Here is a 72089-nt window from a genome sequence, read left to right as displayed (position 1 = left end):
CCCCAGTTCTGGTGCCCAAGCTCCTGTGCTCTGGGAGGGGAGGTGACACTCTGAGTCCTCCTCTGTGTTCTTTCAATTACACCATTCGCCTCTCCTTCAGCACGCTGTCCTCTGTTCTTGTCCTCTGTTCTCTGACAACAGTTGGTGCCTACTTCCTGCACTGTATTTAGCTATTTCATCCTGTTGATTTCAGTGCCTGAAACCTGTCTTATTGATCTCAGCACCACCAGCAAACCCAAAAGCTGAGACTGTGGATGAATTTCAGCTGTATTTCCCCCCACAGTGAAGCAGAGTTGTTGAATGAATCAATACATAAACAAACTAACTTTTCTTTTCCTTTCTTCTTAGTCTTCTGACCCCTGCAAGTCAAAATTAAACTTTAGGTGGCTAAGAAGTGCTGGGATTGGTGGTGACAAGTACACTGTGAAAACAGAAACCAAGTGGTGTGGACCCAGTGCTGACTTAGCTCCTAATTTACTGCTCAGACGCTTCCCCGTACCACCTAGTCTGAGAACACTGACCTCAAAGGCCCACTTAGGGTGGATGGGCTGTTCCAGACTTTCAGAAGTGAAAATGTCCCATTTAGTGGGGAAGGAAAAGAAGAGCCCTTTGAAACAATTTGAAACAACACTTCTGGACCAATATGCCAACTTAGATACTCATGAAAACCAAAGCAAGTGGAAACAGAGAAGATTATCTGTTAAACTGTGTTTTCTAAAGACCATAGGTTGTCTTTCTCCAGGTGTCCAACACAGAAGCTGGACATCAGAGGATACCACAGCGTGCCTGCCAGTTCAGCTCTGCTGTTTGAACTCTAAGAACCAGGAGGTAGACTTGTCATTCTCCCTTTCTCTTCCAACCAGCTGCTTACTTGATCCATGTTCAGCCTTTCTTTGTACTGGGCACCATTTCTCCAGCAAAGATGGTGTGAAGAGCACAGGTTCTGGAGTCAAACAGTCTTTGATCCAAAGCTGGTTTCCATCACTTCTTAACTATGGGATCTTGGACACATTGTTTAATTTTGCTTATTTGTCTTGACAACGAAGTAAGGCACTGTGGAGAAGGACTTAGTAAAGCTTATGGTTTATGTAATTTTGAGCAGCATTGACCACGTTCTCCACTTTTCTTCTAGGTCCTTCCATTTTCTTCCTCATGTTCTTACCTTTTTAGACCTTCCATTTGACAGTCTTTGCAATTTCTCCTTAACTACTTATAAGCTATTCTTCACAACTTTTTTTTTTTTCTAAATTCCAGCTCCAAGTTAAAAAAAAAAAAAAAAAAAAAAAACCAAATAGAGAAGTTACAACAGTATGCATCCTGGAAGTGATCAGTGGAAAAGCACTGCCAATGAGCCATGGCCTGAGAAGGAATAATGTGTCACTGAGATTCCACAAAGTCTGGAGGGACCAGCTGGGTGGGACACCTGTGAAGGAACAAGCCAGTGTCTCCTTCGTTCAGGAGATACCTTAGCTTCAGTGGTTGGAGCAGCCCTGATGGGCCATAGGGATGGGCCCTGATGCAGTGTCACGTATGGGAGAACACAGGGAAACAACCCCCTGAAACATGAATCAAGAGAAAGGACTTGGAGTCTCTAATTGAATGTGTGTGTCTCTAAGCCTTTGTTTCTTTGGATAACGTTCGGACTCCTCTTAGACCCCTCTACTTGGTTGACCTCCTGGCCAAAAGACACAACCAAGCCAAAGACTGGGAAAAGGAAGGGTTTTACTTTCAACATGTAAGGAGAACACTGGGGATCTTCCCAAAGCAGTGTCTCCCTGAACTACAGACCTGGGCAAGTTTTAAGTTAAGGGTGCATGCATATTCATGAAGGGGCTTGAGCAGTGAGGAATACAGCATGAAATTGGGGGGAATCTCATCTTAAAGTGACAGTCCTGGTCAAAGTCACGAGGGCCAGTGAGGGTCAGCATCACCTATCCTCTGGCTCTGGTTGGTTTGGTGTCTGAGTGCACCAAGGGCATCAGATCCTGCAAAGATATATCAAGAATGAGCACTGGGTGAATATGTATGTTGACTCAGAACTGGGATTTTTGCCATGGGTTTATTGTCCCTGATATGAGTAGACTGTCTCCTAGCCTGATAGTGGCTATTTGTTCTTTCCCAAGATGGCCAGGGGCCTAAAATGACTTTGCCTGTGTCAAGAAAACTATAAATTTTGGGCACCTGCGTGGCTCAGTTGGTTAAGCATCTTCCTTCAGTTCAGTTCATAATCCCAGAGTCCTGGGATCAAGCCCAGCATCAAGCTCCCTGCTCAGCATGGAGTCTACTTCTCCTTCTACCCTTCCCGCTGCTCGTGATCTTTCTCTCTCCCCCTCTCAAATAAATAAAATATTAAAAATACAATTTGAAAAAAGGAAAGCTATATTTTGTCTTTCTTTTTCTGAGGACCCCTCATTCTGCTTATACCGTGAAGGTTCATAGCTGATTCCATAGCTTCTGCTCTCTGGAACCTTATAACGATGAATATTCTTCAGGTAGGCCTCCTGAGAATGTATTTATGCTACCAGAAACTACATGTTTACTTTTGCTGCATTGCATTAACAGGAAAAAGAATGACAAGAAGACAAGATGGTATTGGGCAAACGAACTAATATGAATTATACTTCAGGCCTGGCTTCAGGAAGCACTCAGTTCAACTGTCTGCATCTCTATGTTTTCAGCACGAGGAACAGAAAACGCACCCATAACATATATGATAGAAATCTGTGCTCACAGAAGGCTATCCTGTAAGGGAGTTTCCAAAGAAGAAAAGCTCAGCCATATCTGGATGGAGAAAACAGGCAGCAGGGAAAGCTTTACGGAGAAGGTAGTGTTTGAGTTGGACCCTAAGGGATGATGAGGATTTGCTAGGTGCATGGAAAAGAGAGCAATCCAGAAATGAGTTCCTCAGGAACCAAGCCCAGGAGGGCATGTATAGGATATATTTTTAAAAGAGTGAACAGTTCAACTTGGAAGGAATGTGGAGAATATTTAAGGAAATAATGAATATAAGAATAGAAAAAGCCAGAGGAAGGGAGCAGGGGATGATGTTTTTCAGTTTAAGGAATTTCAATAGTGGGGAGCCAGAGAGCGGCCAAGGTGCAGAAGACAAGCTTGTGTCTGCTTTTTTTTTTTTTTTTTAAAGATTTATTTATTTATTTATTTATTTGACAGAGAGAGATCATGAGTAAGCAGAGAGGCAGGCAGAGAAAGAGGAGGAAACAGGCTCCTCGCTGAGCAGAGAGCCTGATGTGGGGCTCGATCCCAGGACCCTGAGATCATGACCTGAGCTGAAGGCATAGGCTTAACCCACTGAGCCACCCAGGTGCCCCTTGTGTCTGCTTTCTTACAGGAACTGGTCTTCAGAGTATACTTCCAATGGCTACTGGCCTTACATGAACATTGAGCATTCTGCCTCTCCCACTGAGCTCTTTCACTTCTCCCCTCCATTGATAGGTAACTGGGTGAAAGACTGAAAGCAAACTGGCTAGGGAATTCAGAGATCATCTGGCTCATGCTCCCATTTTATGGATAGGAAAACTGAGTCTCAGAGAGTTCGCAAGGCCAGTCAGTCCAAGAAGGTCACATACCTCAACCCACCTCCAGGGCTTTCTCCACCTCTAGAGCCTGCTTCCTCTGGTGAAATGACTCCCACCTTTTCTCTCTCTGCACTTCAGGGCTAGTTTCCTCATTAGCATTGTTAATGTACTTTGGAAACAGGCCTGTTCTGTAGCAGAGTAATGGCTTTGCTAAGCAGCAGCTTCCTTTAAACCACTTTCCTCTTAAAGAGCAAAGAAGACTGCTTGGCTCTCCTCCAAGAATTCTTGGAATATTTAACCCAATGGGCTACCCACAGAAAATATGAAGTCAGCACAATATGACTACCAAAAGGGAAGAGTGGAGAGGGAGTGACCTCCTAATGAAACACTGATAATTGGGTGGAACCATCCTCTCCAGAAGTCTTTGGAAATGGACTAGGTGATGTCAATCTATGCTTCCTTAAGGTAGGTCAGAGGTTAACTGACTCAAGGGCGGGAAAATGGAAGACATGGCTTGGGTGACTTCAAGTCCCCAAATATGTTTGTGTGAAAGATCTTATATTGTGATTAATCCGAATTTTAATAGTGAAATGTATAAGCATCTGAAAATGGTTAAGCTCATATGTAAAACTGTACTTCATAGTAACTAAATAGCATCTTGTAGGAAATGTGTGTATTCATTTTCAGTTGCTGTGTAACAAATTACTGCAAACTTTGTGACCTCAAACAACACACATTTATTATCTTACGGTTCCCATGTATCAGACCTGGGTCTGGCAGAGTTGGATTCTCTGCTCAGTGTTTCACACACTGAAATCAAGGTGTCCGTAGACTGACATTCTTACCTGGAGCTCAGGATTCTGTTCGAAGCACGTTGAGGTGGTCAGCAGAATTCAGTTTCTTGCAGTTGTAGGACTGAGGTCCCTACTTGCCTGATGTCTGTCAGCTGGGGCCCTCCCTCTGCTCTTAGATGCTGCCCTCAGGTCAGAGCCCCGTGGCCCCCTCTATCATCTGTTTATAATGACGCTCTTCTAAGGAGGACTCACTATTGTAGATAATCTTCCATTTGCTTAACTTGAATTCAACTACAGACTTTTGATACCTATACAATTCGTTTTGCCATGTAATATAGCGTAACTATGGGAGTGCTATGCCGTCATAAGTACAGATCCCACTGACACTCTCAGGGAGGGGATTACAGGGAGAGCATGTACACAGGGTGAGGTGTGGATCAGGAATCTTGGGGATCATCTTAGAATTCTGCCTAACTTGTTGTGTATGTATCCTCTTTACCCTTCCAGTCTGCGAACTTCTTCAGGACAGGGATCAGAATTTAAATTGTTGGTTGTATTAACGAAAGAAAGAATTAATTGAAATTACTTTTCCCAATCTCTTAAATGTCTTTAGTTTAGATCTGGTTATATTGAGACTTTGTCACCAATTATTATTAAGCACTGATTTCCATAAATAGCTGGAAGTTTATATCGACAAAGTCTTGTCAACATAACTGACACTTTTAGGGACACAAATTTCATAACATCTGTATAATGACTAATTCCTTTTCAGAGTTTCCCTATTTATCAGCGAGTATTTATTGGAAACCAATCATGTATGTGCTGAGTAACATGCTTGACTATATGGAAGCCAAAACAAAAGAGTACCAGACATCCTCTTTTTTCTCAAAGAGCTTACAACATAGTAGGGACGATAGCTCAAATAATATTTTAAAAAAACTCAAAGTGGCACAGTTTATATGACTAAACCGAGGCTGTATAGCCTGCAAAATTACAGAAGAGGGTAATCAAGATGGCCTGATGCAGGAAGAGAAGTTTCTAAATTATATCCGTTCTCAAAAGCCAGGCAGAGTGATTCGATTTGATGGGTTAGACAAGCCAGCTGTTGAAGGCCTTGAACGAGGACAGAAAGCAACGAAAGCTGTATGGAAGTAACAGGAGTATGAGACGTGGATGGAGGGGGAACGGATAGTCCTGGAGATCACCTTGGTAATCTTGGTAATCTTGGTAATCTCTAACACGGTAATCCAGAGGTGAGGGGGTTAGAGCCTGGACCGTGTGGCAGAGCTAGGACTAGACGGATGGTGTAGTGAGATCTACTTGAAATGAGAATATGGCAGAATTTGGTTTGACCTGATTTTGTAGGTAAAGCAGGAACTGCGGGCAGCACCTCAAAGCCCATTTCCTTTTTTCTTCTTTGGCAAATCGCTGGACTACATTTCCCAGCTTCCCTGGCGGGGAGGTGTGGCCATGACGCTGAGCCCTAGCCAATCGGGAGTGCCTATCCTGGGAAACCCCTGCAGGCAAACCTCCATCCCTTTCTTCCCTTCTACCTGGCTGGGTTGGAGTCCATGTACATGGCTCTGTGGGGAGGGACCATCCTGCACACCTGGTCTCCCACCCTGTGCTGTTCTGTAAAGAGAAAACTTCAACAGAGTTTGCATCGCTTTACATTTTTTGTCAATTTATTTTAGAAATCAGACTAACCATTGTCTTAGAAATAGTGGCACCACCAACAGAAGTAGTGGGTTGGGTAGGGGATGTTCATCTGGGGGCTTTGGGAAGTACCAAAAGAGAATAGAAGGTCTATTAGGCAGCTCGTGGTACAGCGGGACCGAAGCTTAAGAGCAAGGACTCCACAGGAAACAGATTTGCCCCCTGAAAGTAGAGTTTGTTAGCACCCCAGAACAGAAGACTTCTCAGATGAAGGGAGTGTAAGAAAAGGAGAGGGGGTTGAGGACTGGGTCTTATATATATGTTCATAGTTAAGCAGTGGAAGGAGGAGGAAGAGCCAGTGGAGAACTGGGAGAGGAGTTTTAGCGATACAGGAAAATAACAGATTTTCCAGCAGCTCAAGTTTGAAATCTGATTTTGACCTAACGGTGTTCCTGATGCACCTCTGACCACGAGCCAGCAAGCCCGGATAGCCTCACCGTCTTGGACCTAGGGCCATGCTGCCGTGGAATCAGCCACCACCGCTCATTGCCTGACTCCTTCAAATCCATCGGATGCTCCTTAACTCTCAAATGAAGATGTGGGAAACTGAACTGGCCAGAAAACAGGCGGCGTTAGGGAGGAAGAAAAAGCACAAAACCTGATTTATGACAACACTATTAGTTCTTTGCTCGACTAAAAATTGCTTTATACACATTTGGACCTTTCATCTGTTTTACTTTGTCATCGCTATATCTTAACCTTTAACTGCAAAATTTAACTGTTTTCTATGTGAGATCAAACCATCTCTCATTTTTTTCCCATGAAATTGTTCAAGTTATCTGGCTTTTGTTGGTGTTACGTCGGCACAATCTCAGGGGCAGCCGTACAGACCAAAAGAAATAACTAAAGTCTGGGTGCCTGGGTGGCTCAGTGGGTTAAGCAACTGCATTTGATTCAAGTCATGATGGTGGAGTCCTGGGATCCAGTCCCTGGTCCTGCTTCCTGCTTGGCAGGGAGTCTTCTTCTCCCTCTGACCCTTCCTCTTCTCGTGCTCTCTCTCAAATAAATAACTAAAATCTTAAAAAAAAAGAAAGAAATAGCTACAGTCTAATTTTGAACTTGAGGTTTGTTCAATAGTAATCATTCTATGAAAGGAATAGTACATTTTGATTTGTTCATGGTTTAAAAGTAAAACCCTAAAAATAGGGATGGTTTGGTTCTTTGCTAAGGAAATAAATACAAATTGTTTTTGTTGTTGTTAATAATAATAATTACACTTAAGGATAGTCCTTACTTAAAGGAAAAAGAGGTTTAAAGCAACAAAACTGTCTTTAAATTAAATGTCAATTACACAGAAATTTCAAAACAAGAATAATTTTGCATAATGGGTAAAAAAAAAATCATTTCTATGTTTAACTGGCCAGAAGATATATTGTTAATCATTCTCACAAGTGGCTTAAGGAGTAAAACCTCAGGCAGAGAGGGAAAACATGCCCATCAGTCAGGTAGCTCATAAAAAAAAACTTGAACACAATCTTGCAGACAATCAACAAATACACCTTGTCCATCTGATCCTCTTGCCCATTCCCCATGGAGAGGCCAAGTTCCAGGCACGGTGGTCAGCACCACATTTAACTCAACTATGTGGGGAATGAAACTGCAAAAGGATGTGATTTACTTAAGGTCACATCTGCATGATACCAAAGCTATGCACCACTGCAATCAATCCAGTCAAAACAATCAGTCAAGTTAGAGAAAACAAATAAGTCAGATTTATTATTTAACAATGCTGACAAATCTAGTGAATTATCTGAACTGTTCCATCTCCCTTGGTGATTTTTCCTACTGGAAAAAGGCAAAGGTCCTAGATACAAGATGACTTCACTTATTCTCTTTATCATGCAAAGCACCACGGTTCTCTCCTCTCCTTTTTTATACAATGTCACTTTTCCCAACTTTCAAGTAGACAAAATAACAGTGATGGAAATGACTCAGTGATCTTTTTAATTTCTCAGGCTCTTTCAACCTCCCTAGACCGACTTTAATGCAAATCAAACTTGGGTGGATTATACATTACCTACTGAAAAATAGTTTCAATTAGAAATTTAATTACACTGTCTTCAGGAAATGGAAACGACATTTTCTTTGAATTTTATACATTATGGAAACCTCCAAAGTACTATAAATCTGCTAATTGATTTCTGTACCTGTAATGTTTGATTAGGTGTATTTTATTGTCTTCTTGGTTTTAATTAACCCTGGGCTTGTCAAAATGCTTCCAGCGACAAAGGATATATGATGAAGTGTGATAAACTCTATTAACAGAGGCTGACTTTTGTCAGTAATTGCTCTCATGCACAAGAGTTATTAGAAATTAGCACACAGAAAAAAAAAGAAACTGTACTTTTGGTAACAACTTTTATTGGCAGCCATAAATCTGGGGATTGCCCCCTATGTGCTGGTGATAAGCAAATGTGAGTGACCATAGGGTCCTATAGAAGATCAATCACTCAGTAGATGTCGTATAAATATTAAAAGTGACAAAATAGAAAGAATTATGAAGTCTGAGTGATAAGAGCCAAGATTATAACATCCCTAACTGTTCAGATTAAGAAACTGGATCCAGAAGGTGGACATAAATGTTAACTCCAAGCTATAACCACAGCAGCGGACCTAAAGCAGACATTCACTAGATGCTTGTCCAACTGATGTCAGAATAAATTAATCAGTCAATGAATTTTCTCAGATGAATAGGATTGCTTTTCATTTCCCAATCATTTTAACTGTAATTCCCTAGCAAGGTGGCCAATGCAGATCTTTCTGTTGAAAATAGAAAGAGGAACTTTTATGTTCCACTATCTACTGTGTCAGAAACAGAAAAGAGGGGAACAACTTGATGCATTTGTCCAAATATTACAATAACTTTTGTTTTCTTTACAGTCTGATATGGTAGACCCATACCAGTGAAGGCTCTTTGGTTTTAATCTCTAAGATATTGAGAGAAGCACTTCTTCATAAAAAATATCTCCTGGAAACTTGTTTTACACTGATATCGTATTAGAACCCTGAACACCTGGGTGTGTGATATAATTTAATGTAACCAGATGACTTTGCCCAATCAGATTAGACAATTACCCATGATGCCTGGATCTTGGAAGCAATCTCTGGGTTGGTGATCACTGTAGTGGGTATCCTGGTGTTGGTGATACTGGAGGTGACTGGTCATAGCAGTATGGCAGCCAGATTACTCTCCTTACTGAATCAAAATTTGCTCTAGTGACAACATATGCATTAAGACCTCAAAATTCTCAACTAATGGAAATATTACTATAAAGTCAATCAACATTATTGCTATTGATATTCATTGTTTAGAAGTATGTTTATTGAGTGCGATCACTATGGCAGGGCACTGTGCTAGGCCATTGAGGAGACACAAAGATGGATTAAAACATGAATTACAGTCAAGAACATTAATTTCTTTCACTAGAAGGGATGAAAGAGGCTAGGCAGGAAATAAGTGAATTCATATATGTGAAGTTCTTAGAATAGTGCCCCATAGACTAAAATTCAGCAGAAGTGCTGAGTTTCAAGTATTAGGTATTATTAGGAAGTGATACATATATATGAGTTAAGTGAGATTATTTCTATATGAAGATACAAGGAAAATTTTGTGGGGAAAATGGCATCACAGTCAGGCTTTGAAGTATGTTTTCAGCTATAATAAATAGAAATGGTCAGAAAGTATAATTCAGGGAGAAATGCAAAACCTTCTCTTTCACATGGGCAGAAAAGAATAAATTTCCTGGGTGACTGTAAGAAAAATGGAGGGGAGGAGCTCATATCACAGAGAAGAAAACCTATATATGCCAGGCTGAAGGATCTAGAACCTCTCAGGAGAAGTGACACATCTGGTAAGTTGGTGACAATTTGTGATGCACCACAGTATGCTCTACATCCCAAATTCAGGGTGGCCCTACCCCAAGAACCCTCGTAAACAGAGCTTGGTCTTCCTGTAGAATGAACCCATAAGAGAAAGAGGAGAGCAAACATGGGAAGTGGTGTTGAGAGGACCAACTGGTCTCCCCAGGTTCTAAGAAGCTGCAGAAGTACCTGGCATCTAAGTTTAAAGAGCTTGAGATAAAGAGGGGATGATGACTTGCTTGCCACTGTGCCCCTGACCCATAGCTACTGCCATCACTATTTCAACTTCATCATAGATGCTGACCCCATGTAAAGCACATGGCAGTTGAGCCTGAGCCCAAAGAGCTGATGGAGCAATGTCCCGAAGAAGAAATAAAACAAATAGCCAAAGAGAGGAAGAACAAGGCAAGTGCTAAGCCCAAACTTCCTACTGCTGAAGAAGTCTTAGAGATGATGGCACTGTGTACAACATAATGATGATGATAATTTTATGAGCACTTAAGGAAAGTGAATTACAGCACAGCTACTTTCTAGAACTTGAAATACATGTTTCAAATTTTGAATTTCAGTAGATGCAACCCAAGAATTCTATATCCAGCCAAGATAGCACTCATCTATCTATTAAGATAGGAGAACAAGGGGCACCTGGGTGGCTTAGTCAGTTAAGCAGCTGCCTTCTCTTCAGGTCATGATCTCAGGGTCCTGTGCCTGAGCCCCGAGTCAGGCTCCCTGCCTAGCAGGGAGTCTGCTTCTCCTTCTCCCTCTGCCCATACCCCCACCCCTGCTGAAACTCTCTCTCTCTCTCTTGCTCTCGGTCTCTCAATATATATATATATATTTTTTTTTAAAGGAGATTTTATTCATATATATATATATGAATAAAATCTCCTTAAAAAATTAAGAGCTGGATATACAACAACTTAGAAAATACACCATTCACATACTCTGAGAAAAATATTAATGAAAAGGACTTTAATTTTAATTTATTTTTTATTTTTTTATAAACATGTAATGTATTTTTATCCCCAGGGGTACAGGTCTGTGAATCCCCAGGTTTACACACTTCACAGCACTCACCATAGCACATACCCTCCCCAATGTCCATAAACCCCATCCCCCTCTCCCGACACCCCTCCCTTCAGCAACCCTTGGTTTGTTTTGTGAGATTAAGAGTCACTTATGGGGGCGCCTGGGTGGCTCAGTGGGTTAAGCTGCTGCCTTCAGCTCAGGTCATGATCTCAGGTCCTGGGATCGAGTCCCGCATCCGGCTCTCTGCTCAGCAGGGAGCCTCCTTCCCTCTCTCTCTCTCTGCCTGCCTCTCTATCTACCTGTGATCTCTCTCTGTCAAATAAGTAAATAAAATCTTTAAAAAAAAGAAAAGAGTCACTTATGGTTTGTCTCCCTCCCGATCCCATCGTGTTTCATTTATTCTTTTCCTACCCCCCAAACCACCCATGTTGCATCTCCACTTCCTCATATCAGGGAGATCATATGGTAGTTGTCTTTCTCCGATTAACTTATTTCGCTAAGCGTGATACCATCTAGTTCCATCCACATCGTCACAAATGGCAAGATTTCATTTCTTTTGATGGCTGCATAGTATTCCATTGTGTATATATACCACATCTTCTTTATCCATTCATCTGTTGATGGACATCTAGGTTCTTTCCATAGTTTGGCTATTGTAGACTTTGCTGCTATAAACATTCAGGTGCACATGCCCCTCCGGATCGCTGTTTGTATCTTTAGGGTAAATACCCAGTAGTGCAATTGCAGCGTCATAGGGTAGTTCTATTTTCAACATTTTGAGGAACCTCCATGCTGTTTTCCAGAGTGGCTTCACCAGCTTGCATTCCCACCAACAGTGTAGAAGGGTTCCCCTTTCTCCGCATCCTCGCCAGCATCTGTCATTTCCTGACTTGTTAATTTTAGCCATTCTGACTGGTGTGAAGTGATATCAATGAAAAGGACTTTAAACAGCAAATGAATCCCAAGGAAGAATTTAAGTTAGGGGAAGATACAAAGGAGAGGAAAAAGAAGCAAGGGATGAACCTGGCAATATGTATATTTGAGTCTGAAAGAATAATGACAGAACAATGGACCACAGCCTCACTATGAGACCAGAATTCCTAGAATAGAAAGCACATCCTGCAAAGAAAAACCTAAATATAGTTTGAAATTAAAGGTATAAAACGACTTCAGCAATACCTAGGGGTTGTAAATCTTGGGGCTGGGTGAAATGAATTATGAAGATATCACCTACCTGGGAAAGAGAGGAAAAGAAAAAACGGTCTGAAGATCTCATTTTTCTGAGGTGGGGGAATCAGCAGATGAACGACGTCTTGGAAGGAAGAAGTAGTTGGCATTTTGTTTTCAAAGAATAGCAAAGAAATACATACAACAAGTATGCACTTTTAAAATAAATATAAATAAAATAAATATAAAAATATTTATATTTATATATAAATATATATAAACATATATTTTTATATATAAATAAATATAAATAAAATAAAAATAAAAGTAGGCATTTTTAAAATACTTGTTGAAACAATAAATTGTAGGTGCTGAGAAAGAGAAAAACAGCATGAGTTGAATAGAAGATGATTTTAGAACTTCCAAACCAGAAGAAAAATAATTGTTGCTATGAACATTTTGTACGAGTGTCCTGTTAGAGCTCCGGCAAGCGTATCTATTGTGTACGTATACAGGTTAGGGCTCGTGACTGTTTAACTTTCGAAATGATGCCAAACTGGTTTTGGAAGTAGAGAGAACCGTGTGAGAGGTCCTTCCTGTCCACATCCTCTTGCAGAGCTGGAGATGATGTAAATGTGCGTCTATTGTAGACTTGTAAGTGGTTGTCCATACAACACATATAAAATGGCAAGTCATGAAGGTGGGAGTCAAGATGGCGGAGAAGTAGCAGCCTGAGACTACATCAGGTAACAGGAGATCAGCTCGATAGCTTATCTAAACATTGCAAACACCTACAAATCCAACGGGAGAGCGAAGAGAAGAAGAACAGCAACTCTAGAAACAGAAAATCAACCACTTTCTGAAAGGTAGGACTGGCGGAGAAGTGAATCTAAAACGACGGGAAGATAGACCGCGGGGGGAGGGGCCGGCTCCCGGCAAGCGGCGGAGGAACGGAGCACAAAATCAGGACTTTTAAAAGTCTGTTCCACTGAGGGACATTGCTCCAGGGGCTAAACCGGGGTGAAGCCCACGCGGGGCCAGCGTGGTCCCAGGCCCCGCAAGGTCACAGAAGGATCGGGGGTGTCGGAGTGTCGGAGAGCTCGCAGGTATTAGAACGGAGAAACCGGCTGCAAAGACAGAGCCGAGGACTGAACTCTCAGCTCGGGGTTACCTTGAACTGGTCGCGGGCTGGGTGAGCTCGGAGCGCGGCTAGAGGCTGGGGATACGGGAGTGATTGGGTGCTGTCCTCTGGGGGCGCACTGAGGAGTGGGGCCCCAGGCTCTCGGCTCCTCCGGGCCGGAGACTGGGAGGCCGCCATTTTCATTCCCGTCCTCCGGAACTCTACGGAAAGCGTTCAGGGAACAGAAGCTCCCAAAAGCGAACCCGAGCCGATTACTTAGTCCGGCCGCCGGTAAGGGCGGTGCAATCCCGCCTCGGGCAAAGACACTTGAGAATCACTACAACAGGCCCCTCCCCCAGAAGATCAACAAAATATCCAGCCAGGACGAAGTTCACCTATCAAGGAGAAAGCAGATTCAATTCCTAAGACAGCAGAGCAATTCCAGAGGAGAAAGCAAAGCACGGAACTCATGGCTTTCTCCCCATGATTCTTTAGTCTTGCGGCTACTTCAATTTTTTTTTCTTTTTTCAATTTTTTTTTTCTTTTTTCAATTTTTTTTTCTTTTTTCTTTTTTCTTCTTCTGCTGAATTTTTTTAAAACTTTTACCCTTTTCTTTTTTAACGTTTTTTGACTAGTTTATCTAAATATATATATTTTTTCTTTCTTTTTTATATTTTTTTATTTGTTTTATTTTTTAAATTTTTTTCTTTTCTTTTTTTTTTTTCTTTTTTTTTCAGAACCTGTTTTTTATCCCCTTTCTCCCCCCCACAATTTGGGGTCTCTTCTGATTTGGTTACAGCGCATTTTTCCGGGGTCTTTGCCACCCTATTAGTAGTTTATTTGCTCCTTCATATCCTCTTATCTGGACAAAATGACAAGGCGGAAAAAATCACCACAAACAAAAGAACAAGAGACAGTACCGAAGGCTAGGGACCTAATCAACACAGACATTGGTACTATGTCAGATCAAGAGTTCAGAAAGACGATTCTGAACATTCTAGCCGGGCTCGAAAAAGGCATGGAAGATATTAGAGAAACCCTCTCTGGAGATATTAAAGCCCTTTCTGGAGAAATTAAAGAACTAAAATCTAACCAAGTTGAAATCAAAAAAGCTATTAATGAGGTGCAATCAAAAATGGAGGCTCTCACTGCTAGGATCAATGAGGCAGAAGAATTAGTGATATAGAAGACCAAATGACAGAGAATAAGGAAGCCGAGCAAAAGAGGGACAAACAGCTACTGGACCATGAGGGGAGAATTCGAGAGATAAGTGACACCATAAGACGAAACAACATTAGAATAATTGGGATTCCAGAAGAAGAAGAAACAGAGAGGGGAGCAGAAGGTCTATTGGAGAGAATCATTGGAGAGAATTTCCCTAATATGGCAAAGGGAACAAGCATCAAAATCCAGGAGATGCAGAGAACCCCCCTCAAAGTCAACAAGAATAGGTCCACACCCCGTCACCTAATAGTAAAATTGACAAGTCTTAGTGACAAAGAGAAAATCCTGAAAGCAGCCCGAGAAAAGAAGTCTGTAACATACAATGGTAAAAATATTAGATTGGCAGCAAACTTATCCACAGAGACCTGGCAGGCCAGGAAGAGCTGGCATGATATATTCAGAGCACTCAACGAGAAAAACATGCAGCCAAGAATACTCTATCCAGCTAGGCTATCATTGAAAATAGAAGGAGAGATCAAAAGCTTCCAGGACAAACAAAAACTGAAAGAATTTGCAAACACCAAACCAGGTCTCCAGGAAATATTGAAAGGGGTCCTCTAAGCAAAGAGAGAGCCTAAAAGTAGTAGATCAGAAAGGTACAGAGACAATATACAGTAACAGTCACCTTACAGGCTACTAATGGCACTAAATTCATATCTCTCAATAGTTACCCTGAATGTTAATGGGCTAAATGCCCCAATCAAAAGACACAGGGTATCAGAATGGATAAAAAAACAAAACCCATCAGTATGTTGCCTACAAGAAACTCATTTTAGACGCGAAGACACCTCCAGATTGAAAGTGAGGGGGTGGAAAACAATTTACCACGCTAATGGGCATCAGAAGAAAGCTGGGGTGGCAATCCTTATATCAGATCAATTAGATTTTAAGCCAAAGACTATAATAAGAGATGAGGAAGGACACTATATCCTACTCAAAGGGTCTGTCCAACAAGAAGATCTAACAATTTTAAATATCTATGCCCCTAACATGGGAGCAGCCAACTATATCAACCAATTAATAACAAAATCAAAGAAACACATCAATAATAATACAATAATAGTAGGGGACTTTAACACTCCCCTCACTGAAATGGACAGATCACCCAAGCAAAAGATCAACAAGGAAATAAAGGCCTTAAATGACACACTGGACCAGATGGACATCACAGATATATTCAGAACATTTCATCCCAAAGCAACAGAATACACATTCTTCTCTAGTGCACATGGAACCTTCTCCAGAATAGATCACATCCTGGGTCACAAATCAGGTCTCAACCAGTATCAAAAGATTAGGATTATTCCCTGCATATTTTCAGACCACAACGCTCTGATGCTAGAACTCAATCACAAGACGAAAGCTGGAAAGAACCCAAATACATGGAGACTAAACAGCATCCTTCTAAAGAATGAATGGGCTAACCAGGAAATTAAAGAAGAATTGAAAAAATTCATGGAAACAAATGATAATGAAAACACAACAGTTCAAAATCTGTGGGACACAGCAAAGGCAGTCCTGAGAGGAAAATATATAGCGGTACAAGCCTTTCTCAAGAAACAAGAAAGGTCTCAAGTACACAACCTAACCCTACGCGTAAAGGAGCTGGAGAAAGAACAAGAAAGAAACCCTAAACCCAGCAGGAGAAGAGAAATCATAAAGATCAGAGCAGAAATCAATGAAATAGAAACCAAAAAAACAATAGAAAAAATCAATGAAACTAGGAGCTGGTTCTTTGAAAGAATCAATAGGATTGATAAACCCCTGGCCAGACTCATCAAAAAGAAAAGAGAAAGGACCCAAATCAATAAAATCATGAATGAAAGAGGAGAGATCACAACTAACACCAAAGAAATACAGACAATTATAAGAACATACTATGAGCAACTCTACGCCAACAAATTGGACAATCTGGAAGAAATGGATGCATTCCTAGAGACATATAAACTACCACAACTGAACCAGGAAGAAATAGAAAACCTGAACAGGCCCATAACCAGTAAGGAGATTGAAACAGTCATCAAAAATCTCCAAACAAACAAAAGCCCAGGGCCAGACGGCTTCCCAGGGGAATTCTACCAAACATTTAAAGAAGAACTGATTCCTATTCTCCTGAAACTGTTCCAAAAAATAGAAATGGAAGGAAAACTTCCAAACTCATTCTATGAGGCCAGCATCACCTTGATCCCAAAACCAGACAAGGATCCCACCAAAAAAGAGAACTACAGACCAATATCCTTGATGAACACAGACGCAAAAATTCTCGCCAAAATACTAGCCAATAGGATTCAACAGTACATTAAAAGGATTATTCACCACGATCAAGTGGGATTTATTCCAGGGCTGCAGGGTTGGTTCAACATCCGCAAATCAATCAATGTGATAGAACACATTAATAAAAGAAAGAACAAGAACCATATGATACTCTCAATAGATGCTGAAAAAGCATTTGACAAAGTACAGCATCCCTTCCTGATCAAAACTCTTCAAAGTGTAGGGATAGAGGGCACATACCTCAATATTATCAAAGCCATCTATGAAAAACCCACCGCAAATATCATTCTCAATGGAGAAAAACTGAAAGCTTTTCCGTTAAGGTCAGGAACACGGCAGGGATGTCCATTATCACCACTGCTATTCAACATAGTACTAGAAGTCCTAGCCTCAGCAATCAGACAACAAAAAGAAATTAAAGGCATCCAAATTGGTAAAGAAGAAGTCAAACTATCACTCTTCGCAGATGATATGATACTATATGTGGAAAACCCAAAAGACTCCACTCCAAAACTGCTAGAACTTGTACAGGAATTCAGTAAAGTGTCAGGATATAAAATCAATGCACAGAAATCAGTTGCATTTCTATACACCAACAACAAGACTGAAGAAAGAGAAATTAAGGAGTCAATCCCATTCACAATTGTACCCAAAACTATAAGATACCTAGGAATAAACCTAACCAAAGAGACTAAGAATCTATACACAGAAAATTATAAAGTACTCATGAAAGAAATTGAGGAAGACACAAAAAAATGGAAAAATGTTCCATGCTCCTGGATTGGAAGAATAAATATTGTGAAAATGTCTATGCTACCTAAAGCAATCTACACATTTAATGCAATCCCTATCAAAATACCATCCATTTTTTTCAAAGAAATGGAACAAATAATCCTAAAATTTATATGGAACCAGAAAAGACCTCGAATAGCCAAAGGAATATTGAAGAACAAAGCCAAAGTTGGTGGCATCACAATTCCGGACTTCAAGCTCTATTACAAAGCTGTCATCATCAAGACAGCATGGTACTGGCACAAAAACAGACACATAGATCAGTGGAACAGAATAGAGAGCCCAGAAATTGACCCTCAACTCTATGGCCAACTCATCTTCGACAAAGCAGGAAAGAATGTCCAATGGAAAAAAGACAGCCTCTTCAATAAATGGTGCTGGGAAAATTGGACAGCCACATGCAGAAAAATGAAATTGGACCACTTCCTTACACCACACACGAAAATAGACTCCAAATGGATGAAGGACCTCAATGTGAGAAAGGAATCCATCAAAATCCTTGAGGAGAATGCAGGCAGCAACCTCTTCGACCTCAGCCGCAGCAACATCTTCCTAGGAACAACGGCAAAGGCAAGGGAAGCAAGGGCAAAAATGAACTATTGGGATTTCATCAAGATCAAAAGCTTTTGCACAGCAAAGGAAACAGTTAACAAAACCAAAAGACAGCTGACAGAATGGGAGAAGATATTTGCAAATGACATATCAGATAAAGGGCTAGTATCCAAAATCTATAAGGAACTTAGCAAACTCAACACCCAAAGAACAAACAATCCAATCAAGAAATGGGCAGAGGACATGAACAGACATTTCTGCAAAGAAGACATCCAGATGGCCAACAGACACATGAAAAAGTGCTCCACGTCACTCGGCATCAGGGAAATACAAATCAAAACCACAATGAGATATCACCTCACACCAGTCAGAATGGCTAAAATTAACAAGTCAGGAAATGACAGATGCTGGAGAGGATGTGGAGAAAGGGGAACCCTCCTCCACTGTTGGTAGGAATGCAAGCTGGTGCAACCACTCTGGAAAACAGCATGGAGGTTCCTCAAAATGTTGAAAATAGAACTACCCTATGACCCAGCAATTGCACTACTGGGTATTTACCCTAAAGATACAAACATAGTGATCTGAAGGGGCACGTGTACCCGAATGTTTATAGCAGCAATGTCTACAATAGCCAGACTATGGAAAGAACCTAGATGTCCATCAACAGATGAATGGATCAAGAAGATGTGGTATATATACACAATGGAATACTATGCAGCCATCAAAAGAAATGAAATCTTGCCATTTGCGACGACGTGGATGGAACTAGAGCGTATCATGCTTAGTGAAATAAGTCAATCGGAGAAAGACAACTATCATATGATCTCCCTGATATGAGGACATGGAGAAGCAACATGGGGGGGTAGGGGGATAGGAGAAGAATAAATGAAACAAGATGGGATTGGGAGGGAGACAAACCATAAATGACTCTTAATCTCACAAAACAAACTGGGGGTTGCTGGGGGGAGGTGGGATTGGGAGAGGGGGAGCGGGCTATGGACATTGGGGAGGGGAGGCGAACCATAAGAGACTATGGACTCTGAAAAACAACCTGAGGGTTTTGAAGGGTCAGGGGTGGGAGGTTGGGGGAACAGGTGGTGGGTAATGGGGAGGGCACGTTTTGCATGGAGCACTGGGTGTTGTGCAAAAAGAATGAATACTGTTACGCTGAAAAAATAAATAAAATGGAAGAAATTAAAAAATAAAAAAAAAATAAAAAAAAAAAAAACAGTCCAGATGAGATGGAGATTTGAATAGACCAGTGTTAAGAGAGGATATTGTGTACATTGTCAAAGATTAGAAAAGGTACAAGCAAACACAAAAATAGAAATTATAGCCCATTATCACTTGGGAATTTAGATACGAAAATTCCAACAAAAACATTAACAAAGAGTCATATAACACATCAAAAATTATTCATGATTGAGTGGAGTTTGTTCCAAGGTTAAGGTGGAGGAAAAGCAGCAATAAATAGTTGTGTTATTTTTGTTAAGTGCATTTTAAAAAAAGTTACTTTTCAGTGATTTTTCACCTTACATATGTTAATGTCATTTCAAAGAGAAAAAACATTGAACAATGATTGTAAAAAAAAGTAATAAAAGTAAGCAGCAATCCATAACAAAACTTCTAACTAAAATTGGATAGAATGAACATTTCTAAAAACATAAGAAGCATGAAACAGAAATTGGTAACAAATGTAGAATTATATGATGAGCCAGTGAGTGTATTTCTCTAAAGCCAGAAATGAGAGAAATGCCTGCCTCATCACAAGTTTTATAGTATTCTGGAATTAATAGTTAATGAAATAAACAAAAAGAAATATATATAAATATTTAATTATCTTAATTAAATTATATTTATTAATTTATATTTTAATTTGAATATACAAATAAATAAACATATATATATATATATTCCAAGAGATTCAACCGAAATAAAAATAACTATTAGAATTAGTAAAGAATTCAGCAAGTGGCTGGATGCAAGATTAACATTAAATGGCTTTCTTTGATACTGAAACATCATCTGGAAACTGTAATTAAAAAAGATAGCCTGTGCTTACACATCAGCAGAAAAAGTACAAAGTATCCAGAAATAAATATGTAAGGAAATGCATAGTATTAATGAGGAACAGAACAAAAGATTGTGTCATACTTTTGTGATTCTGACATGTATGCTTAGTTCTTTCAGCATTTCCCTTTCTCCAAGGCATAAGGAAGGAATTTTACTTACCTAGTCCTCAGAATAGGCAGGTAGCCTCTGATATCTACACTGTCCATTTCCCATCATTTTGAAACATCACAGTGACCATCTAATACATTCGTATATATGGGACGCTGTTTACTAAGCTACTCATGCCAGGCCACCAAGTTGATCTATTTACATATTTCTGACCTGATAATATAAACAGTTTCATAAGAAAATAATGTTTGCTAGAGGATTCCAATTACCTGGTTAAAAACCCCTCCTGTAAAACATAAATTAAAAATTATTGGAGTGTCATTAAACAGACTTCGGAATTCTGGGGCCAGGTGGTTTTCCTTTGAGAAATCCTGTGTGCATTCATCTAAGAAAGTGGATTCTTTCACTGTCAGCATGCCCCCCCCAACCTTGTTTTTGAAACTGTTATTAAATATAATGAGAAGTTGATCTTCACAGAAAGTTCCCACCTTCTCTCTTCACTGACCTAGTTTGGAGCCCAGCAAGTTGTTGCTCAGCTTTAAAAAACTGGTGACGTTCTCCAGGGGGTTTTAAAACACTAGTGCCAGGTGCGGCACATTTCCACAAAGCACGGCTCAGCATTTCCAGGCGATTCCAACTCTTCCCAAGGCTGAAGCTAGCAGTTCTGTCCGTCTGTCCCCAAGGTGGCTAGAGGTCCCGCCAGGAGAGAAAAGAGTCTTGCTTATTTAATTTTGATTTGCTTTAGAAAGCAAATACACACAAATTTTAGTAAGAGCCTATGAGGACTTGTTTGTTAATCTGGTAACTATTTCATTGTTTAAATATATGTGGGCATCACCCTTCCTGTTTCCAAGGAGATTGAACTCTACCCACAGACAAAAACACATGTGGATCAGAAAGGCTTCCCTTTTATGAATCTGATCAGAACTTTTTCTGTTTTCACCAAGGATTTCCAAAACCTTCCATAGAAATAATGGGTATAATCTGGCTCTCTGAAAGCTTACAAAGGTCAAAATTGGATCAATTTAGGGTGAATTTAAAAGCAGAGGAATCACACACAGTTTTTAAATTGGCATTGTAAAATTAATCACCAGTTCAAGGTATCATTATGTTCACTGGGTATTCTTTTAAACAGAGCTCTGGACCTTATTTTCAAAGTGACCAAAGGATCAAAAAACTTGGACACAGTTTTTGTCTTCAGAAACTAAATTTAGATTTTTTTCCAGAACAATTTTTCAAGGAATAGTTGGATTGATCATTAAGTTTTTGAGGGATGGGGAAAGGAACTACCAAAGTACTTTTGGCCAAATTCCTGTCATATAGAAGAAGGTTCAAGCATATTGTAAATGACTTTCTACTTCAGGTGGTTTAAGATTATAGGCTTTGGGGGATGATGAGACCCAGTGATATTTATTTTCAATCATGATTATAGACCATGGATCTGGCATCAGTTGCTATCTCATTCTGGGAAAACAAATTGACAAAGTAAAATAATCTAATGTGATTAACCTGCTTATTGTATAATATCTGGTTTGGGAAGGGGAGGCTTCTAATATATGCAATAACCCATCAGACAAAAATTTTGGTCATCAAGTTTCAGTATTAATGTGAGAACAAAGAATTCAGGGTTTGGTTTTTTTTAGATTTTATTTATTTATTTGACAGACAGAGATCACAAGTACGCAGAGAGGCAGGGAGAGAGAGAGGGGGGAAGCAGGCTCCCTGCTGAGCAGAGAGCCCAATGTGGTCCTCAATCCCAGAACCCTGAGATCATGACCTGAGCTGAAGACAGAGGCTTTAACTCACTGAACCACCCAGGCACCCTCAAAAAATTTGACCAGTGGTTATAGGATGTATATCATGTCCAGGAGTCATGCTAGGTGTACGAGGTATAACGATATGATTCCAACCATAAGAAGCTTACAGTCAAGTGGGAAAGACAGATGAACTGGTAAAGAAATAATCTCTTTGTAATGTGGTAACAAACAAGTTAGGACAAAACACAATAAAACAAAATGAAACAAACAAACAAACAAAAAAAAAAACACCTCACAAAACTGTGAGCAACAAAATGATGTAGTAGTATCTAAGGGTAAAAGTCAGACTCTAGAACTTGGACCTCCTATGTACAACCTTGAATTTATCCAGGCCTTGAAAGACTTTATTGGTGAAGATTTAGATGAGATACTTCCTGTGCAATGTTAGCTTCTTAGTAGTCATTAAATAAATATTAGCTACTGAAAGTATATGCTGTTAACATAGGGGACGCACAAGTCAATGTCCAGCTACTAAAAAAAGAAAAACAAAAAACATGGAGGAAGAGCCCACTCACAAAAGAACAAAGTCAAATAGCTAATAAAGAAAGAACATCATTCCAACTTTGTGTAAAAAAATAGAAAAGAATGAGATAACTTTCTTGGCCACCAAATTGACAATTTATTTCAAAGTAACACTTAACTGTGGCAAGATTGTGGTAAAATGAGCTATTTGGGGCAGAGTTGCAATCTTTCTGATAAGGAATTGGTCAATATGTTTCCAAGGCCTTCAAAATGTTCTCCTTCTACTCTAAAGATGCCCATTATGCTGCTTCCTATTATAAAGATTTTTTAAAACTATCTAGATATAAAATATAGGAAAATGGCAAGGTTTCACTCTACGTCCATAGAGTAGACTATCATAGTGATAAACATAACGCTTGGCCAGAAATTTTCTACTATGATTATGATTAAAATGTTAAGAGGAAAGAAAGATACAAATTAATTTGTTGTTATTAGTATAACCTCTACCATGCAAAAATATGTATGTATCAGTAAGATGTTGCTGCATAACAAACAGCCCCTCAAATTTTTAATTTATGTTTAATTTAAACTTAAATTTAATTTAATTTAAATTTAAATTTTAGTGATTTAAAATAACCATTTATTTGCTCATAATTTTGCAGGCATTTCAGATTGGGCTCACCTGGGCAATTCTTCTCATCGGGGTTTGTTTGGACATATTTGATTATCTGGTCAGTTGGGAGCTGGCTGGTGTAGGATGGCCTCAGCTGGAATGATTCACCCATTTTCCAAATGTTCTTTTGTCCTTCATCAGGCCAGCCTCGGGTTGTTATCATGGCATATCAAGGTTCCAAGAGAGAAAGGGGAAGGGTACAAGGCTCAGAACCACCACATTATCACTTCTGCCATCGTCCATTTTTCTAAATAATGTCACAAGGTTGACAAAAAGTCTAGGTTGACAAATGGAGGGAAAGTTGACCCCACCTCCTGAAGGAAGGAACCACAAAGACATACGGCAAATGACCAGAATATAGACAAAGGTGGAGAACCAAGAAAATGTTTTATAATTAATGTATCACCATAAACATAGAAAAGGGTTTGAAAGGTAATACCAGCAACATATTAACATTGTATTTCTGAGTGGTGGAATGACTGGTGATTTTTAGTTTTCCACAATTTTCACTTTTCTGAAAGCACACTTTGCTTTGAGAAACAGATAGAAATTAACATGAGAAATGTGTTATGTAGTGCACATGACCTACTGCTGTAGACACATCCAAGCAGTTGTGGGATCACAGCCCGGGTGGAGGTCAGAACAGGCTTCTAGAGGGGGTGCCTTTTGAGCTGGAGGTTGATGGAAGATGATTTAGCCAAGCAGAGGAGGACAGGGCTTTGACGGCAGTAGAACGGGTTGGGAAGAGCATCCTTCGTCGGTGGAGGGAAAGAGTACTGAAATGAAGAGGGGGGTCAGGGGGAAGGTGACACACGGACGGGGCTTATGTTTTACTGTCTGGACACAAGCTATGAACATTTAAATCCAGTCCTTACAAACTCAGATCATTTTGAAAGGCAGTTCTCTTCTAAGGTTTCAAAAATATTAAATTATAGTCATAAGGACACTGGTACAGAGGAGGAGAGTTTGCTTTCAGCTGAGATCAGAACTCCCAAAGACAAGGGTGCAGAAGTAAAAAGGATAACAACCTCTTTTCTCGGCAGTGGTGACCAACACCCCCCCCACCCCTTCCCCTTTTGAAGCGTGGGGAATCTGGCAACTGCCTGCTAAGGAAGATTTTTAGAGCAGGATTAATCAGCACCTGCTGATTAAACTTTGGGCTATAAAATTGCAATATAGCTGTCACAGTTCTAGTGACAGTAGTCTATGTTATGTGTTTTCCAATGAAGGGCTTAATTAAAATGAATGCCTAGATATTTAAATTCCTAGAGCCAATCAGTCAGATGGTTGTTTATGATTTCTCGAAGGACCCCTCGTGGCCCCAGTGTAATGTGGGCTGTGGTCCCGCCACGGAGAGACTTCACCTGTTCTTAAGTTGAGTTTACCAAAGGAGAGAAAAGTGCAACAAAACACAGCAACTGTCCCGCTAGCAGAGATATGAACGGAAGGTCATGGGTGGAAATCCAGTCGCCAGCTTGACAGACGTCACCCTATGTGGTAGCTGTCAATTCTTTTCCCTTCTTAAGAAGACCAAGGAATGTAAGGTATGTGTGTTGCCTTGTGACAGCCATTGGCACCTTAGTAAAAACTCAGGGAAGGTTCTTTTTCTTCTCCGTCTAACTTTCTGTGGCTTTCTGAGATGGTGAGTAGCAACACCGGAGAGAAATGGTTGTTTCTTCTTGTAGTGATGAATGAATTTTAATTAGGATTGCTACATTTGGCAAATAAAAACTACAGGATGCCCAATTAAACTTGAATTTCAGGTACACAACAAATATAAATGTAAGACATACTTCTCTTAAAAAAATTATTTGTCATGTACCTGAAATTCAAATGTAACTGGGTGTGCTGTATTTTATGTGCCAACCCTGGCATTAAGTGTTTGTTGGGAGGGCAAAAGCCCTTCTTCAGAGAAACAGCGGGACTCTGAATGGGCACGCGAGAATCCAGGCGGGAGGCCAGGTGTCGGAGTCAGCACAGCTATGGACGAATTCCTGGTCTCCCCGAGCCCCCGCTGGATTGTCTTTCCTCACAACACCCTGGTGCTCTTTGGTTGGGCAAGTCATTTCGTGGATCTCATTATCTTCCAAATGACTCCATTGAATTTTATGTAGCTTACCCAGAGAGAAATAAGCTTCTTTAAGCAAAACTATCTAATCTGCTGAGTTGAGAACCAGAAGTTTGACGGTTGGAGTCACCGTAGCAGCTACCCAGTCGAAATGCGCAAGGATATTGGAGTTCAGGAAAAAATGAAGACTTAAACCCTGAAGTATGAACAGCAAATGAACATACTCACTTGGAGAGAAGTGAACGTCAGAGAAAGGATTCCCTGTAATCAGCCAGAGCAACCATAAAATAGGACTTGGAACCTCCTCTTCAGTTCCTTCCTCATTAAGAAGGAACTGGGGGTGGTTAGAAGGGGCAGGGGGTGGTTAGAAGGGGCAGGGGGTGGGAGGTTGGGGGAAAAAGGTGGTGGGTATTGGTGAGGGCACGTGTTGCATGGAGCACTGGGTGTGGTGCAAAAACAATGAACACTGTTATGCTGAAAAGAAATTAAAAAAAAAAGAAGTTAGAAAAAAGGGGCGCTTGGGTGGCTCAGTCGGTTAAGCATCTGCCTTCTGCTCAGGTCATGATCCCAGGGTCCTGGGATCGAACCTCACATCGGGCTCCCCCTGCTTAGCAGGGAGCCTGTTTCTCCGTCTCTCTCTGCCTGCCACTCTCCCTGCTTGTGCTCTCTCTCTCTGGGTCAAATACATAAATAAAATCTTAAAAAAAAATAACCCTTCATCTTGACGTGGCCAAGAAAAACAGCAACAACAAGAAACAAAACCTTCTGTTCTGGAAACAGCCAAATTCCTCTCCCAGGTAGCCCTAATTTTAGAGACTCCGCCATATATTATCCTCTGTCCTCACCCCCACACTGGTCTTTCTAGAGTGATGGTTCCAAATAACAAGGTCCTCATGGCTCTGTGAAGATTTTTCTTAGTGTCTGCCTGCCGTTGGGCCTTGTTTGTTCTCAGCTCTAAGTCCTGAGTGTTTTCCAAGAGTCCTACGAAGGATGTTTGCTCCTTCCAATACACTCCTCCTTCCAATACACTCTGCCAAATGTGTGCTAATTACTTTCCACCCTAGGAATAGTTTCTCTGTCTGTCTGCTTGGTATGGAGCTCAGCGTTCTGCCCCCATTGGGTCATCAGCATTCTGCGGTGACAGGGGACGTTTGTCCCCCCTCTTGGGAAAAAGTGCCATTTTCTATTTGGGGTCCGACCTGAAAATACATTCCGACATCGATTTCATTCATGCATTCTTCCACAAATTATTGCTGAGCTTTGATTATGTGCCAGGCACTACACACGGCTATGGGAATAGAAATAAGAAAGAGAGGAAGGAAGGAACAAAGAAAGATAGAAAGACATGCCCTATAGTCTAATGCGGAAGGCAGATATTTAGTAATAATTTCAATAATGTTGAGTGTTTTGATAGGAAAACTATGGTATATGTGAGGACACCACGGGAGGCTTAATCTCAATTAGGTTCTCTTTTCTTTTTTGTCTTGTGCAACTGGGTAGCTGGCGGTACCATCTGCTAAGAAGGAGAGATGAAAATGATGAATTATATTTTGGATGTGTTGGAATGGGGTCCCTATGGTACATCTAAGTGGGGTGCTCAGAAGAAAGGTACATGCATCGGTCTGGGCTTAGAAGAAAGGTCTGGTACATGCAGCTACCGGAGCAGCAGACTACAAAGCTGAGGGAAAGGGTAGACCTTGCATGGGGGACCTCAGACACAGCCCTGGGGGCAGCCAGCAGTAGTCACTCAGGAGCATGACAGTTTCCCACGTCCAATATTAAGCCCTGTAATCTGGATGCCCTCAGAACATGTCTCCTGGCAGTTGTGGAAAGGCCTGGCACAGCTCAGGATGAGGTTCATTTTGCAAAACTTATTATATACCTAGCATGATCAAGGTCCTTTGTGAAGCATGGTACAACACAGTAAATGTACCTCTCGGTAAGAATTGTGTGTAGGAGGCCAGGGACCTGACAAGGATGCTATAGGGGCCAAGGATGTGGGGTGACTTCCCCACCCTCCGTATGGGTAATAACAGCAATCATGAGTCCTGGAGTGTCTCTGCACCAGTCACGGTGCTGGATGTTGGAGATCAGTGAATGGGCCCAAAAGCTCACAGATGGAGGTGGAGTTACTCATGTAGGAAAACAACAAGAAACCACTGTGACACACAAAAAGATAGGAAAAGGATATTGTGGGACACAGAAGAGGGAGGGGTTAGTGGTGGTCTGGAACACGAACGAGAAGTGGTATTGCACTTGACCTGTGGTTGTGGCCAAATGCCTAATACTAGGATGGAGACATGCTACCACGTAATGGTCATAGCCCTTATCAGGCCTCGCAGAGATAAAGCCCTTAAATCTCTTGATGATTCCTAAAATGCTTGTGGGCTGGTGGGTATTTTTTTTACCCATATTCAAACATTACAAAAATGAAAGCCTCTATGGCAAAATGGTTGGACTGAACATCACCTGGTCCACACGTGGTCACTGATGGGGTCTAAAGAAGGAAAAACAGAGGCTGCTGTCAGGAACTGTTGGCAATTTGCTTCCTGCTACATACAAGACGTGTGGGATATCAAACTTCTTGGAACCTAAGTTCCTTCATCTGTAATCTAGGTGGGGGCACGGAGGAAGCATATGAAACACCCTCCACATAAGGACGGATGTCATGATGTCCTCGAATCAGACCACCCCTCAATGTCCTAACTCTTCTAATTATACCTGGTAACACCGATCGATACTTCTAGCTGTATCTTTAGCACAGGTATCGCATCTGAAGGACTTGGGTGTTGCGTGTTGGGATATCCCTTGATCCACTCAATCAGCAACACTATCTATACCTTACTTACTGAATTGAAAGTATACTGACTATAGAAAACAGAATGAGCGAAACCACAGTACTGGGAGAGCAAGTCAGACCCTCCATGTGACTGATGTGGGTTAAGAAAAACAATATACAGAACAGGACCTAAATTGCTTGAAGTTGGTTTAAGTAGCAGAGATGATCCAGAATCGTGTGATAAGGTTGCAACTGCTCCAGGGTCAAGAGCTGTTGCTAATCCTAACAATGTCATTTTATTTAGAGTCTGTAGCAATGTTGGCTGAAGCCATCGTTTTAATGCTCACTATGTCCTCCACATTGATTTTTCAGTCTAGACTTTCCAAATAAATCAGAGAATTTGGTGATTAACCTCCCATTAATTTTTAGTTATTTTTGCTGTGTTAATGGTCTACTCAAGCCAATGGTTTTAGTCACAAAGACTAGGCACAGGGAAGGAGGTAATGGCAGCTTTGAGTGTGCTGAAAGGGTGACAAGGGACCAGCCAGTTGATTGTGGTGCCCAGAAGTGAGCCAAGGGGAAGAATTTGAGACCAGAAGCCATGGCTTTAGGTGACAAGTCTAGCAGACATTTGGGGTCTGAGGGCTGCCCCTGCTCTGGTAGTCGACCCAGGTGTCCATTGCAGCAACCGCCACGGTAGAGACAGGAATATTCTGTGATCTTTAGGCAGAAGGTGCACAGATTCAACGGGTCTGTCCCGGGGAGTGAATGCAGGATGTGGAGGTGTCTACATAGTCTTCCTCGCTGTCCAGCCTCTCGGGAAGATCTTCAGGGAGCAGCGGGAATCATGCAGAAAGATTTCATTTCCCCTGAGCACTGGGCTGATTTTCTCCTCTGGCTGCCTTCTCATGGCCAGGAATTCGGATAAACGGTGGTGTATGTCTTGTTCCAACAGGTCAATAATGGAAACCTCCAGCAGCCACACGGAACATTGTATCCAGTTCAAAAATGAACCAGAGCATTTCACAACAACACTCTGTTCTCCTTTAAGGAAGGTATTTATCTTTCAGAAATATGTCATGTTGCTACATCATGAATAATAATGGACATCGCAGTACCATCACTGAACAGAAGGAAGAAAGCGTTAGCAATCCGGCCAAGCCTTTACTCTAGCCCTCCGTGAGGACAAGGCGCCTCACCATTCTCCAGTAACCACTAACCTGAAAGTGACTGAAGTTTAAAATGGAAAGAGGGGCCTCTGCCCCTGTGAGTCTTGAACCTGGTTGAGAACTTCCAAGGCAGCCATAGCTCTGGGACGGGGTTTTCCAGAAGCCCAGGCCCCCTGAAGGCTGGTGAGATTCCCTCCCACCACCCCACAAATCCCTGTTGCCAAGGAATCCCAGGGAACTTTAAACTGCAGCAAGCAAGTAGGGTTTAGTACAATTTTTAAAAATTCAAATTCATTACCATAAAAATGAGCCTCTTCTCTGTCACCGTTTGCAATTCCCTCTGATATTCAATTGACTGATCAGCAGACCTGAGCTTTATAGCAGGAGACTTCTTGCATTTCTCTTTGATCTGATTCCCCCCTATTTAATAGACAATTATAGGCTCTTTAAATCCCAAAGGTTCAGAGACAGCAAATAATTACCAGTAGCAATTTTAGAATAAAGCCAATCCAAATGAGTTCAGTTAAATTATGCAATACTAAGTAGTGGCGTTTTTTATTTTAAATAAGGACAGCAACTCCAAACCCCAAACAATCCTTACAGTGCTTCAAATTCCTCCTGACAGCTGCCTGTTAAACTTCTGACCTGTTTGTAAAAATCTGCACACCATCTACCAAAGGGATGTACACATGATTGCAAACTTCTGTTCGAAGGACATTAAATAAATTATTTCTTTAAGATCATATGGCAGATCTATAATTAATTAAACCACCATAATATTACGGCAAAATAATTTAGCTTTTCTAAAAAGGTAAATGTAATTTGCCGATCCGGTATTTGGAAGAATGCTTTGCCCAAGATCAATCCCTTTAGTTTCTAGAGAATAGGAACTAGAGGCAATCTCATTTTAATTATATCTCTTTATTGCTAACAAAGGAATGATTTATGCAATTAAATTAACTGGCTAGAAAATTATTCTCAGCTGGGCTGTCCTAATTCTTTGCTTTCTGAATTGCAGGCTCTCACACTTTCCTACGTAGATTAATTTTCCTGATATGCAAACAATGCTTCTGTGTTCATCTTGTCCTTTTTTTTTTTTTTTTTTTTAAATTCAGAAGTACCCTTTTCTTCTTGCCAACGACATGAGTAATATTTGTTGAACTGCCGGGCTTTGACTAGTATTTTTTTAATGTTAAAAAGATGAAAAAGATCTTTTCTTCCCAATCTCATTATTACAGAACAGAGCGAGGTTTGAGGGTTTCTTATCTGTGGTCCTGGAAGAGCAGAAAAGACATGGAAAAATTGCAGAAATGTCAAAGGCTGCAAAATCCGAAAGTGGTTTCAGCAGCCCCAGAAGTTGTAAATTAGCAAATGCTTTCAGGAAGATCATTCTTCTTTGCTTCCCTCTGTCTCTCTGCCCCCTGCCCCCCATCCTTGGCCCCCTCTGTCTGCCCCAATTATTTCCTACAAAGTGCAACCAGGTAAATAACGTGCAATAATACCAGCAGCCCTAAGTCCTCATTTATGGAGCAACTTCCATGCCCAGCACTGACTGGGGGGGGGGGGGGGGGGCGGAGGGCTGGTGCTGGGAGGAGGGCAGGGGAGGGAGGGTGACAAAGGAATTCAAAGACACTTTCTCACTTCCTAAGTTGTTGGTAACAGTGGAGGCAACTTTTGGTAGAAATTTTTGGGAAACAATAACCGTCTCTGTATTGGCGGGTTTAAGATAGAATGATGGCATTATTGAGGACCAACATTTATTTAGATTATTTTTATTTTATTTTTTAAAAGGTTTTATTTATTTATTTGAGAGAGAGAGAGAACACAGGTGGAGGGAGTGTCAGAGGGAGAGAGAGAAGCAGACGCTTCTCTGAGCTGGAGCCTTCCATGGGGGCTCCATCCCAGGACCCTGAGATCATGACCTGAGCCAAAATTAAGAGTCAGATGCTTAACCAACTAAGCCACCTAGGTGCCCCTAGATTATTTTAAAATATTCTGTATATTTTGTTATTGAGCTTTTAAAATAGAATGAGGTGAGGAGTTGTGACACACACAACATCCACAGGCTGGCGAGGTTGGGAAAGCGACAGAAGAGATTAGGTGCACTTTTTCTTTTGAAGGCCTGAGTATGCGATCATCGCATTCTTCCCATTACATCACCTTTATCTGCTGGATCAGGGCTTACAACCGTCCTCTGTCAAGGGCCACATAATGGAGTCCAAGCTTGTCCTGCTCACCCCATAACAGGCCAGTAAGTTAAGAAGCAAGGTCAAGTTGGGGAAGGACAGCAGCCTTACTGGGAAAGCCAGCAAACAGGGAAGATGGTAGATCATTGTCCCAAAGAGCATCTTCCCTGGGCATGAAATTTGAGATTCTTTTATGTTGGGGAAAGGGGACACAGGAGGGGCTGGCCTCAATATGTGACTGACTTCTGTAGATACCAGAGGAAGATTGTGACCCCTTTGTCCTTGGTCAGTTGACCTTCATATGGGAATCTGGTCATGTCGTTCCCATAAATCTTAGACATGCTTAGTCTTTTCTGCACCCATCTCCTTATCTCCTCAAGAGAGGTAGTTGTGCGTAAAAAGTTGTTTTTGCAAATCTCAGCTATAACATGCAAATGTGCAGGTCTCAGCGGAAGTTTCTAAGCTCTAGGTCACAGCAGTAAGGGAAAAAGAAGCAATATGGAGTCAGACATGCTAAGTTTCTCCCTGGTAACAGCCAGACATTAAATATTTTTGGCCCTGTGGCTCCTGTGGTCTCTGTCCCCACCACTGAATTATGCCACAGTAACAAGAGAGCAGCCGTAGATAATCTATAAACAATGAGTATGACTGTGTTCTAATATAACTATTTCCAAAAGCAGGGAACAGTCTGGTCTGGCCCATTGGCTGTGGTTTACCAACCCCTGGACTACTCCCTACTTGCTGCTTTTCATTCTGTCTGAGGGCTGAGCCCTATCCATTTCAAAACTCAAAATCAAAAGTATTTACTGGGCCCCAGTATGTACAAGGCACCATGAATGATAGGAAACATGGCCTTCAAGAACTTCACAATCTGGTGGATGAAGTATTTTTAATGGATTTAATGGATGTAATGGATTTTAAAATTACAGCTCAGGGACGCCTGGATGGCTCAGTGGGTTAAAGCCTCTGCCTTCAGCTCAGGTCATGAGCCCAGGGTCCTGGGATGGAGCCCCGCATCGGGCTCTCTGCTCAGCAGGGAGCCTCCTTCCCCCTCTGTCTCTGCCTGCCTCTCTGCCTACTTGTGATCTCTGTCAAATAAATGAATAAAATCTTTTAAAAAATTATAGCTCAATGTAATAAGTACTACAGTGCAAGTTTTTAAAAAATACTATGGGGAGAAGAAAATGAAAAGACAAGCCACAAATGGAATAAGACATTCATAAAGCTGACAAAAGCTGGTACCCAGAATTAAAAATACATATATTCTTGAAAGCAGTATGGGAAAAAAAAACAAATAACCAAACAGAAAAGTGGTCAAAAAATATGAACAGGTAATTCGCCAAAGAAGCAATCTAAATGGTCAATAAACATGTGAGAAGATGTTTATCCTCAACAACAAAGAGGAAGATAAAAAATGAAAATCACAGTGAAATGTCATTTCACATTCATCTCAATGGCCAATGTAATTCTGATTATACCTAGTGTGAAAAACGTAGGAAATCTCCAGAATGCACAAATATCACTGGCACTAAGATAAAATGGCAGACCATTCTGGAGAGTCCATCATTCTACTCCTTGATGTATATTCCAGAAATGTCACTGTGTGCATAGGAAGGCAAACACATTTTCATAGTGCATAGCACGTCTAGCAAAAAAAGCAAAAAAAAAAAAGGAAATGCTCTAACTGTCCTTTGATGGGATTACGCAATAGAACCATGCAGTGAAATACTACACAGAAGTAAAAATGAAACAAGAGCTATCCATATAAATATAGACATAGCTCACGAATGTAATGCTCATTCGGCCCAGGAAGACTTGAGTGTCCGCTGAGTTCGCTGTGTTGGGCGCATAGTTTTAGGTTCTGTGGATATAACAGTGAACAAAACAGAGCCATCACTTATAAGTCATTCCCAGTAAGTGAAAAAAAAGCAAGTTGCAGAAGAACATATAAAACATGACATTCAACATTAGGCCCATGTATTTGTAGGGATGCTTCCTATGAATAGTAAAAGTATAAAGAAATTCATGGAAATAATAAACTACAATTTCAGGATAATGGTTACCTGAGAGCAGTGAGGGGGTTTGTCATCGTGGGGCTTTAATTGTATTTGTGCTCTCTCTCTAAAGCTAGGGGATGCTACAGGGAAGTTTATTATTATTCGCCATGTAGTAGCCTTGTATATTTCTGAAATACAATACCTTTCCTTTTTTTTTTAAAGATTTTATTTATTTATTTGACAGAGAGAGATCACAAGTAGGCAGAGAGGCAAGCAGAGAGAGAAGGGGAAACAGGCTCCCCACTGAGCAGAGAGCCCGATGCGGGGCTCGATCCCAGGACCCTGAGATCATGACCTGAGCTGAAGGCTGAGGCTTTAACCCACTGAGCCACCCAGGTGCCCCGACAATACCTTTCTTTTAGGATAACAGAAGTGTCTTCGCATTCAATCATTATGTAAAGATTTTGATTATTAAATGTCACAACAAAATATTTTAAACACTAAAGAACCTGCCTGATACTCTGACTATCCAGAATAGATTCAACTAGCTCTTGAGAAATTTATTCTAGTTTTCATTACATTGAAACTAGTGTTGTGATTTGGTAGCATTAGCAATTAAATTGTAACCTGTTGTATCAGGGTTTCTGGGCTAGGACACCATGTCTGACATTTATAATTTCTTAGTAGAAATTCCCTTGTAACCAGGAAGAAAAAAAAAAAAAAAAGATGGTAGCCTTCAGGGAAGTAGAAAATGAGGAATAATTTGATCTGTAAGAGTCGGGGAAAACTTCTCAGTGGGTACTCCAAGTCTGACCTGGATTCTTAGCCCTGTTTCATTCACGGCAGTGTTATCTGCCCATGCATGCCAACGATCTACTTCAAAGACTTCAAGGGGACATTTCTCCTGGGGTTGACGGAGGCAGAACTGACTTAGTGGGCCTGTTTTACCCTGAAACCACCTTTGGAAAGTAAGTCAACTATCTGGGACATGCTATGTAACTGTCAAATCACTGGGACTAGGGCAGGATGGACTGGTCTTGTGTTTCAAAGGAAAACTGAAGTGAACCAAGATACATATGGGGCAGGGGGTTAGTGGTAACCCTAGAGGGCCACGATAGAAATGGAAGTTGGAAAAGAGCCGTATTTGTCTTTCTGATAAGGGAACCTCAACTCGGGAGCCAAACAGTGCTTCCCAGAATCTACGTATCTATATCTCTAGAATCACATCTGGCTGTAGTTTATCCTCCAGGCTCCAAAATTCTGGAAATATGGCTAATAGGTACCTGATTGTTTCTGTTAAAGGTTAAAAAATGTCAGATCCTATGTGGAAGAAAATCGTTTTTTCAAATAACTAAATCTTTATTATCTTTATATTTTTAATTGCAGATAAAGAGAAATTAGAGTTGCATGACAGAGTCCTAGAACACTACCAACTTTCAAGACATGAGGTACATCACTGCGTGGTTAAAAAGTCATAGCAGGAGGGGCACCTGGGTGGCTCCGTGGGTTAAAGCCTCTGCCTTCGGCTCAGGTCATGATCCCAGGGTTCTGGGATCGAGCCCCGCACTGGGCTCTCTGCTCGGTCTCTCTGTCTGTGCCTGCCTCTCTGCCTACTTGTGATCTCTCTCTGTCAAATTTAAAAAAAAAAAAAAAGTCATAGCAGGAGGGAGAATCTTTAGCTAAAACTCCAATGTTCGCTTTTTTTTCCTTTCCATTTGCTTAACAAAGAGGGGGAGCTTGGATGTGTTGCCAGGATTGGGGGACTCTGACTGAGTGTGTAGAAGACAGGAGCTTTTTTCCTTGAATGCCTCGATCCCACAGATGGACAGGTGTGAGGGAGTACGGCGGTGTACCTCTAGGCATACGCTTTGTAGCGTGGAAGGGCATGTGGGGCCCTGACCTTGCTTCTGGGCAGTTGGAAAAAGAATCTTTGCTCATAGGAACTTTAGCAGTTTCCCTTCCCCTGAATATAAAACTTAAGCAAACAAAGTCATCCTTCTCTGCACTGGCAGAGGATGGCCTTGCTCTCTCCAGGAGAACCTGGGGCCTGGTGACCTAAGGTCTTACAGAGCCATGGATCACTAACACAAGGATTGGAGCAAAAGGAAGACTAGCAACATTTGGATGGAGATCAAGTCTTTAAGAGTTGACAATGTCGGGACGCCTGGGTGGCACAGTCGGTTCAGGGTCTGATCTTGATTTCAGTTCAGGTCGTGATCTCAGGGGCATGAGATCGAGCCCTGTGTTAGGCTCCATGCTCAGCACAGAGTCTGCTTGAAATTCTCTCTCTCCTTCTGCCCTTTCTCCAGCTCCTGCTCTCTTCCTCTCTCTAAAATAAATAAATAAAATCTTTTTTTTTAGATAAATAAAATCTTAAAAAAAAAAGTTGACAATATCCATGGACACTTTGGAGAGCAGGAATTATGCTTTTTTTCACTTCTTGCCATGCACCCAGTTTGGACCTGGTATATCACGGATTCTTGGTATCTGTCACTTGAATTATTATTATTTTTAAAGATTTTATTTATTTATTTGAAAGACAGAAATTACAAGTAGGCGGAGAGGCAGGCAGAGAGAGAGAGGAGGAAGCAGGCTCCCTACTGAGCAGAGAGCCCCATGTGGGGCTCGATGCGGGGCTCGATCCCAGGACCCTGGGATCATGACCTGAGCCAAAGGCAGAGGCTTTAACCCACGGAGCCACCCAGGTGCCCTGTCACTTGAATTATTGAGCAAAGGTGGGGGACTAAACTTTGTGCAAGTAAAGAGAGCCCGACCACGGAGGGGAGCCTGGGGTGACTAGGACTTCATGGATAAGAAATGTCTAGGGAGACCAACATCTTGGCTTGCGCAGAATGCAGGGGTTCCCTGAATGTGGAACATGAGTGCTGAAACTCTTACAGAGGGAGCCTAACAGAGGAGCCTTCCAGGGAAAGCGGAGAATTCATGTAAGAACCTACTGAGGGGCAGCCTACTACGCCCTTGGAGACGGTGAAGTCTCTTCACCAAACATCATTTCGCTTCCTTTATGTGCTAGGTTCTAACCATGAGAACATGAATCCTGGCCTCCGAAGGAGAACTGATAGGAAGTTGCCTTGGTGACACGGGACAGCTTCGCCGTCCTGGAAAAACGCAGATGATTTCTGAGAACTTTTTAGAAGATATTAATGCCCCCAGGACATTATTTTTTCCTTCCGATCTCGCCAAAAGGATGGCTTTCAGCATCTCCATAGTTCCCGAATCCTCTCTCCTTTGCCCCGCAACAAAGCCCATAGCCATAAGCCAACACTGGTGCGGCAGTGGGTGTCACAATTCGAGTCAGAATCCCACAAACAGCAGGGCTTGTTCCTCCGCTTGGGTTCTATTTCTTTCCAGCTGTAAGAGCTCAGCTCTCAGGGGCCACAGCCAGTTTGATCAGCTCGGCGTCTCGAGCTTTACCAGTAACAACAGCCATTTACAAAGGGCGCTAAGTAGTCCGCGTTTATTATCTGACTTAGTCCTTAGAGCAGCTTAAAGACACTGTAGTCGCCGATTCACACGCGAGAAACCCAAGGCTCCGCGCTGTTCGCTAACGCGCGCGTTCGCTCGGCGGGTCACCGGAAAGCACGGATTCCCAAGGTCTTTCCGAAACCCGCGCCCTGACCCGCTGGGCTGCATTCCAACTACATACAAGGGGTGCCACATGCCGGGTCTTCACGCCCGCGAGCGCCCGTCGTGTCTGACCAGGTCCGGCCGCTGCGCCAAACGCTTCGTGCGCATCAGCTCAGCCTCGAAGGGCCAAGAACCCGGCAGCAGGAGGAATCAACGACAAGAGGCCGTTAATGTCCTATTTCAAGCGCGGCCCAGCAGCGCCCGGATCGTCTGCGAGCTCTGTAGAATGCAGGTTGTGGGGTCTCACCCAGACCGACCACGTGAGCATCTGCACCTTCACAAGACGCTGGGGACCTGAACGCACAGGAGACCTGTAAAAACCCCAACCCGGCTGTGGGTAGCTTCCCCTAAAGCTTTAACTGGGACCCCGAACCAGCAAGATCAGCTTCACCTGGGAACTTGACTGAAAGGCACGTTCTAAAGCCTCACCCAGGCCCTTCTGAATCAGAAGCTCCGGGTCTGGGGAGGGAAGCTGGTGGAGCGCGCAGGTGGCTCAGCGAGGCGCCCTCCGCACCTCCGCTCTACCTGGAAAGAAGAGCGAGCAGCGACACCCTGTGGACTCAAGGGAGGTTTGCACCTTCTCAGAAATGCACCTGCAGCTTTTCGCAGTAAGGGGAAACTGTCCTGAGGTTTGTTCTTTGTACCAAAAATACAAAGCTGACGTCTTCCCCGGAGAACTGTTTGCTTTGGGATCTTGTGCCCATTGTGATCGAGCAGACTGGACCCTTTAATTCAGAGAACATTTACTCATTCATCACCAAGTAGGTGTCAGGGATTGCCGTGGAGGTAGTGCAGAAGGTAGAAAGCCGATCAGATCGGTCCCCGGAGCAGTGTACTAACAGTCATATTTGTAAGGGCACCTGCTACCCCCGGAATACTGGCCACGTGGCGGGCACTGTGCTAATTGTTTTCCCAAACTCCCTCAGTCCTTAGGAGCTAGAGATGTAGCTACTATTGCCATTTTATAATAAAGATAGTAATGTGAGGGCTGGTTCTGAGGCCAAGTGCTTGATCACCCAGCAGCGCTTCTTAAAGTGATCCCGGAGGATTGACGTTCTGAGAGTCACTTAGTGAGCTTGTCTCACGTGTAGGTTCCCAGGGACCTGCCACATCAAGGCATGTGTGCCAAGCATCCCAGGCAAAAGTTGGACTCCCCCAGTCTGAGAACTGCTGTGCTGCACCCAACTCCCTCCATCGCAACATTGTCCTTCCGAGGGCTGTGGACTGTTCCCAGAATGGTGCGGTGAAAACATCGTAAAGCAGTCAGGAAGAGATGACCAAGGGGACCTCCAAACGGAGATCTAAGGGGTGGCGGTAGGGATGGATTAGAGAAGGATGTGGGGGTAGAGACTGACTTAATCACCCTATAAGAAAAAAAGGTTGTCCCCCGGAGTCCTCAATGCCAGTGGCTATCAAGCGTCGTTTCCTAAGTAACTTGCTCATCCTCGTATGGGGTATCTCAAATTCTTGTCTCAGGGAAACTCAGTTTTAATACTTGCATGAAATCTGAGCTGGAAATCCAGCACCAAGCACTAGAAGGATGATTCAGATAAAATGATCTTAAAAAGATAATAAAATTGGGTCCGAAATTGGTGTTGTGTGGTCATCCTTGTAAGCAAAATTTTAAATAATTTTAAGTTACTTCTTAGAACCCATTTTGAGTGTAAATAGATTGTCTCCAGGTTCTTTCTGACACTTTTTTTGAGATGTAACTATCCCTTTAAATTTTCCAGCTTTCAAATCTTAAAATCAAGTTATTCTGGCATTGGTCATGCAAGCTCTGTTATGCCCCCTGGTGGCAATATGGGTAGGAAGATGAGAGGCCGGTTTCAATCAAAGGGAGAGAGCCAACTTAATTGAAGTCGGTGGCGGGCCCTGAATTTGAAATGGAATTTCATATGAAACTTTTCTGGTCTTACTAAAAATAGGAAACATCCCGTTAAGCTAAAATCAGATGTATTAACTTCAGCCTGCAAGGTGCATATTTCAATTTCCCTTGCTTTGTCATAAAATGGATTAGTTCCTTGAAATATGCCAGTTGAATTTGAAATTAAATATTTGCTCTACATATAGCTACGAGCCGGACTCATAAAAGATGCCTACAGTCTAAATAGGGGAAGTTCCTTCATGATCAGGCCTCAGCCTATGTCACATACACACTGCTCTCTCCTTTCATTCAGGACAGTCGTTGCCCTGTTAATAAGATTTTTAAAATGCTATATGGCCCAAGGACGTCATATATATTCAAGGAGACTTTGGGAAAAAAATTCAAATTTTGTAATGTAGTCTTCAACGGAAAGAGCCAAGTATAGGTTTAAATGTGGATTATACTGAGGGCTTCTTGAATGTGGCTTTTTATGTATCTGGGTGGGGAGAGGGAAATTTGGAAATTCTTTCACTGTGCCCCTTGTCCAAAAAAACAACAAACACTCAATAGTTCCATCAGTAAGTAGTTAGATTAAAACAGTGTAATGGGCATTTCTGTTCTAACAATGTGTGTTTAAGAAAAATAACACAAAAACTGAAGGTATTTTTATTCTACTCTTAAATAACCAATTATTAACTGGATGTCACCACCTCATTTCTTATTCCCTAAGAACGTGACACTGATCACAGCAAACGCCAGAAACCCACTTCATTGAAAGGAATGCAGCGCGATCTAACTGAAACTGTGAGCTACCCTGGGCTAGCAGTTTGCAGTGGTGTCCAATAAAGCCACTATCTCTATGCTTCCCTTACAAATTTCAACTATTCCATGGTTCCCTGTGGGGTTACCACAGCATCCCAGCAGCAGTTTGAAAATCCAAAACACTTTGTACAAATCACTGACATAATCTAACTTGCAAGTTTAGAATGCCCTAATGCCTTGGGGGTGGGCGGTAGAGACCGGGAGCCTGGTGAGATCAGCATAAGCATCTCAGGCAGGAAAGGACAATGCGAACTGCAGCATGAGGGACGCACGGGGGGAAGACACGAGAAGGGGCCGAGCTGGGTACCTCGATCCACAGTTCTGCCAACTGAATGTTATAAAGGAGTGAGGTCCACAAGAGGGAAAGTGGAAGGTTTCCGACTAAGTGTAGTTAGCCGTACTATTTAGCAGAACATGTAGTTAAGTATCTTGACAATCTTGTTTGAATCTCATCGGTTCCCCTTGCAATCCTGTGTTTTAATTCATGCATGAAAAACTTTATTTTGAGAGTATCCACTAGGCTCCACCAGAATGCCAAAAGGTTAAAAACATCTACTGACTATTGGACATGCAAGTGTGAAATTCAAGACAAAAAGGCAAAATATAATTGCATGTACACAATGCAGAAAAAGTTGGAGGTCTCGTTGGTTTTTGGAGCTGTGGGCGTAGATACAAGTTTTTAAGCCGGCGTCAGAGGCTGAGGATCAAGGACAGAAGCCCACACTCAAACTTTCTTTCAAATGATATGTGAGAAAGCGTGATACAGGGGGCACATTCCCGGCACCAGCATCATACAGAGTACCGCGCCAACTCTGGCTCAGCTGTTTAATCTCAGGACCCTCACGGCTTCCTCACCCGTAAAGCGGTAATAAAAGTGTGCACCCAGAGCTGACCAAGAAGGATCAAATGAGATCCCCACTGCAATGCTCAGGAACTCGACACTACTTGAGGGCCACAAACAAAGCCCAACAGCCAGGACAACAAGAGGAAAACTCATCTTTCAAATGCACCTACTCTGGTTTCATTCCGACTACGTACAGCGGTGGAGATATGGATGGCTACACAAGTCATTTGAATTACCAGTTAATAAATGTCTACATTAAATGCATTATCTTACAAAACAACAACCTATGACAGTATACAGAACATTATGTGCTGCTTCTGATACTTCTGTTGACTTCAGTTTAACTCTTCCCTTTCCAAAGGTGAAATGAAGGCGGTAAGCTGTTCACAGGAAGACAAGTGACTGTCCCGTCAGGCTGACGTCCTGAACATCCTCTTCCTCAGTTCAGCTGTCTTCTGCTCTAGCTGAGCACCACAGTCCTCTGTGGCCTTTTCGATGCCTTCATGGTATTTCTCCAAAGCAGCTTTCAAACTCAGAAATATTTCCTAAGTGGAAAATGAAATGGAGTAAGAATTATCCCGTGCACCATCCTAAACTGATAAGAGTTACAAGAATTCCAATCTCTTTAAGACTTCTTAATATTTTAAAGCCTAAACAATCTCACATGCACTCCCGCCCACCCCCGGACACACACGTGAGCCTATTCGTTTTTAAAATTCCTTCTTTAGGCGGTACAGACACATCGAAGAAGTCTGCTATTTAGAAAGAGCAGAGCAGAGACATGTAACAATGACTTGGATTCAAAATGTGAAGAATGTATTTGTAATTGCCAAGGAAAAGCTTTTATTTTGGAGCTTTTCGTGTCCAGACAAGTCTCTGGGTTACTGCAGACTCCTAGACCCTCTGCGTCTAGCCCCGGTCACCACTGAAATACAGGTCAACAGTGTGATAAGTCATCTGTACGACCGAAAAACTCACGTGAGAGACATTTTAGTAAACCCATCGGGTAATTCTACTATAAGCAATGATGAGTTTTCATATGAACCTATGTGAATGTGCTAAGAATGAAGGAAAAAATGAAAGAACAAGGCTTACAGACGGACTACAATAACAGAAGAAGCCTGCAAACACTTTCTTCTAGCTCATCCTCCTCCAGTGCAGTTTTTTTTTTTTTTTTTTTAATTTTATTTATTTGACAGAGAGAGATCACAAGTAGATAGAGAGGCAGGCAGAGAGAGAGAGAGGGAAGCAGGCCCCTGCTGAGCAGAGAGCCCGATGCGGGACTCGATCCCAGGACCCCGAGATCATGACCTGAGCCGAAGGCAGCGGCTTAACCCACTGAGCCACCCAGGCGCCCCCCTCCAGTGCAGTTTTGATCCTCGGATTATTCGTTTTTCTTGAACAAAACAACTCTCAAATCTAGACACAAGGAGCAGCAGTACTCTAAGTTGATAGGGTTTTTATCACTGAAATAAAACAGCAGTTTTCTTCCAATGGGAGGAAGGAGAAGTAAATGAGTATAATGTCCTCAATGTTAATTGTCCCTGCCATTAAATTTTTCTTAAACCTATAGTTTGCCTACTACTTGCCTTAGTTTAAATTTTAGTGTAGATATTTTCCGACTTTGAACAACTTACAGAGATTATAATGTAATATATTACAATTCATAGTGTTTCAAAAAAAAGAACCAAACTATTTCCAGACTCTCACATCTATGCAAGTTTGAGAGCTATTGCTTAAGATTCAGCAAATATAAATAGATGCTTAAGGCTAGACACTCTCCAAAAATCCAGACACAGATCGTTATTAAGTCCTGATATAAAAAAACAAGAGTCTATTTAGATTTCTAAGATCTAATTGGGCATCACATTACTACAACTATGATGGAGGACGAATTATTAAGAAAATAAATCAAACATTTTTGAAAGCTTTATTTCTTCAATCTTAAAAGAAAAACAAGGAGAATTAGTTGCTAGCTTGTATAAACACCATTAAAAAAAAACAACTCGGCACATTCAGCAGCTATAGATCAATTTAACTTCCTAGTTCCATAGGACTGTATGTTTATTCTTACTAAAAAGGATGCTGAATAAATTTGGCAGAAAGATAGTACTTTTAAGAAAATGTTAAGACTCAGTGTGGTTAGATAAAGATACACAATCTCAATACCTAACCAGCCACTTCGACACACCTAAAGAAACCATTTCCTTCCACGAACAAAGATACTCTCGTGGAGGAACCAAACCCCACAGGTAGAGCCACCAGAAGCGACAAGTGGAAGCCCATTCCAGAGGCACCTGGGTGGCTCAGGGAGTGAAGCATCTGACTCTTGATCTCACCTCAGGTTTTGATCTCAGGGTCGTGCGCTTGAGCCCCATGCTGGGCTCCGCACCAGACATGGAGCCAACTTAAGGAAAAAAAAAAGCCCACTCCAGGGCACATCGACAGAAAGAAGCAAGCACACATTTGCAGTTACAAGCAACCTTTAGAGTACATTAACGGGAACAAGCACAGCCCTCACAAATGCTATTTCAGGTTCCCATTAAATTCTGTATCCAAGTGGAACTTTACATTATTAATCCACAAAATAAATACACCTTACGGTGATGACTTCACTAGAGTGAAATATTTTTAAAATCCAAGTCTGGCTCTGTGGTGTCTGTGTGGTAACCACCAGGTGCCTGTGGCTAGAAAACAAACATTTGAAGACCTCCAGGCCCCTGGGCCGCACTAACCCCGCGACAGCTCCTCCACAGACACAGGGACCCAGTGGCTGCCGTACTGAACAGGACAGAAGAGTATCCCCATCACTGCCCAAAGGTCCACCGGACCACACCAGTCCAGGGAACTTCCTCACTTTGGCATCAGATAAATTTAAGAGGACAGCTGACCCTGGAGCAACATGGGTTTGAACTGCCCGGATCCACGTATACACGGATTTTGTACAGTCTGGGATTAGAAATGTATTTTCTCTTCCTCATTATTTTCTTCCTAACATTTTCTTTGCTCTGGCCTCCACAATGTCAGAGTACAGTACACAATACGTACAGCATACAGAACACGTGTTAATTGGCTGTGTGTCTTACTAGTAGACTATTAGTCAACAGCAGGCTATTAGTAGTTGAGGTTTTAGCAAGTAAGAAGTTACATGTGGATTTTCAGCCGCGTGCTGTTGGCACCCCCGTCCCTGGGTTGTTCAAGGTTCAATTGTATATAATATACATGGGGTTTTACAGCCAGTCATTACCCTACAAGTATGTATTTAATTCATCAGCCAAACACATTACTGAGTACCTTCTAGAAGTAGCCCTGTGCCTAAGTACACTAGAAAATGCAGATGGGCTTTCTACCCTGAAGGAACATATAATCCAGACCAGACTGGATACCAAGAGCTTAAAGGATGGCTAAAATTATGTACTAAATTTTAAATTTTAAATATTTTTTCATTATAATCAATTTAAATGTAAATGCAAATAGCCATATATTGCCAGTAGCTACAAACTGGACAGCACAAACCCAGATTATCTGGAATCAACTAAAAGCACTCTAGGAGTATTTGAGGGAGGAGTATTTGAGGGAGATCAAAGATATGTCATAGGAATCAGAGAAAGTTATACAGAGGCTATACTTTCTAGTAAATTGTAAATAACGGAAATGATTAAGCTTAGATCTAAAGCTTTAAAAGCCTAGAAGGCAGGGATCATGCCTTCCTTATTCACTACTGACTCCGAGTCAGGGGGTGCCCAGAAGGTGCACGGGCCATAGGTGAACGAGGGACTGAGTGAGTGCTCTACGGGGAAACCGGGAGCTCCCGTTTTAAGCAGGAAAGTACAGCAACAGGGATAGTTTAGTAGGATAAATCTGGCAGCCCTTAGCATTCAGGACAGATCTGATGCACAGAATCTTAGGTCAAGGAAGAAATTTAGCAAGTTTTTGCCACAATCCATGAGCATTACAAAATTAGGTGACAGGAGTAGAACAGAAAGGGGTTGTGGTGAACAGTATCAACAGCGTTTAAGAAAATCCGAACACTAACCTGATGCTTGTCTGGATGTCAGGATTATCTACAAAAAGTCCAAAATATCAACTCTTTGTGATGGAAAAATGATGATGCTATCGAAGCATAAGAAGAAATTTGTGAAGCAATGTAGTAAAAGGGAAAGAGAAAGGAGAGTGAGGAGAGCTGGTGGAAGCTGCTGAAAGTCATTCTATAAATGTTATTCTGTTGTGATGAACGAGCACACTGAAAACATCCGACAGGCAGCCCCACCAAGGAGCAGAGTTGGGGTGAGCAGACAGAACAGGACGCCGATTTAGAAGCCGATCTAAATAAAGGTGTTAACGGAAAGCAGTAGAGATAAGGATCTCTGGGAGAGAATATTTAATGAGAGAAGGGATGTGAAGATCATTAGGATCTCACAGAAACTGCACCCAGAACAAATGGGCAACTGTAGCCCATCTTTTCCTTCTCATGGAGGGGGATGAGGAAGGAAGCTAAAAGGAGCTCTTGAGAAAAATGCGTCATGATTTGCTACAGTAATTTTAGACTCTCCCACACTGCTCAGGACACATGGGTATCACAGTGCAGACTGGGAAAAGTTACAACTTAGCAACTTCAACAACTGTATCCAAAGTTCTATTCAGTGCTCTAAGTCAGTCTGAAGGAAGAAATACCTACTGTATCCAAGGGCCCAATTCTACTCAACATTTTTATTTTGGAGAAAAAGGCATGTTTATCAAATGTGCAGGTGCCATGAAATATCATTAATGTGAATGATACAAAGATTTAAAATGACCTTGATACTTTGAAATCCACACGGAAGTAAACAGATGAAGCCTTAGAGAAATACTAGTAAAATTCTGATTTAAAAAGTCCCAAGAAATGGTTGCATTCAAGTATGGTGAAGCAATTTAACCAGGCAGAACTACATGTGGAACGGATCGGGGTCATTTAATTGATCACCAGCTCAATATGAGCCAAGGGCGAGATGCTGCTGCTAAAACTCCAAGCCAGTATTACACTTCATTAACAGAAGCATAGTGCTTTGGGACTGGTCACAGTATTATCTGGAAGGCTATGTTTAGTACTGGGTCCTACATTTTAAACAGAATAATGACAGACAGGAAACAGAGGGGAGAAGACAGTAAACAGGATAGTAATGAATCTGAACATTAAGCTATATAAAGAATGGCTGGAAAACTGGGGCTCATTAACCCAGATGAGAAGGCTGGAGGAACCCATGATCATTATCCTCAAATGTCTGAAGTGATATTAAGCAGAGGACGATACAGATTTGTTCCAGAGAGATCTTGGTTCACTTGAGTACAGAAATCATATTTTAAATCCGAAATAAGAAATAACACTTTAACCACTAAAGCAGTCCTAGCAGAACAGCCTGGGTGGTTACGAGCTCGATGATATTGAAAACAATGAAGCAGAGCGTATCAATGGTTCTCAAAAGCCACAGTAAAAAATTCCGGTCCATGAACCCCGTTGCTGATGATTCTAATTCAGGACATTTGGGGCGGGTAGCTGTTTGTTCATTTCTGAATTCTAATACGCAGCTGGTTTTAAGAAACACCATGCTAGATGACCATCCAAGTTTACAAATACTAATGAAAAACATAGTGCATATAAGGAGCCATCCAGGCATGGTCTGACAGGACATACTAAGGTAGCAAATACACGATCACTACTGTTGAGAAACTGAACATGTTCTTGGCGAGACAGACAGACACAGCACAGTAAGGGAAGGCCGGCAGGGGTGCCTTGATGACTGACAGGCCAGAAGTGCTGAGGCACATGGTAGCGGGTTCACGAGCTCAGCCTGACCATGTGATAACAAATAAATATTAACTTATTGATTACTTTGATTAGGAAGTAGGATTAAATATCTCCCATGATCTTTCTAACCCGCATTCTAGAGATAAACAGAGGGCTGGGCCTTGGTGAATATCCAGTTCAGGGGCAGGAAAAAGTAGTTGAAATGTGGAAAGAAAGGGAAGAACACAAAAAGTCAGGACAGCAGATTGGGTCAACCATGGCGGGAAAGACAGTCATTTACTTTTGTTTTCCTTCGTTCCGTCTGTCTGTCCTTCCTTCGTCCCTTTCTCACAGCCTCGAGACAGCGCTCGGGTATGTCTATGCATGCTTCCATGGTCACGGGCAGCAATGCCACCTCTGGAGGGGATACGAGTTCTGGAGAACAGGTGAGGGGATGGTGTGCGGTGGTTTTTAGTATTAGGACTGCTTGCAAATTGGATGTGGATGGTGGAAGGTAGAGACAGCAAGCATTTAAATATTTCCCAGGTATCAGGGTTTTAGGAAACCTGGATCCAATATGTCAACAAAGGGAAGGAGAAAAAGAACGAGGGGGGGAAAAGAAAGAGGCCACAGGATTTCACCTGATAAAGGGCTTTTTTTAATGATTTTTGGTAGGGCATTTCAGGGTAATCTGGAAGATATAGGCCAAACTTCAAAAGTTCAAAGAAAATGAGATATAATACACACATCAGGAAAGACTTCTTGGAGACACGGGTGGTTAAGAAAAAGAAAGAGGTCAACACTTATGTTTGGCGCTGTCCTGACATTCTGGAAGGACAGAAACGTGGACGTCTGTCCTCATTAAACTTAGAACTGCTTATGAAACGATAAATTAAATACACTGAAACAAGCCAAGAATAAAAGCAGTAACATTAGGCACTTATAATAAAGAGATCATGGAAGGTCTCATCACATAGGGACTGCCCTCAACTGCTCTGTTTCAGATAACAACTCAAATACATTTAACACTGATGGTGACAAATACTTTTTTAAAAATATTTTATTTATTTATTTGTCAGAGAGATAGAACAGAAGCAGGGGAAGCAGCAGAGGGAGAAGGAGAAGCAGGCTCCCCGCTGAGCAGAGGGCCTAAGCAGGGCTCCATCCCAGAACCCTGGGATCATGACCTGAGCTGAAGGGAGATGCTTAACTGACTGAGCCACCCAGGACCCTTGGAAATACTTTTGAGATCCTTTTATCAGGACAAAAAAAAAAAAACAAAAACTGCAGAAACTTTTCAGAAGACATTACTTAAAATCCCTATCCAAGTTCATCTATCAAAGAAGCTCAGAATGAGCACAGGGTATTATATAAGACTGATGAATCACTGACCTCTACCTCTGAAACCAATAATACATCATATGTTAATTAACTGAATGTAAGTTAAAAAATAAATTAATTAAAAACAAAAGCTCAGGATCCTTCTGGAGCACCACACTCTTACTGCAGAGCATGATGCTTGGCTAGATCGGGGGAAGGACATGGGGGAAATATGTAAGAAGGAGGCACACATCCCAACAAACACTGGTAATGGAAAAGGGGCTGTAAATGCAATCAGAACCAAAGCACTGGGGGGGTCCATCTCCACTTCGGAGAGCCGGCAGTATCCTGAGCATGGGGCTGGCAGAGTCGCCGCCGCGAGCTGGTGAGACCCTCAGAAACGCACCTGTGGCCACCCACTCACCTGAGACTTCAGTCTCTCCCTCTCGGTGGCATCTTTCAGTTGTTGAATTCCGAATTTGATTTTTTGAATTTCTTGATTAATTGTGGTTACTCGCTCGTAGACAGCTCCTCTTTTTTCTTGAACTTTATTGCAATCTCTAAAGGAAAACAGACAGCTAAATTTTAATTCCGCTCAAGCATCTGAAAAGGAAAACATGAAACTCTAATTTTGGTTCCAAAGAGATCACATATATTTGTTCGACAAACCTAAACTCCTTTTCGGACATAAAAACAAAGAGCTGTGAACCCCAGTGGGTGCTGTGGCCAAGGGTTGTCATTTACACCGGAGACTTTAAGGTGGAAGGTGCACTCCCCCAGCCAAGCTCACGAATGTATGCCTGGGCATGAGGGGGCGGGGAGTGGATGTGACTCGGACAACTTGTCTGCCAGGTGGTTTGGTAGCAAATACAAAATCCGCCAGTTCTGCCCTTTGTCTTCATCTGCATGAGCCGGAACAAAGGAAATCTTCACCACGTGCAGGCTGAAACACGGACATTTCATACACGTACGTGGGGAGTGTGTTCTAAAAACACATTCTTAGAACTGACGGGAAGAAGGCTCTACCACAGGAATACCCCAGCATGCTGGCTAACAACGGCCATAAAACACCGAGTGAAATATTATTTCTTACCTGGATTAAAAAAGAAAAAAATAGGACCTTTTCTCCATACACAGATGCTATAAAGCCAGAGCCCAGCTATGGGCACAAGATGGACAGGGTGACTCACCTGTTGCAGCCCAGCCCACTCCTCCAGATGCACTGAAACGGGCAGGGGCACCAGAACCCTTCTGGGGAACCCTGCAAAGGCTCTGGAAGGGTGGTATCTGCACAGGGAAAAATCTAGAACTGAAAACAGCTCTAAGTCTCGACCTAACATGGTAAGATTCATAATCAATCTTTTTTTAGTCACCCAAAGGTGGAATACCTTGTTGAAATTATAGGAGTTTTGGGATCCTAGGGGAGAAAATGGACTAGCTTTTCCCAATTACTGTCTAACACATTAAACTGAAAACAAGTTCGTACTCAATCACTGTGCGTTTGTACTGCTTGACATCCTCGTGCTTCTTATTTATTTTGAATTGTGCTGTGGCGAGTTTTTCCTTCTTCACAATCATCAGTCTTTTGAAGGAATTTTCTTCTGTCTTCAACTTCTTCAACTCTGACTCATCACTCTCAATTTGGTCCTCCAAGTTCAGGCTCTGTAGTTGATGGGAAGTATTTAAAGTCGATACAACCAATTACGATTTATAAACAAAATGAACATCTATTGCCTGGGATGAGCTACACAGAGATACAATTTGAAAGTGAGATAAAACCGTTTAAGCCCTAACGCTGAGCAGCAGAAGGCAGTGTCGGGAGGAGAACACAGCAGGGTGCTGGGGACTCTGGGAAAGAACAGGACCCCGGCGAGGCTACATGGAGGGGATTTGGGTCTGAACTAAGGTAGAGGAGTAAAGAGAAAAGGGGAAATCCTAGAACCATTAAAAGCAACCTTTTGCTGACTCAGGATGGCAGACAAGGGAGTGTACAGTTGGGATAGAATATCTCAGATCACCTCACCTTCTAACCCCTACTTCCTCAAAAAAAAAGAAAAGAAAAGAAAAGAAATCCTTTGTCAAATGCACTGTTAGTGATCCTGGGGATAACGGGGGTTACTATGATAAAGCTGAGAAGCAAGAGAAGGATTTCCAAGCTTCCGGCCCGGAGAATGAACGCTGCACTGGCTCTCCATCTTCCGGGCAGGCACTAAGCATAAACTTCAATCCCAGGTACGGTGTGAGGCCGTGAGTTGGGACTCTGGGCTTACTGGTGAGAAGATCATTTCCAACTGTTAGAACAGGTTTAAAATTCCATTACTTTCCTCCAAAATACACATGGCAACATGCCATGTTAATTACTCATTCATTTCATCTGAAGGTTAACATAGGTCTTACCACTGCTGTGTTCAAGAAGAAAAATGTTTTATTGCTCAGCGTATACTGCCACATCTACTATACTCTAGAATGATTCTGCCTTTCTTTGGGCAAACAGTAACACAAAGTAAAAGCAAAGCCAAGGAACTAGAGTAAACCATTCCATAATAAAAACATTGAAGATTCCACATAACACCAACCTCTTTTAAGATGCTGGTTACTTTTTCCCTGTTATCTGCCAGGTCCTGTATTTTCTTCTGATACAACTGCACCTCCAGCTGACAGGAAGGCAAGCTGTCCACGGAGTCTCTGTAGATCTCGTACTTTTCCATCACTTCTTGCTTTCAAAGACAGAAACGTAAAAACCAGTTTGATAGTCTCCTGCAGTACTGCCAGTGTGTTTGCTCCAAAATAATTCCTGCACTTACTACTGAAAGCTTAAGAGCAGAGAACGATTAAGTTTCTAGGTCAGTAAGAAAGCGCTATTACTGGCATGTGTCTACGTATATATAATTATGCTTCTTAATTGCCAAATATCCTTACACAAAGGAAAACTGCCACCATTTTACTAAATCACTCACTGAAGTACCTTCCACGGGTTATTCACGATGATTTGAAAAGAGTTCGTGTCTGCTAATACTCAAACTGCTCCTAATTGCTCCTGGGCAATTGTATTACCAATTATGATCTTCTTATTCATCTGTATAATAACTATTACTATGGCTGATTCTTTTTAAAAAGATTAATTCCTCTTCTAAAATTAGAAAATGAACATGTTCACCACAACCACTGTAATAATATGGACTTACTTTTCTTCTCCCCACCAGCCTATCCCTCCGCCCACCTTCTTAATCAACTGGATTGTCTTCAGTGAAGTCCTTACTCATACTATTGCTCATTTCTGTTGTCTTTTCCTTACCAATCTGTAACCACTCTTTGCATCTTTGCATGTCTTGGATATAATCCCTTTACCTCTCCTACGCATTATGAACATGTTCCACTGATCTCCTTTTCTCTATATTAATTTTTTTTAAAAAAATCTATCCCAGTTCAAGATTATACAAACATTCTCCTAAAATTTCTAAAATTGTTCAACTCACAGAGAATTGATTTTTGTAAATGGTGCAAGATACAGACCCAGTTCCTTTTTCTTCTAAGTGAACAGCCAATTGAACCAGAACTGTTTTTTCTTAAATAAACTATACTTTTCTCATAAATACTCAGATATAGTTTTGGGCTCTCATTTCTGTTCTGGTAATCTTTGTCTATTCCTGGGTGATAATTCTTAATTATTAGGAATGACTAGAACAGCAAATTCAGAGATAAACCAGAAAAGTTCTAGTAATTGATGCTTTAACAGCCCTGCCCCACCAAGGCTGCTAACTTGTCTGCCCATTTCTACTTCTGCCCCACTGCACCTCCATCCATCTCCCACAGACACCCATCATCTTGTACAACATAAAGTGTATCATGTTCCAACATCCCCCTTTTAAACTAAACAGTGGTGTACCCTTGCTCCTAAAGTAAAACCCAGCACCCTGAATCATCTGCCCATTGCTTATTATCCTATGGTCACCTCATGCCACTCCCCTTCTTATGCATGAGGCTTTGTTCCTAGAATATACTTCGTTTCCTTCTACCTCAAAGAACTTGCACATGCTGTTCCTCTGCCTCCAATGCTCTTCCACGCACAGATTGAGTAGCATAACCAGTCTGTTCTTCAGACGTCAGCACCAGTTTCTATTCCCTTCCCCTTCCCACCCCTAGATTTCCAAAACATTAAGTTAGGCTACCCTCATTACATTATTTCAAAGAAGCCTATACTTTTTAAAATTTCTTTTTGGTGCTTTGTAAAAAAATATATATATATTTTTTTAAAGATTTTATTTATTTATTTGACAGACAGAGATCACAAGTAGGGAGAGAGGCAGGCAGAGAGAGAGAGAGAGGAGGAAGCAGGCTCCCTGCCAAGCAGAGAGCCTGATGCGGGGCTCGATCCCAGGACACTGGGATCATGACCTGAGCTGAAGGCAGAGGCTTTAACCCACTGAGCCACCCAGGCGCCCCTGTAAAAAAATATTTTTAGAACAGTTTTAAATTCACAGCAGAAGCGAACAGAAGGTACAGGGATTTCCCATGTACTTCCGATCCCAACATGCACACACCCTATATATTTTCATAATATATAAACTATAATTATATCATTAATTATAAACTTAATACTTTTCTTCCTTATATAAAGTAAGCCTCAGGAGGACAGAGAATTTTCGTTCTGATCACTCAGGGGAAAGTCCCCCCAAACTTTTTGCCTCATTGGACAAATGTCTCGAAATTGTACTTCTTTTCCGTACACCTACTTTACAGAAGAGCTACATCTCAGCGACAAGGGCAAAAAGCTTAAGAGGAGAAGAAGTATAGATAAATTAGAAATCACAAAATGAACACACAATTAAACAGAAGTTGCTAAAAAGAAAAAAATACATAGAAAAGCATTAAAATCAAAAAAAGGAAATTCACCCTGGAATTTTTAAGTTTCTGGACTGTATCTTTCATTTTTTCTTTATAATTCTTTAGCTTCTCTGGAGAATCCACAATTTTTGTTTTCAAACTCTCTTGTACTTCTTTCAAAGAAACTACCGACAATTTTAGTTCATTCTGTTGAGAAAATATATTTATATATTAGATACAATAACAAAATTGTTCACTTACCATTACAGAAATGGAAAAGAACAAAGAAACTGTGCTCATTGTAGTGGGGGAAAAATTAAGATCACCTGTTTATTTGCTCCCATTTGTCTATGGGCCAAAGCTCGAGCCCCTTAGCAGGACATTCAAGGTCCTTCACTGCGTTCTCCTCTTGTCCTCACGGGGTCCTCTGCCGCCAATGCCCTCTATACCTACAGCCTGCTAATACCAGTCCTGGGTTTGAGCAGATGCACGTGATCTCTCTTTGGTCAGTACGGTCCTCCTGAATACCATCATGCCACCCTTGTACCACTCCTGAGTTTCATTAATCCTTGGAAATCCTGCTCCCACTTCCTCTGCGTTCCTTCTATGAACGGTACAATCACTGTGCATGCAATGCTATAATTATGTACTTAATCTGTGTGACTGAATTTGACTGCACAGCTTGGGGTGCTGAGAAGTCATCTTTGTTCTCCCAGAACGCAGACAAAGCCACGGCACTGAGGAGGCACTCGGTACATGCCGGCTGAATTAAAACCCATTTTTCCTTACTCTCCTGAATTTAAACCATTCACGGAATTGAGGTGAAGGCCATCAGAGAACTTGGTGAAAACTTTTTTATAAATCTAAAATTATATAAAAAGATAAAAAATATTCATATGAACATCCCTAAGTATTAGCTGATGAATTATGTTTACTTTGTTTTCAGATACTCTCTATGTATCGATATGGGAAAATTTCCAAGAAATATTAAGTGAAAGAATCAATTACAGATCAACAAACAACACAAGCCCATTTCTAGGAACTAAATAATGAAACAGCAAGATAACTGCATGAGTCTGCATGAGAGCACATAATGTCATGGAAAGGCATGGGAGGGAGGAGGCTATGGGGGAAGAGCAGAGGGACTTCTGTGTCTGACCCCCTCTCTCACTACACATACACGTACGCATACACAAAGCCATGTCATTTGAGTATTTTATAACAGGACTATGTTACTGGACGTCTTCTGTAATTTGTCTACTGATGATTTTCAACTAAAAAGAACCACAAACGATTTTACATTTTGATCAGCTAACGCAGAGGCCAAAATTAAACGTTTGACACAGCAGATCTGTTATTCAGCAAATGGCCATACGTGTTTCATCCTCTACAAAACAAGAGGCCACCCTCCTTACAACTGATGTTGACTTTCATTATGTTTCTTCACTTTATAAGAAGCCTAAACCTGATATTATCATTACAAAATAACTTTGTTTAACGGTAGATTTAAGTGGGACAGAAAGAAATGAATAAAAACGTCAGTACTACTCAGGTGAAAGCATTTGCTAATCAAATGAGACAGAAAAATAAGGACTATATTACATCAAAGTAAATTTCAGATGGTTCTAGAGCGTAAGTGTTAATACGGAAGACATAACAGTACAATGGTGTTAAAAGCATGAAAAATAGGACAGGGTTTTCTATGTATAGAATTAAAGCCACAAACCATAAAAGCCATGTTTATAAATTTTACATTAAAAACCTATGCCTTTTAATGGAAAAAAAAATCACGAATTTAAAAGAGAAGTAGTTAATATCCCCAATTCATAAAGTTCTTTAAAAAAAAAAAAAAACAAAACAAAAGAAGCCAGGAACACAGGTAGTTTACAAAATAAGACATAACCACAAACCATTGAATAAGATGCCAAAATCATTAAGAAGCAAAAAAGTCAAAATGAAAATGAGGGTTTTTTTTTTCCTATAAAAGCAACAGAGAAAGCAAACTACAAACCTCCCATTTTGGCAAGACGGTGGGGAAGAGAACACTCATACTGCATTGGTAGTAATGTAAACAGGTATCTTTTTAGAAGTCGGTTTCGCAAGGTGGGTCAGTTTTAAATGTGTATTCCCTTTGACCCAGAAATCCTACACGTAGGAATACGGTCTAAGACAAAAAGCAGCCCCGTACACAGATCTCGGTGTGTGTGTATGTGTGTGGGTGTGCGGCACACACACTGCTGTCCAGTAGCAGAAACATCAGAAGCCAGTGTGTGTCCACCAACAGGACACCAGAAGGATCTATGCCTCGGTGTGACGCACAACCATAAATAGCCATTAAGACAATGAGTCTCTCTGGTGGCGTGTAAGTATTTATGCTCTTTTGGGTTCAGTGAAAAAAGGCAGGTGTGAGACATGAAGAGTCTCACAACTCTGATGTAACATTGCATATGGCTCTCTGCATAGAGAAATGTCTACGCACATCTCAGACCATGTGGTGAGCCTTCAGGTGATTTTCACTCTCCTCACACATTTCTGTGTTTCCATTTAAAAAAAAAACAACAGTAGTCAGCTATTATATTTAACCTGAAAAAAGTTAAACCAGATTCATTTTAAGGAAAAAGGGAGAAACTTTTACTGTAACAGCGCACACAGTTAACATACTCCCCCACAGAAAATATTCAAACCGTTAAGTCTGGTTATATGAAAAGATGCTTACCAAACGCTTGGTTTTCTCTGAAATATCAGACTTCTTTTGGGAATTTCCATCCTGGAGCACTATCTAAGCAAAAAAGCCAACAATCATTTTCTATGATGATCCAAAACAGTTTTAAATTTAGCCTCTCAGTGCTTTCTCATAAAATGAAGGTAAGGAACAGAGAGGAGTTAAATGGATTAGAGCAGATATTCTCAAACTTCCTGTTTACGATGCCCCAGGCCACAAGAAATACCTAAAGGTTCTTTTAGTAAGCAGTGGAGTCCGAGTACTGCGGGAGTACTGCGTAAGTACTCGTGTCCTAACAACTTAGTAGCCCTTTGAAAACGTCATGCATACAAATTGGGAAAAATAATATGTTTATTTTATTCTTAAATAATCGCAACTACTTCTAAATTGGATGGGTACCGACTGAGCACTGCACTAATTCACAAAGGTTGGAATCAGACTGGACAAAGACTTCCTCATTCCTGTTCTGTGAGGTTGTTCATGCACTGCTCTTCACCATGACAAACGCCAGAACCCAGGTTCACAAAGATACGAAGGGAAGGCACCTGAGCTGCTGGAACTGTGGACTGCCCTGAGCCAGGAGTTCAAGCACAGCACACGTGCTGACCGTCAGTTTCCCAAGAAATCTTGAAATATCCTGAAGTGCCCCCCGCAGGGTTTCCTGCCAAGTCCAGGCTGCTTCCTTACAGTTTGGGAACAGCAAGTTTAGAAAAAGGCAAATCCTAAAAAATTCTAGTCAGCAAGACAGCACAGAACGTGGGCAACACAAATAGATAACCACACTTGACAGAAGTTTATATCCGTGACAAGGAGCACAAATGGGCACAGCAACATGCCCTAGAGCTTTCTAACTAAAAGTAACGTGCTCTTACCGCTCCTATCCACCAAAAAAAAAAAAAAAAAAGTTTGTTTTTTTTTAAGCAAACAAGTATGAAAATACAATGAAACCCCACTCACATGGAGTCGAGAGGCCAGGAGGGGGAGCTCTCACCCCGCAGTAGGCCCTGTGGACTCCAAGGGGCCTCATCAACTAGGCCCCCGCCCAGGACAAGAGGTCCCCTGTGGCTTCCCCAGTGAGAAACCATCACCACCCTCGTGCTAGGTTAGTCTTTTCAGACCCCAAGAAAGTCTCTTAGCGTTCTCAAAGTTCTAGCATAGCAATTACTTTGCGGTGCTTTCTGCTCGTGTTCCCTAGCTTTGAGCAAAAACAAAACCAAAGTGTCCAAAAGGAAGAATTTTTTGTGATATAATGAATCAGACTCTGTTTGGACTGTTGCTTTTCTTCCAAGGACTCTGATTCCAAGCAACCCCTCCCAACCTCCTCCTCCCTCTCCATAAAATAACATCTCTCTTCTTTGTTTGTTGGACTCATCTATGATTTTTGCTACAGCTCACTTGTACCAAATTGCAATTCACTGCTATTCCCAAAGAAACCCATTTTTACTGATAAGATAACTGGCTGTTTAATTTTTAAGGTCAACACAGCTGATACCGTTTTTTGACGAAATTCATGATTCAGTGACTGCTGCAGCTCCTGAATATCATCCGAAAGCTGCTTGAACTCTGCTTGCTCTTCAACTGGAACAGAACTAAACATAGCAAAACAGATGAAAATAACATATATCGAGTCCTTAACTCTGCAAGGCCAAAATAGTCTCTGTCCTCAAATGACTCAAGTGAAAAAAAAAAAAAAAAACACAAAAAAACAAAAAACTATCTTTCATGTTTCTGAATTCTCATCCTCCATGTGACAGAGATTTAAAATAGATGACCTGGCCTCCGCAACACAGAAAATAAAGATCCGACGGGCTCCTTCAGCCTTCCACCAGCGAGTCCGCGTATGGACTCATCTGCATTCGTACCTGCCTTTTCTAACTTGGCTCCTAATACAAGCAGTGGGACATTCCCTTCCCTGTCCAGTGCCAGCTCCCACCTGGCTCCTCTACTCACCTCCCTCTCCCAGATCAGCCACTCCCTTCGCTCTGCCCCTCCATCCTAACAGCACCTACTTGTGTAAAAGTCTCTGCCGTGCACATGGTTCTCAACTTCTGTTTTGAGACATGGCACAGAATTATGATTTTAATGATCATTTCCCTGCTAATGGGTTTAATAATCTTTATGTATTTTTAATTAGCTATTTGTAGTCATTCTTCTGTAAATCCCCTGTTCTTAGCCTCTGCCCATTTTTCTATTATCCTTTTGCCCTTGGTTTGTAGGAGTTCTCCGCGTGTTAGGAACATTACACAGGCTTTCTCACTAGGGATGGAGCTGCTCTGCTGAGTAGGCTACAAATACCCACAGCCCACTTTGTCATTTATCTCTTAACTTCATTTACATTAAATTTACCTGTGAGATTTTAGTATCTGCCTCCTGTTCCCAGTCTTTGCAGCCTACTGCTGTTTCTGAGACACTCTATACCAGGGCAGGTTAGGAAAGCTCTCCAGTGAAACAAGGAAACTCAGAGCCAGCAAGAAAGTAAGTACAAGGGATAGGAAATCCTTCTGCTCAAAATCGATCTATCAGGCCAAGAACTCATAACTCCAATGGGACCAATGAGGCAAAACAAACAAAGCTCTCTTAACAGAATTAACTGGCTTTAAGAAAGAAAGAAAGTCCACTTAATTACTGCTCACCTATACAAGATAACTACCTCCAGACATAATTTAGGAGGTATGTTAATGGCTTTAAACATCTCATGCTAATTCACTAATAACAAGAATCAAGTAAAAGAACATGAGATATACTAACAGCAGAACAAGTTTTCTTGCTCTGGAACAGATAAACTTAAATAGTCCGCCATTTAGTGAGGGAGGAGAAGGAGACTTGAGGTATCCTGCAGGGCTGTCAAATACTATCCATGATTCATTCTGCATCTTGAAATTATACTCATTTTATTTATAAAAATCCTACTTACTCAAGTCTCTCCAATTTCGTTAACGCTTCCTGGTGTGCAGTATTTAACTGGTGCATTTTGTCCAGAGAAGATTTCTGTCAAAGCAACTTTCATATTAGTGCTTTTCAACACAAACACAACAACATGTGTTTAAAAAAAAAAAAAATCTACTGGTACACGCTGCAAAATGCTTAGTCCTCAGCTTTCACCATCAGAATTAAGACATGTTTAAGAGAGAACAGGCATTTGTGACGAGTGAATGAGGAATTTACTTATTCACACATAAATGCTGAGTCCTTACCATAGTCAGGTACTGGGATAAGTGCCAAGAATAATACCCAAGAAGTAGTAGTTATAGTTGGGACTGAAGTAGCTCATTCTCCTCGAAGGGTCAGACACATGCATGTAAGTCCACAAACCAAGCTGCTACAGGACTAAAGATAACGACACCCGCCAACCAGGGTAATGGCTGGGGAGGAGCATCACGGGTGCTTCGTGAATATGATAGACGTCTGAGCTGTGTCTTTAAAAAATGAGGAACAATTAGCCAAGCAAAATTGTAGGTTTCTGTGTGTGTGTTAGCAAATCCACGTGAAGCTTTGGAGAGTGTGTGATGTTTGGGAAGTTTAAGTTTGACATGATTTGTACAAGGAAGTTTCTATTTATACAGCTCAGTGTCACTGGAGGGGAAGTTCTAATAGTCTGGTGTTACTTTGGCACTTTACTAAGAATATGATAACCCAAAACGGGGACAGATGGAAATGAATCACATGGATGACCCATAATCTTTCCAAATTCTCTAAATTGTTGATGAAATGAGTTTCCATCTGTTAAAGTGATTTACTTGGACTGGATCTTATAATGCAATGTTGGGCCAGCATGATAAACAAAACATCATTTTAGGCCATTCTTTAGAAAGCAAACATAAACCCCAAATATCTCAATTAAATAAAGAACACTACAGCATAACTCCAAAGGAAAAAAATGTGCATTTGTCACTATTCCTCCCCTTACATAACCTAATATAGGAAAAGGAGCCTCAGTATAAGATTAGAACAAAAAACCCCAGCCTTTCCCTAATGTTATCCAATAGCGAAGAAAATCTCATTCTGATACATGCTTTCCATTAACAAAAATCTGTAACTTACATAAATATTAAAATAAATGATTCTAACAGCCATATGACAATTAGATATCTGTGACTACTACTTCAAAATAGATTAGTAGTTCATAAGTGATATTACTAATCTGGTATGTGACTCAAAAATATATTTAAATCTTACATATTGCCAAAGAAATTCCATATATGTCTCACGACATGCTTCTCTGAAGTGAATGAAGTTGATAATGCCACTTAAAAACCGACTTGTCCGTTTTGCCTCTAAAACAGAAAGCAAGACTTGTTAAGTAAATCTTTGAAACAAGGTAAAAATAAAAATTCATCCTCTCCCACGATATACTTTGCTCATAGCGCCTAGAATAAAACTGCGTGCATGCTATAATTAACATGTGCTCTAATATAAAGATCAGAATTATCTTTGCATTAATAACTTAAAAAAAAGGTAAATCATTTTTGGCTAAGATAGAATAATAAGGAACAAATTTTATTCTCCCATCTTAAACAATAAGAAAACCAGATAAAATACACAAAGCAAAAATTTTAGACACCAGATGACTGGCAATACAGCCATCCCTAAGAGAAACAAATGAGGTGATCTTTGGCCAGTGATAACCCTGGAACAACTGCCAACAGCAGAAAGTATCCCAGGAGGGAGTGGCCGCAACCCCAGGAGCAGAAGATCACAGGGCTACCCTGCTGAAGACAAGATTAAATTTATAACCCAAACGCATGTGGGCATATGCATCCACATTACAGAAGAAACAATCGGTCATCAGTTTGTGGGATGCAGGTAAAGCGGACAAAAGGGAAATTTATAGCACTAAACACCCGTATTTGGGAAGAAGAAAAGTCAAATTAACTTCCTCAGCTTCTACCTAAAAAAAAAAAAAAAAAGGTGGAGGAGGGGGGAAACAGCAAATCCAAACTACTCATGAAAGAAAGGAAAAACAATATAAGCACAGAAAACAATAGAACAAAAACATAGATAAAATACAGAAAAACCAATGAAACCAAAAGCTGGTTCTTTGAAAAGAAAAACAAAATTGATAAGCCTCTGGCCAGACTGGTCTGGGGAAACTACAAGAGTGAAAAAACAAATGAAAAACATCAGAATGAGAGAGGGGACATCACTACTGAACCCCAAGACTGTTAAAAATGATACAGGAAAATTATGAACAACTTTATGTTAATAAACTTGCCAACTGAAATAAAGTGGATAAATTCCCTGAAAAAAGGAAACACAAAGCTCACTCAGGAGCGCTGGCAGTAAACCGCCAGCATTTGATATTATCAGTGTTTGGATGTGTGCTATTCTAGTAGGCGTGTGGTGGTTGGTCAATTGATTTTTGACAAAACTGCCACAGTAATTCAATGGGAAAAAGAAGAATATTTTCAATAAGTGGTGCTGAAATAATTTGATAACTATATGCAAAAAAGAAAAAAAAATATATGCAAAAAAGAAAAAGACCCCGACCTTACATCGTATACAAAAATTCAAGCATTACATAACAAAAGCCAGAACAATATGTTTGTGGCACCTGGGTGGCTCAGTCAGTTAAGCGTCCAACACTTGATTTTGGCTCAGGTCATGATGTCAGCATTGTGAGATCTAACCCAACAAACCGCAAGGAGATCCTCTCTCCATCCCTCCCTTCCCCGCTTCACATAGGTGCTCTCGCTCATTCTCTCTCATAAGTAAATAAATAATAAATAAATAAAACTATGATATGCTTAAAATATATGAGTAAAATCTTAGCATCTCTGAGGCCAAGATTTCTTAACAGTACACACAAAAAATGGTTTTATGAATCATTTTTATGAAAACAAAAAAATTGATCAGTTAGAATCTTCAAAATGGAAATATATTTTGCTCTTCAAAGGACACTGTTACAATATTCAAAAGGCAAGTAATAGATTGGGAGAAAACATCTGCATAATCCCTCTCTGATAAACTATGTGTTTTTATAACATCTGAAGAAGGCTTACAATTCAATAAGAAGACAGACAATTCCAAAACCAAACAACAACAACAACAACAACACTGGGGTGCCTGGCTGCCTCAGTAGGGGGAGCATGTGACTCTTAATCTCAGGGTTGTGGGTTTGCCCCACATTGGGTGCAGAGATTACTAAAAAAACAAAATCTTAAAAAAAAAATGATTCGAAAAGACACTCCACCAAAGAAAATATATGGATAGCAAATAAGCATATTGAAATATGCTGCTTTTAGTCACCAGGAAATAAAAATTAAAACCATTAGATAGTGATACAGCCACTAGAATGGCTAAAATTAAAACTTTCCAGTATCAGTGCAGGGGAGGACGTGGAGCAATTGAACCTAACAGACGCCGCTGATGGTCTGAGGCCGCCACGTCAGAAAACAGTTCGGCAGTTTCGTAAAATGTTAAGAATGTACTGAACACATGAGCCAGCATTTCTACTGCTGGGTAGAAATGAAAACACAGGACCTCAGGAAGACTTGTAAGCTAGGTTCACAACCATTGTTCACAATGGCCAGAACGTGGAAACAGTCCAAATGTCTATCAATTGGTCACCGAGTAAATAAATCGCAGTTTTTATTTACAATAGAGTGCTATTCCAAAATAAAAAGAAACGAATTACTGATAAATGCAACGAACATGGATGAATCTCAGAAGCATTCGGCTAAGTTAAAGTCACCAGACACAAAAGAATACAGACTACTCTTTCATTTATATCAAATATCAGACAAGTCAAGAAACAATAGTGACAGAAAGCAGATCAGTGGTTGCCAGGGAAAAGGGCTCGATCAGAAGTAATCAACTGGGAGGGGACCCGAGGGAACTTTTGTAGGGCCATTGAAATTTCCACACATGATCGTGGCAGTGGCTATACAACCATGTACCTCTGTTAAAATTCATTTAGTTACACATTTAAAATTGTTGAATTTTTATTTTTTGTAAATTATAGATCAATAAACAAAACAAAAGGGTAGACCAGAAAGAGGAAAAAAACATTTTTAAATAGCACACTGAATCTCTTGCAACATAAAATAACTTGATGTATATATATTAGAGTCAAAAGAATTAAGGGACATTTAAATAAAGACAAATTGACATATTAATATCATATCAAGACTATTCTTACCACTGCTAAAAGATACTTTCTTCAGAGTAAAAAGTAATTGCTACATTGGAAAAAATTGATATGATGAATCCACAATCCAGCTTGCATATTACTCATATTCATGCTTTCAAATTTACAGGATATCTTTTAAATGTAAGGAGTTAAGAAAAATGGATCAGAAAAACAGCTTTCCTGTGGACCTTCAAGGGAAAACAAATCCAGTAATAGGATATGAAAAAACTCATACTTAAAATTGACTTTCTAAAGCCAATTACCTGTAGTTTGTTTTTTTTCTCCCTACATTTATTGATGGAGAAGTAAAATATTAAAGTCAAATATTAAAAATTGTTTTAAATTCTCACTTACTTGGATATAGAATATCAGCAATCTCAAAGTCATTCACCCGACAGATGGGCAGAAATGAGTCCCTTAAAGATGAAGTGAACAAAGAATATTTTAAGTTATATATAAACAATTTGATATAAACATTTTATTTTCCAAGAGATTCCTGGATATGTTTCTCAATGTCCAAAGACCAAGTCAGAAGTCTACTACCATGCAAAGTCTGTAGCACAGAAATCTATGTTTTCTGTACCCTATGCCAGTATTCAAGCAATGCCAAGGTATAGTTATAAATTCTAATAAACAACACACACTTTTGGAGGTACTAGGACTCTTTAAAAAGTCAAAACCTTTTAGATTCACAACATCTTAAAATTCCACTGAAAGCAGAATTGAAAGTGCCACAGAGGGAAGCAATTAGTTCTATTTGAAGGAAGTCTACAATTTTCAGTGTGCTGATGGAGTGGAGAGGGAGATGACAAATTCTTTCCCCAAGAAAATCCTGTCATTAAGGAAGCTTAATGCAAAAAAAAAAAAAAAAACAATGAATGTATGTAGTCTCGGAAAAATAAAACCCCCTTACTCACAGATGAATAAATAAGTTGCTGACTGGTAAGAAGCCTTCCATGATATGTGGATACATGACTTCTGAGTTCACTGGCATCTAAATGTAATATCACAAGATCTAAGTTACACATTGATTAGATAAAATGAGAAAAATCTTCAACCTCAAAATTACCTTTTTTTCCCCTTAAGTAGGCTCCCTAAATTCATGACCCTTAGATCAAAAGTCATACGCTCTCCTGAGCACTCCCTGTTAATCATAAATTAAGAACAAAATAACATTTATCATTAAATGTTGAAAACTTAGTTAACAATAAAGATCCTAGCACAAAACTAGAGTCGTTACTAATAATGCTAGGTTCACAGCACATGCTCAGTACGGATTTTTTAAATGAATGAACAAAGGGGTAAAGTCAGCATTTACTACGTCAGGAACCATGTTGAGCATTTTACATGTATTCTTCTTTAATTTTCATAACTAGCCTAAAACACTGTGTCATTTAAGTCTTTTAGTACTCTTGTCTTACTAAAGCTATCAATGTATGCCACTACTATGCCTAAGATTTTTCTGCAAGTGACATTAATTTTATATAAGCCTTTTGATTTTGTTAAAAATAAAGTCAAGAACTTCCTATCCTGAAACCAGTATGCCATGTGAACAAGGGAAATGCAGCAAAACAAAGTAATTTTGCCTCATCTTATACCTACCATGTAAAAATGCTCCAGCCGAATTCCATATACTATCTGCAAGGCTCTCATGTAGATCATGTGCAAGACTTCAGGCTACAACAGAAAAACAACTTTTTAATACTCCGATGCATGACTTTCCAGCTGAATCACCATCAGCTGCCATTGTAGACAATGGATGCAAAGAAAAGAGTAATAAAATTACTCTATTTCTCTTGAATATTTCATTTTTCCAAATTTTAAAATACCTATGTACTTATCAGTTTGCCCAGGTGTAATAAGTGCTCAGTAAGATCAGCCGTTTAAGCTTACATGCAGCATGAGAGCAAGTATACCCAAAACCAATCCAAGGAATCCATCCGCAACAGGGAAGATGGTTTAGTCTTTCAAAATAGACTGTAGGCATGAGGCAGACACAATGGCACGCTGAGAGTGTTTTTGTTTTCGTTTTTTTTTTTTTTTTAGGATCATGGACAAACTTATTTTATGCTTTAGATGTTAAGGTTTCCTGAGATGTTAAAGTTTAAATGAACACTATAATCCTGGGGGGTATAAATTTAATAGAGTAGCAAGGCATTTTCAAAAGTTTTCTCTTTTAATTCAGGAGCTGCCAAATACTGGCTTGTAGAACTTGTTCTGATCCATATACAAGTTCATTTATTTTGAGATTATTCCTTCCATTTTAAAGAATTTAAAAGGGACTGAGATCAAAAAGTTTGAGTTCTACATCATTAAACCGGGTTTTATTATGTTATCATTTCAAGATGAGCACAGGAAAATGGAAGGAGACTTTGGGATTTTCTGTGACATATAAATAGTTCATTTTTGCATTTAATAACAAAAGAAATAAGAACAACTTGTCAAAACAAGTCGATCCCCCCTTGGGGCATAATGCAAGAAAATTAATCTGTAAGCTTCCAAAGAGAATTGTTTCCAAGCACTTTTTATGGTTGGAAACCACTTGGAATAGGCTCCTTCAAGCCCTACCAATAAATGATACACTCAGACCACCACTCCAATAGTAATAAAAAATTTAATATACTTTAATACATCTATGATTTAGAAGTGTTCTTTTTTTTTTTAAGAAAACAACCATATTAAGGAACTGAATTCCTAATGGAAATGTCGATGTCACCTCACACATAAACTTAACATTATTTTAAAATTACATTTGGTGACAGATTGCTTCTGGATTAAAATGACTGGCCCACATCAAGTAGTAGGGTACATGACCTTCTGCAAGTACTATATGCTGAGTAGTTTCATTTCTTTTTAAATACCATCATCCACATGCAAACACAATCACATCATACCTTTGGATTTGGATAAAGATCATTCTTGGACAGGTTTTTACCATCAGCTCCTGTTAAGATTTTGTTGCGAATATGAATCACAATCTCAGCTACATTATATCTGGGGAAAGACAAAGTTTCCATCTTGGGAATCTCCGGCTAGTTGGAAAGAAGAAAAAGCAAACGTCAGAAACATGGCACAACTAGCTGTTCTCTTTACCTAGAAGCTGATAAACAGAAGCAAAACTAACAAGCCAATGTCGAACCATTCATAGTCATGCTAACTATCATCAAACACCCTCATAAGATAACACAAATCACATACATATGTATATCCTAAATTATAAATGTGTGTGTGTGTGTGTATAATATATATTCTGAAATGGCTCAGTCATTCTCTAATTTCCTAATGCTATTCTCTTTCATATGGGAAAGAGGACTTTGCTTGAATATACATGAAAATCCCTGTTTTTTTTTTCTTTGTTAAATTTGGGAGACTTAGGATTTAACAAGATTGGTTCTGAGAATTAATCCTCAAGGCAAGATATGGGCAACACTATCAATGGAAGCTATATATAAAGAGTATCAACATAAGGATAATAACTCTGATCTCACATCCTGTTTGATGTATACACAGTGAGGTGGGTAATAAGATTTAAGATGCATATGGGAAGAGAGAGGTGAAAAAAACAGTAAAAACAGAATGCTGTAATTGGTGGGAATTTCAATCACCAGAGAGAGAACTTAACAACTACCACCACTTTCCCCTAATGTCTTCAGATGTGAGCTACTCCCACCTGTGTCCCCCTACAGCAGTTGTTCTCACCATTTCGCACCAGCCCCCACCCCCGCCCGGGTGGGGGACAGCAGGGTATGTGTGGAGACATCTTTGGGGGTCAGGATTGGAATGGGGTGCTACTAGAATCTAGTGTAAGTGCCCCAGCTGCTGCTGAGCAACGTACAATGCACAGGAGTCCCCCCACCTCCACTGCAGCAAAGAATTATTCAGTCCAAACGTCAATAATGCTGAGCTTAAGAAATCATGTCCTAGAGCCTTGCATTTAACTGTTATAATGCCTGCCACAATTTGTGTATTATTCTAGGACTGTGACACTACACTTTGAGCCCCCAGAGCTGACGCCTTTTCATTTTCTTACTTCGAGCTGTGCCCAGAACAGCAGCGGTGGCAAGAGCAGGAGGAGCACCGGCCACAGCAGCATCGCCCCTGCCTCTCAGTGAACAATACTGGGTTTATTACATACAGATCCCCTACTCAGCGAGGAAGTAGCATAATTCAAAAGACCCAATGTGAATACATTCAGTTTTGCAAACGAACTGAAATGACCCCAAATTCTGGAAATCCATTTCTTTAGGTGCCTAATGTTTCATAGACTATTACAGCTAAAAGAAGTTTCGACAATTTGCCGAACCTCTGATAAATGTGGAAAGCCATTCTGAAAGATGTCTGACAAACAACTTTGCACTTCCCCGTGAACACGTGCAAACATCACAAAATTCACTAACTCCCAAGGCAACTTTTTTCCACTTCAGTGTGGTTCTCATGATTAGGTAACTCTTCCTCACGCTGTGCAGACATCTGTTCGCTGTAATCTTTACCCACTGGTCCTATTTCCTGTCAAGGCAGCTACAAACAATGCATTAACTTCTGTTTACATGACACCACTTTAAAAAATGTGAAGAAAGATATCACATCTCTGCTTAGCCAACTCTTCTCAAAGATTAAGTATAATTTAAGTAGAGCCATTACTTATATGATATTATTTTAGAAACTACCATTCTACTCACTTTCCTCTAAAACGATTTTGTCTATTCTTCTTAAAATGTAATGCTCAAACTGAACGCAATACTTCAGATACAGGTTGCCTAGGGCAGAGTATTAATATAGTAGACATCGGCCACTGCTAATCTAGTCTATGACTGTAGCACATACTCTCTGTCTCGGTCACTGTCCCTCTCTCTTTCCTACACACACACAATCAAAGAAAACTCCCGGAACTCCTTCAGTGTGACCCACTGATATCAAGCCAGGACTTCTCTATGTTTTTCTTATATAATTATTTGAACCGTAAGCAAAAATCTGCACTCCCATTACTGAATTTTATAATTTCACACTTTCATTTCATAGTCAGCATCTTTCTGACTCCAGATCCTGACACCTCACATATTAAATGTCCTTTTCAGCATAAATACACATTCCTCAATTTCATCTAAGTCATAGATTTAAAAACCACTGACAGAAATACTTGGCCAAAAGATTGTAGAAAAAGTCACTTTTTCAAAACAAGCTACATCCAGATCAAAGATTATCACAATAGAGGGGCAGTCAAGCAACAGACTCCTGGTTTCAGCTCTGGTGCTGGCCTCAGGTCAGGAGATGGAGCCCCAGGCCAGGCTCTGCGCTCAGCATGAAGTCGGCTTGGGATTTCCCTCTCCCTCTACCCTGCCCCTCCCATTCGTGCTCGCTCTTGCTCTCTCAAATAAATAAATAAATGTTAAAAAAAAGTATCACAAGAGAGAAAGAGTGGACGTAAAATACCTTCATAATCATTACTGCACATCCTTCTCTAATGTGTCTTGCACATTCTATCAGATTAATCCTTACTAACACCAAATGCATCATGTAACATCTTTACAAAAATACTTCAATTACCCTACCCACTACATCAAATTCAAACTTTTCTGTTGGTTTCTAAAACACTCCAATATTTAATACATCAATGAATTTTCTGTTTCAAGTTAGTCTCCTCCAAGATGTTTCCCAAACTCCCAGTGCTCCTTTTTGGAATCATCTCCCATATCCAGTTTCTTTCTTTGATAGTACAATTTCCGTTCCAATGCATTTTGGGGAGGTGGGGGAAGAGGCCTTCCAGCTGAACAGTACGAGGTCTCTAGTGGGATAAAGCATAAACCACCTAGTAATACACGGAGAGTGACCCTCAGGCCGCCTAGCCAGTAGGTGGTATCAACTGCTCATCATCCCTCTGGTTTCTTTATACTCGCAACACCGAGAAGCTGAACAGAGTGGATGCTGACAGAAACCTGTTCAATCGTACACTCTTCGTTTTGCTAAAACAAGCTAGTTCATGAAATCAAAATTCCGGGAGGCAAAGACTAAACAAAAACGACCTCAATAAATTAAGTAAAAAGTTTCCTGAACTCGCTCAGGGAAAATGAACGTGCTATGCACGCGTAGTGCCATACACACACCGCCCTTTTCCTTTGAATCTTAGATTAAGTATGACCCCTTCGCTCTGGCCAAGCGATGTGTGCGCCACGGAGATCTGTGCAAAGCTGACGAGCGTCTCCATCCCACCGCCTTCTAAATAGATGGGTTCAAAAATACGAGTACAAGCTTCGACTGGCCAGCTTCAGCTCGAGTTTCTCCTCGCACGGTCTATGGGGCACCACACACTCATCGTTTGGCAGGAACTAAGCTCGGGTTGTTTCTGGGACCAACACCAAATGAGAAGAACCCCCATCTCCCGGGGCCGGCTCCTCCAGACTCCCCCACCCCAGCGCGGCGCGCAACCAAGACACTGCCAGGCCCGGGTGTGCGCTCCGCCCGCGCCTCCGGAGGGACGGCGCACTCAGGCTCCCGTCCTCCCGCGTCTGTTCGCGTTCACTCACCGCGCCAGTCGGCCGCCCGCGGGAGGGCGAAGAGCTCCGGCGCTGCTGCAGGCCCAGTCAGAAGTCAACAGACATCAACCACCGACGGTTGTCTCTTTTCAAACTTGCCGCCGCCTCCTGGAAGTCCCGCCCCCTCCGCCCAGCCCACTTCCTCCTCGGCCGCCGCGCCGGGTGCCGGTAAGGCTCAATAGACTCGAGGCGGGCGGGGCTTGTGCCTCGAAAGAGGGCGCCGGGCTGGGGCCGGAACCGTTTTTCGCGGCGTCGGCGTCTAGTCGGACCTGGATTCCACAGGAAGTGGGAGCGCAGCGGTTTGCAGGAAGGGCTGGGAGATCGAAGGCTGTGGTTGCTGCGTGGTTCTTCCGCACCACGAAGCCCGTCTGGGCCCCGACGTTGGGAGCGAAAGCACAGGGACAGTTTCTAGAGACTTGAGCTAAGCTCAGGGTGAGAAGGGAGAGCGGATGTGGGGCTCTCCATGGGGCAGGGTAAGCCCTAGAGTCCCGGAGTGATGATCCTGATGCCGGTATTCTGACCTCGAGTGTGAGCGCTCGGCTTCAGTGTTTGGCTTCACTAAAAGGAGCGAGGGGGCGAGTAGATACTGTCCTCAGACGAGCGGTCTAAACCAGAGAGGCCGCGCACGGTGGCTCACAAGCAGCACAACCACTATCCAGACCCCAATCCCCTCATTCTGCGTTGGGAAGCACGGCTTGGAGAGGCGAAAGGAAGCTAAGGTTCTTCGGGCAGACGGGGGCTTGGAAGTGGTCTGTTCGCTCGTAGTAAGCGGCACTGTTGAGAGTAGAAGCCAGGCCTCCCGATTTTTAGCTTCTCCCTCCCTCCGGGCGTCTCTCCGCAGCAGCCGGCCAGGCAGGTGCTTCCCGACACCGACTGTTCCCCAAACGTGCACGCCCCCGAGTGAAAGGTGCTTCATACATGACCCCAAGTCAGCATTCTGCCGCGCGAGGCATGAGCGAACTAGTGTCGGTGGAGAGGTCGTGAGGTTTTTCTTGGGTTTGGGGCATTAGAGGCCAGAAATGGGACTTGGGTCCGACTGCAGGAGCCGGTGAAGGTCCTATGTTGGATGGGGCGTCTGGACTGGATAAAGTGAAAAGTCATGCTAGAAGAATTGTGTTGGAAGTAGACAAATGCTGGTGCTGTTTTGTGAGTATTGATAGAGAAGTGTATACCCATTTCTAACAAAAATACGTTTCACATTAAGTGGTTTAGGGCTTCTTTTTCCGTAAGTCCATGTACTTAGGTAATTCTCAAAGTCAGAATGTAGTAAAACTCAAAAGTAGGTTAGGACAATTGAATTTTAAAGATCTCAGAGAGTCATTCAGGAAAGGAGAGGGAAAAAAAAAAAAGACCTTTAATGGCACTTGCCGAATCAAATGTGTTACTTGTGCTCACTTATCCTCCACGGAGCACATCTCCTTAGAGGCAGGGAAAGGGGAGACACCTAAGGGTGGAGGGCACAGCTCTGGAATCTGCAGCTGGGTTTAAATTTCTGGTCACACCACTTACTGCCTATGTGGACTCAGGCAAGTGGTTTCACCTAACTAAGCTCTTTTCCACCTCTGCGAAATGGAGATAATGCTCCTATTTGATCTGTAGGTTGTCATGAAGATTAAATGAATTTGTTCCTGTTAAGTGCCCAGCCGAACTGTGAGCACTCCATAAGAATTAGTTGTTATTTTGATTATTATTTGTATTTGGTCCCTATGCACATGGTAAGCACTCAACAAATATCTGAACTGTTGAGAAACCAGACAAGATTGACTTGTATGTGGCCCAAGAATAGAATGGACCCAATGGGAAGAAAAACAAGACAACTTTACAATGTAATGGTTTGATTGGGGGATAGTTTTACCATAGCTGTGGTGATTTGATAGTTATATTAGAATTAAAAGTATGAAAGGGCTAATAGGTATTTGTTGAAATTATCTAAGGATAAATATGACTTTTTAAAAAATTCAGTTGCCTGTCACAGGTGTGAGGTGGAGGGTGGAATGGCAGAAACCTCAACTTAGACTTTCTAGAATTTTAATCATCCTCCATAAAGACACTGCCTACAACAGAATATTGAACCTAGTATTCTTTATGACTGTGGCGTCTTGGTTTTTGGCACCTGGATACCCTCACATGATCTGTAGCTGTTCTTCTATTTCCTTTTCCCTGTCAGTGCTCAGGCCATTGCCTCCCTTCCCAGCCTAGACTTCAGGGTTTATCAGCATCCAAACTCCCTGTGTCTAAGGCCTCTGACCCAGGTGCCTGCCAAAACTGTGGCCCTGAATGCATCCACAAGTCCCAAGCTCGGCTCCTTGAAGGAAACAGTACACAGGGGTATATGACACATTTGTGGTCTCCAGCTTCGGCTCACCTCCTGCTTCTTGACAGTCCATTAGTTTCCTCAGAGCTTTCAGTGCCTTCTTACAAACTACCCCTTCCCAGCCTCAACTTCCATCTTTATGAGAAGGTCGCCAGTGTAGTCCGAAAGGTGTTTTTAAGCACGTAACACATTCATCTACAGTTTTTATACCTGTTTCTGGTCTCATTTTAATTCCATGTTCCCTTTCTAGATTGCACTTTCCAGGCTGTATAACAAACCTGTAAGGACTGAGCAGATATTTGAGTGACATGATGGGGATGTTCAGTGAGACAATGACAGCCTGCAGCTGGGACTTTACCTTTAAGGCAGGTGGTGCTCAGTGGTAGCTTCTACTTTAGGTTAAAATAAACAGATCTCTTTTTAAAGTAGGGGTTCCAAATTGTTGTTTCTGCTTTGTTTTTAGCAGATCAGTAAGGCCGAAAACTTGGTTCACTTAATTGAGGGTGGTAGAAAATAGGCAAAAATACGAAGATGGATTCTACTCCCTACTTGCCATCAGGCACCCATGCATTGGAACAGAGGTCCCCGTGGGCCACACACATTTCCAGTAGTAGCCTGTTTCAAGTAATCTGAGAAAATTCAAGCCATTATGCAACACATACCTTAAGGTCCTGCGTCCCCGTGTCCCTCCCTGCCTCATGTACCTTCCTCTTATTTGCCTGGGCTGCTGATCAGTGTGTCTCTTTTTAGACCTCTCAGCTGTATTACTACCACTGATCAGTCCCTCCTTGAAACCTAACTCCCTTTGCTTTGCTCCTTTTTCTTCTAGCTACTTCATACTTCTTAGCTGGCTCTTTCTCTCCTCTCTTTAAATAGTGTAAGTTCCAACAACAACATCATCATCATCA

At 41.3% G+C, this 72089-nt stretch overlaps 1 protein-coding gene across 1 annotated transcript; it reads right to left on the bottom strand.

The window, feature by feature from the left end:
• Window positions 1–39358: 39358 nt before the first annotated feature.
• Window positions 39359–68982, bottom strand: NUF2 (NUF2 component of NDC80 kinetochore complex). The gene is made up of 14 exons (XM_045981944.1): window positions 68859–68982; window positions 65232–65369; window positions 63940–64014; window positions 63255–63331; window positions 62692–62753; window positions 59385–59482; window positions 58123–58196; window positions 56701–56797; window positions 55203–55265; window positions 52556–52693; window positions 50239–50379; window positions 49149–49324; window positions 48087–48222; window positions 39359–41123 (listed from the first exon to the last, which is right to left on the bottom strand). The coding sequence occupies exons 2-14, from the start codon at window positions 65352–65354 to the stop codon at window positions 40989–40991; spliced, it is 1395 nt and encodes a 464-aa protein (XP_045837900.1). The 5' UTR covers window positions 65355–65369; window positions 68859–68982; the 3' UTR covers window positions 39359–40988.
• Window positions 68983–72089: the final 3107 nt, after the last annotated feature.

Source organism: Meles meles, chromosome 17 (genome assembly GCF_922984935.1).
Source record: "Meles meles chromosome 17, mMelMel3.1 paternal haplotype, whole genome shotgun sequence".
NCBI lineage: Eukaryota > Metazoa > Chordata > Mammalia > Carnivora > Mustelidae > Meles > Meles meles.
The sequence above is the reverse complement of the archived record's forward strand: the minus strand, read 5'-3'. Positions and strand labels throughout refer to the sequence as shown.

What these genes read in the sequence shown, in the direction of transcription:
- NUF2 (XM_045981944.1), bottom strand. Translation starts at nt 65,354, where the DNA reads ATGGAAACTTTGTCTTTCCCCAGATATAATGTAGCTGAGATTGTGATT. An exon ending in ATCTTTATCCAAATCCAAAG is followed by an intron (nt 64,015 to 65,231) that starts GTATGATGTGAT and finishes TTTCTGTTGTAG; the next exon opens with CCTGAAGTCTTGCACATGAT. An exon ending in TACAAACGCACAGTGATTGA is followed by an intron (nt 48,223 to 49,148) that starts GTACGAACTTGT and finishes GTTTTCCTTTAG; the next exon opens with AGATTGCAATAAAGTTCAAG.